Source organism: Calidris pugnax, unplaced genomic scaffold, assembly GCF_001431845.1.
Source record: "Calidris pugnax isolate Ruff unplaced genomic scaffold, ASM143184v1 scaffold273, whole genome shotgun sequence".
Classification (NCBI taxonomy): Eukaryota; Metazoa; Chordata; class Aves; order Charadriiformes; family Scolopacidae; genus Calidris; species Calidris pugnax.
This window is the reverse complement of record NW_015094508.1, coordinates 8948208-9020296: the sequence shown is the minus strand read 5'-3', so window position 1 is coordinate 9020296 and position 72089 is coordinate 8948208. Positions and strand designations below refer to the sequence as shown.

The following is a 72089-nucleotide window of genomic DNA, read 5'->3' as shown; positions in this document are numbered from 1 at the left end:
AAAGTGTTAACAGGGGGACACTTCCTCCCCTCTCCTTAGCTAAGTCGGGACTTGTGAAAAAAGGGCTACTCCTGTCAGTGGCAATTTGACTGTCCAGAAGAAGAATGCAAGATTAAGCTAGATTCCAATATATTTCCATTTTCTCAAGGCGTTTTCAGCCCCACTGTGGAGTCACATTCCTTTATTCCTGCAGTTCCAAGTGTCCTGTAGATGATCAGACATATATGAGCTGAAACATCTGTAGATTTACTTAATCCTGCAGAATGTATTTGTGCGTAGCTTTCCTAGGACAACTTGCAATCCATGAAGTTCATACAGAGGTGGTTGTTGCCAGTTTCTCTGTATGACTAACTATATAAGCAGTATCTACAAAATCACCCCTTGCAATTCAAACGTACCGAATATATGGGAAGAAAGGCATATTGCTATTACACCTAGCTTTAAAAACAGCAGGAAAATTCTACACACTGGGACAGCATTGAAAATAGCAGATAGGAACAATGGAAGCAGAGATCTGCAGGCAGGCTACAAGAGAAATTCTCACTGTTTACTCATCTGATTAATCAGCAGGTATAATCTGCTAGTGAACCTTACATGAAGAATACAGTTTATCTGATAATATTAGGAAACAAGCAGTGTGTTGAATGACTTGAGGTATAAACAAATACACAATAGTTTAATAAACAAGTTGTTCATGTCTCCAGATGCTGATTTTATTTTATACAGCAGCAATGCCAACAAATACCAGATCGTAAAAGATAATTGTACTCTGTATGATAGTTTTGTGAAGGAAATCTTTGAACAGTGCACAAGAAACATGGAAAATATGCAAGGAATGGAACATATGATCCATGAATACACATCCTACGTCAGAAGCAGGAAGACCTCATCCAGCATGTAACTATATAATGATTTAGCAAAACACTATGTAAAAGAATGCGAAACTCCTGCTTACAGTAAACAAGAACAACCTCTAGTTAAGGTTACATTATGTGGCTACAAAAAGCAAGCTGAAGAAACAGAGTATAAGCATAGAAGATGTTTTCGGAAAAAAAAATATCCTATTTACCCATACTCATTTAGGAACCCAAGGATTCATGCCTACTATTGGTTCAGATACACATGAACAAGTTCAGCCAGTGCTAAACTCGCTACTAGATGCACAGTTAACTGATAACTTCAATACAGAAGGAATATAAGCATTTTTCACAGCTAATCAGTTCTGCATGGGGGAGAACATTGTTGTACAGTCTGGCTGTATTACTTGCACACCCGAGAATGTAAGATGGCACAAAGCCGTACGGTATTATATACATGTGCTATGTATTATGCTCAGGATGGATATGCTTCAAAACCCCAAAGAACTTCTAAACCAACTTGATATTTTGTAAATAATCTTGTTTCAGTAGCTATAATAACAATCTATTGTTGATTTTGTTAATAGAAATGTTGCACTGAAAGTCAGACTGAAAATTAACAGTCCAGTATCTCAAATTTGAAAGTGAGCTTTACGGGATGCTTAGTGGGAGACATGCCCACCGCCACCAAAACAAAATGAAATAACTGAGAAAAAAAAACAAACCCACAAAAAAAAAAAAAGGAGAAGAAAAACAAGACAGGGAAAAACTATAGGCTTTATTATTAGTATCCTTTGCCATTTAATAAAGCCTGGAGGTTTTGACCGAGATTTAGAACTCATTTCACATACACAGAAAGGAAAAACCCACACGCTATGCAGCACTTATTAAAAAATATGTGAGTGCAGAATTTCTCTTGGTTTAACACATGCCAAGGGAGAGAAAATATTAAGCAACTCTTCCCATGATCACTGGTTCTGGAATGGAATCCAGTCTTCCAAGACTTTCTCCAGGATCCAAGCCACAAGATACCCATCTCCATCACCATTTACTGCAGCAAGTTACAGCTTATAAACTACCTTTGAGGCAGTGAGGCTATATAAGCTACTACTGTATGACTGAGCATCCTGCATATGTAGAACCCACTTTATGCTGTCGAAGTTTTACTACCTATATTCCAGAATAACAATGATGGAAGATGGTGAAATCTCACTGGTCCTCTGGAAAGCAGAGTCACGTTTAGACTGAAAGGCTGAAGTCAAGGGAAATCAGTCCACCCACACTGGCTGGTCTGTGAAGGGAGGAGGGTAATAGAATTATTCCAGAAAGAGCAGAAGATATGGGAACATCATTAGGAGTCTCAGTAACTAAAGAGATATAGACGGATTTATACTCTCACAGGTACACAGGAAGATTGATCCAAGGGAGAGGATCACAGGAGACAAACGTATAAAGAAAATGCTTTCGCTTGCACATACTCTCTCTCCCACAGAGGTAAGAAATTCAAATGAAGAGATGGAAGAGAAACTCCATGCTCTAGGGAACGAATTTTCATAAAAAGGGACTCCTTTTCTTCATAGTAACTACTAACATCTGCTCAGGAATGACGAAACTGTCTCCGAGAGCCTAGGACAGCATGACTTTAAAAGAATGATAAATCTCATGCTCAGACATACGCCAGATAAGCTAAGAAAGCAGCCAGCTGAAGATGAGCACCCAGCAGACCCAATGTGTTTGCAGCCCTGTTGATAAACCTAGTATGTACCCACGTGGGGAAGCCCTACAAACCTTCCGCTTCCTTGCTCCCAGAAAAGCCTGATTGTTTGCATAAAGAACCTCAGCACTAGAAAGTTTAAAAATTACAGCTTTACAGTTGCACACAAAATTGATGCATTCAGTCCCAGTAGTAAGAAAGTTTGGAGTTCTTTGAGAATAAATAGAAACTATATTAGAAAACAGCTATAAAACTATAAAACCTGGCATTTGCAACTTGTGAATACTATATTTCAGAAACAATGTAATATTTTGCACAGGATTTGCATGAGAGGCTTTTTTTGGCAGGGGGAGGGGTTGGGAGAAAGGTGATGTGTATGAACCTTCCTAGGTTCATACTGAGAAAAACAGTATGCATTATATCTGGCCTGCGGTGATGGCTGGGAGGAGCTGACAGTTGTCAGCCCACACAGCAGATGAAGCACTGAAGCCTACAGTTACCATTTAAAGACACTACTGATGAGCCCCGGAACTTGGTAGCCTGCTGACATGGATGGATCACTGGGGTCAGGCACTGGCTCTCAAAGAGTGAGAATGAGTACTGAAGAATGAACCCTGCATTATCTCTCTTCTTATCCTAAGCTGGGAGTGTCAGGCTTTTCTTTCATTGTTCCCAGCTGGGAAAAGTAGAAATATTCAAACTATTTGTTGCATCTTGGTCTCCTATAAATAGGAGTACAAAACAAAGTGAGGAAGATTAAACCAACGCATTTCCTGCCTAGTGCAATTCCCAGCAGTGCTGTGAGTCAGAACATCCATGCAGAGTGACATTAACACCAGAAAAACCCAAAGTACTTTGCAAGACCCTCATCAAGTCACTGGGAGAGGGAAGGGAGAAGAACAAGGCTGTGAGGAAGAAATTAGATTTATAATGTTAAAGGAGGAAAAAAAAAAACCAGCCTACGCTTTACCTGTTCTGGGAGCCCCACAAGTTCAGTGGTAGCAATGGATCTGTGCAGGGCTGGACTCTTGCCCCGATCTTCCCTCTCACCCCCTCTGGCAGTCTCAGATGTTCTTAGTGAAGCAGCAGCTGTCACTCTGGCAGCAGCAGCGTGAGCCCAGCTGAGTTCATACGTGCAGTTATTTTAGCACATTGCCTTTTTCTTTCTTCTCAGAAAAAAATTCTGGCAATTTAATACTTTGGATAGCTCAGCTAGACCTGGATAGGATTTAACTGGGTAGAGAAAAAAAAAAAACCCTAAACAAAACAGTTCTTTCAGCCCTGGCATTCTTTTTCTCAACCGTTGCGAGCAAAGGCACAAGAGATTTAAGAGGAAGAGTTTTCTTTCTGGCGGGAAATATTAAGCAACCAAGTTATAAGCAGAGCAGGTCACATTTTTGTTGCAAAATGCCAACTGAAATTGTCTTAAGAACATGAAATAGTTTTTCAAGAACTGTCAGTGTAATCTCTAGACCACAGTCAAATTGTACAAGCCTGTGACAGGGAAACTGTCTCCTACTGTCACTCCCTCTTCTCTGTTGTTCTGCTCACAGCAAGCAATAGCCTGGAAGTGGAGTCATGGTTTAAAGTCTGCCCTATTCGTCCTTCTCTAAAGTCACAGCCTATCCACTGTCTAGACACAGAACATCCACGGCCTTTTCTGGTCAGAGCTTTTCCACTCTTATACAACATATAAAAAGTTTGGAGAGGACACTTGAACACCCTGTGTCCTCCTACCCTTATTCCAAAGGGCGATAGTACCTGCCTTCATAAATAAGTTCTAATAAATTCATAAATACCATCACCTGCAGTGCTTTGTGCAGTTCTGAGCCCCACCATTTAAGAAGGATGCAAAGGTCCTTAAATGCATCCAGAGGAGGGCAACAAAGCTGGTGAGAGGGTTGGAATGAATGTCCAGTGAGGAGTAGCGAAGGACTCTGGGTTTGTATAGTTTGTTGAGAAGGAGGCTGAGGAGTGACCTCATTGCTCTCTCCAGCTTCCTGAGGAGAGGAGGCGGAGAGGGAGGTGCTGAGCTCTTCTCCCTTTGTTTAAGAGGCATTTAGATGCGTTGTTGTTGGATATGGTGTAGGGGAGAACTTTGTAGAGTAAGGTTGATGGTTGGACTCAATGATCCCAAGGGTCTTTTCCAACATGAATGATTTTATCATTCTGTGACACGTGGAAATGATTCAAAGCTTTGCCAGGAGAGGTTTAGACTGGACATGAGGGTGGTCAAACCCTGGAACAGGCTTCCTAGAGAGGTGGTCAATGCCCCAAGCCTGTCAGTGCTTAAGAGGCATTAGGATAATGCCGCCCTTAATGACATGCTTTAACTTTTGGTCAGCGCTGAATTGGTCAGACAGTTAGACTAGATGGTCACTGTAGGTCCCTTACAACTGAAATGTTCTATTCTATCCTACTCTAGAGAAAGTAAGGGCTTTGAAATTGCATTGCAATTCTCGTGGACAGAATGGCGACTCACATCAGACCTAAGGTTCATAGACTCTAAGATCCTCTTTCACACTGTCAAGCAGATGATGCCAATGAAAGATAACACGTAAATAACACCTGTCCAGAACGCACTTGCAAACTTCAGCAAACTGTGGATCAGCAATGCACTGACACAGAGTTAGCATCAAGACTTGTAACATCTCCCAATTAATTATTTTCTTCCATTAATTTATCCAGCCGTATTTTGAATCCATATAAACCTTCACCATTTATAGGAATTTGCTAACAGGAAGTACACAACTTAACTACAGCCTATAAACACCACATCCTTGAGTTCCAAACATGAGACCTTCCCCTAAGTTCATTTGATGATTGCAAGATTTTGTATTTGAAAATGCAGCAAATAATTGCCCCCTTTCTTCCCTCACTCTCATTATATCATAGACAGCAATAGACTCCTCCATCATCTGTCCTCCAGGCTGAAGATTGTTGTTCTGCTGTTCGACTTAATCATTTCTCATGTGGAAGCCCCTCTGTTATTCTCTCTATGGCTACAGCACCAACTTCTACATTGGCATAACAATATTCTTTCATAGTAAACTGTTATATATCCTATACTGACAGCAAGTGTCCTACCTGTCAAACAACTGTCTCCTCTCATACTTGGAGTCATTCTGTGCAGAGCTGAAAGAGGTTTCTAGTGCTGTCCATTTTCATTCTCTTCCCTCTTATCTCAGAGGGGGGCAGCTTCCACTTTCTTCTATAGCAACGAAATAACAGAAAAGCCTCTTCCTGCACTGTATGTCTGAGAATTTTCAACCAGAAAATATGAATTATGGACACAAGGACTTTCTTTCCAGGTGAAGGTCACTTTCAATAATCCCATTTATTTTCCTTTTTAAGCTTGGATTAAGTAATTTTAAAGCTACATCATTATTGTTAATATTGTTGCTGAATTTGATCTTTTAGTAGCCCTTAGTTTTCAGTACTTTTATCATCTTTTCCTGTTAGCAGAAGTTGCTTTAGGCATGGCAGCAGCCTTGATGGTTATCTTCCCTGTGCTATCAGTTCTTCAACCATCAATGCGAATACTTTTTTGGGTTTTTTAAAGGGTTATTAAATTCATCAGAGGTTATTAAGTTCCTGAATCCAGTGTTGTTCCCTTTTGGAGATAGCACACTTGCTAAACTCTGGGAAAAGCGTTATATTCTCTGAGATTTACTTACGTCATTGTTGGAACTTAAATCCGTTCATCCTGTCTGAGAGACAGAATAATGACTAGTTTTGTTTTACTGTCACATACTATGAGAACTTGACCTTTGCATTTGAGCACAGGTTGAGTGGGACAAATTATTCTTCAGGGCATCTATGTAATCAGGTCCTAAGTGAAATCTGAAGCTTTAGCAGTAAGGGAGACCATTGTCTAAGTCTGGTGCTAAACCTTTAACCCCATTTCACATCCAAATGCACGATAAGCTATTTGGCAGCAGACACCAAAAGAGCAGATACCAGTTTGACCTTTATAAGGTGGGATGAGTGAAAGAATTGCTAGTTCAGACTTTCTTATTGGAAGTTAAAGAATAAACAAGTTGAGACACATGATGAAAACCTTTTCAATCTCATGTAATTAATGCAAGGCATTTGACTTAATTTAAGACCACAAATTCACAGGCATTCACTTAAAAAAAGCTAAGTTGTCTTTTAAGAATCAGCTGCCACTTAAATAATTATTCATCTCTAAGACCATATATCCATCTGACCTGGTTAAGATGGCATCTTTCCATTGAAAATTATCTCTTCTAGGTAAATGTATGTAAATAGTTTTTCATCCTCAAATTATGACACCTTTGGAATTGTTACTATTTCCTTATGCACATATTTTAGTTTCATGTGAAAAAAGTGATTGAGACAAATTCCTATAAAATTGTTGCTCATTATGCCATGCCAGATCTCTGAAGCAAAGATCAAACATTCTAGAACACAGAGGCCGGAAAGAAGAGTGGGGTGGAGGGAATGTGTTTTGCAGTTGGGGTTTATTTCTCATTACTCTACTCTGGTTTGATTGGTTATATATTAAATGAAGTTCCCCAAGTCGAGTCTGTTCTGCCATGATGGCAATTGCTGAGTGATCTCCCTGTCCTTATCTTGACCCACAAGGGTTTTGTCACCTTTTCTCTCCCCTGTCCACTTGAGGAGGGGAGGCACGGAACAGCTTTGGTGGGCACCTGGCGCCCAGCCGAGGTCAACCCATGGCACTGGAGACTATATAAAGCAACAGAGAGTAGCATATGAAGATTATGCACATAAGCTGAGCAGCAGCCATATGTTCTTCTTACCAAAAGACTGCTTCCTTATCTTTCCTCCTAACCAAGGAAACATTGTGCTACATACACACACAGAGAAATAATATAGGATACTGTAATTTTTAGTCTTAATACGAGAAACTTCCATACTGTTCTATGAATGTTAATTATCTTATACTATCAAAACACCAATTTCAGTAATCACTGGAATGCTCAACCATCTTTATGTGGCTTGTTTTGTATAGTAGCAAAAGAAAACAGAGGAATATTTGTGTCATCTCCTTAAAAATAAATGGATACAATATGCAGAATGCCACTCAATTACCCTTAGGCAGTGCCTCAAGCACTTCAGCTACAATACCCACAGTATCTGTGGGACTAGATAAAAAGAGTCCTTACTAACCTGATCATTCAAACTGAACATTTAAATTAAATACAGAATTTATAATGCCTTTTAATCCATTATCTGCCACAGTGAAATCTATTGAAGTTTGGAACGCATGTTCAAAAACCTTCAAAAACATTCACATTCTTTGTTCTAAAAAATCAAACTGTTTCCAATCACTCCTGAGAAATGCCTTAGAGTTCTGTCATCTGTTAATTATTTCCTTCAGCTTTATTTCCATTAAGCAGCAAACATTAGTACTGAAACAGAACAGTACTTACAAATAGCCAGACAATTATTTAGGTTGCCTAGACACATAAAGTTGCATACAGAAGTAGTCTGTAGCTTTTCAGTCATTTTAGTTATGTCACTAGCAGATAGTTTCTAGATCCTAGGGTTAAGGGGCAGTGGGGAGGGATGGAGTGGAAGAGTACAAAAGAATGCTAAGGTTATAAAAAACACATAGGAAAATAAAATATCTCTAGAAAAAGTAATCAATCCATAGAAAAAGAAATCCATAGAAATCACAGAGAAATTGTGATTCCCATGTCACGTAGATTTGACTAGTCAAGAAGTGACAAAAAACCAGTCTTAGGGAGCCAGGGTTCACCCCCTGCGCTAACAGTAATAAAGTCATATATTTAAAAACCCCAAAGACTATGAGAATTTTTGAAATATACAATTTCAGAAAAAAAAAAATTAATTCACTGATCTATGTTTATAAGAAAACAGTGTTTATAGAGTTAACTGATATATACCGTTAAAACTTTGCAAGCCAACAAGGGCTTACATAGCATCCATAAGGACCTCCCAGAATATTCTCCCTGCAAAGAAAGTAAGCAAATCACCTCAACCCAGCAGAGAGCAGTATGTTACTGTGCCAAATGCATTCTGTAGGCTCATCCAGTCATGAGCCAAAAAAACATCCATCTATCCTAAAATGCTAACATTATGACAACTTAATGAAATAATTGGCCTAAAACATGTAAGCTGTCAAGTGTTAGCAGGAATGTTAAGTTACTTTTAGATAAAAAAAAAACCAGAGTAAGAACTGAAAATATTATAGTACCCTTTATTTTCTCGTGTCTTCAATTCTGGTCACTCAGTATCCAAGAGGATACAGCATAAAAATCTCAAAACTCAAAAAATCCCAGAACTAGTGGACATGTACTAAAATTAAAAGGCAACGAACTGACAAAACTGTTTTTGTGATATGCTATTACATATTCAAAGTAAGTATTTAGAGGTGTATAAATATCAAGTCATACTATGTCCAAAATAAAAGTTTGTGTGACTTGCCCTTTTCCAAGGACTTGCCCATATCCAAGAAAATGGCCCTTCAAACTATATCCAGGTAAGGAAGACATTGCCTTAACAGATGTACCACAATGTAATGAATGGGATTGGGAATCCCTTTGGAAGTCACTTTCATTTCTGGCATGGAGTACTAGCTTTTTTTTCATTGGCATTACCTGTTCTCTTAAAAAAAAAACTGACTCGTGCAAGATCAGCAGTGTTTAATATGCTTCTGGGTATTTACATGAGGTGAATACGGTAACCTTTTCGGATGTCGCAATGGAACAGCATTAATTCTTCTCCCATTTTAAAAAAACATTTTTCAAGTCACTTGACAAGAAAAACGTTAGACAGTCTGTATTCTAGCCAACTGACCTTTAAAATGTATTTGTTTGACTATCAAGCACTTTTTAATAACTATGGATTTGGCACTAGGCATATTCTTGCATAATTCCTCTTTTCATAATACGTATGATGGAGTTCAGGAGCTATAAAAGAATAGAAACCTTTACAAAGTAGCCTTTGTCAATAGCTGAACCATAGCTTTCCAGTGACTGAGTCTCCTGTGTCCCACCTTAACACCGGTAAACATCAGCACAAAGAAGTCCTTCACTGTCCCAAGCTAACAATGAACTGGAGAAGGTACTATTTTTTCAACCTACTGTCTTTTCCCTCAAAAGGGCTTAACAGCTCAAACTTGTCCGGCCCTGCTAAGCCAGTGTAAGTATGCACTGGAGATAGAGTTTGGGAGATAATAACATCTAAGTGAGTAATACCGTAGGTGGCCTAAATAAAGAGATACTTACTTATAGTTATTTTTGTTTCTAAATAATGTTTTATCCTATGAAAATTATCTACAGACTTTATAGACAAACATTTAAATGCTTTTAATGAGTATTTTTGTCAATATATTGATTGCTGCAGAACCTATAAAGATCCAATGAGACAGACATTCCATATCGAATCTTACTAATGAGCCGTGCAATAGGAGGAGAGAGTTATGTTTCATTGGAGTAAAGAGCTTAGCTAATACAGTATAGAAGGCAATACCTAACCTAAATAAAATAATTCTTTGTTTTAATTAAGGAGAATGTCTGATTGTCTCCTGAACAGAAAAAAGTAAGATAAGTTTCAGGAAGGAAGACTAAAACTTTACAGACTTTTCAAGTACTAATCCATACTGATTTTAAGATTCTGACTGAAAATCTACTACAATCCCTTTGTAAGTATTTTTTAATAGTTAACTCCTACTAGTATAAAAAATAAGTGGCTCCTAATTTCTAATCCAGATTTGCCTGAATTCAGGTTCTAATTGCTTTAGCCTGCTGTGTTAAATCTCATAGACAATGAGGCTCCTACTACTAAAATTTTTCTCTTCGTAATGATGAAGTAATTTCTTAAAATACTCTGAGTGTTATGCAGTTCTTTTGTTAGGGGCATCATTACGAACTATAGCAGTAAATTAAAAGGACATGTCCGGTAGGAAGCCATGACATTTAGGCAAAGTACATTAAAATTCTCAGCTTTTATATAATACAGGACACAAGCTTTTTTTGAAGCTCCAGCTCAAAGAACACACACTGAAACCTTTTGGACAAGCTACCCAGGTTGAAGTCAAAGAATCTGTAACTGTGTAAACATGGGAGCCCTTATCTGTGACAGTTTGTTGGGATTCCTAAATCTACTTGCCAAGAAAAGAGTTAAACAAGGCAGCAATTGGGAAACAGTTTTAAGAAATACAGTCACTAAGACTAAAGCATTCACAAGAAAACAGGAAGGGTGAAATAATTCAATAGATTGCAGTCAGAGAAGAAAAGACAGTTTGGGCTTTTAAAAGGGACGAGACAAAGAATCCATGGAGTAGCAGGGGAAGAGTAGATTTATTGCAAGGAGGAAGGTGTGGCACACTAATGTTAATGCTGAATAACTGTACCTGATACAGGTTTTGATGTCTGGATATTAGGCTGGAAGAAGTATGAATCTCACTGGTGTAAGACCCGAGGGAAAAGCTTACTTATTGACTGAAAGAAATGCAGTCGGAAACAGAACCTGGAAATACAGTCTTGTGCTTTTCAAGAGGCGTGGCGCAAGCTTGGCACGTACTGAGGGCTGGCAGCCCTGCAAAGGCAATTTCAGCATGCTGCGTGCTGCCAATTCAGTGAGATTCACAGGCAACTGGTCCAAGTAAAGGAAAACCGATGTCTCAGTGAAATCCCAGTGGATGATTAATGTGAGGCACTTCGAGCATTACTAGCAGTGTGTTTGTTAAGATAAAAAACCGTTATGCTTCTTTACCATCTAGGGCAATGCCTCTGAAGAACTTCCTGCAGCATCATGGCAGCCTGCAGTGCAGCAAAATCATTGTTTTCCCAGCCCTATATGCAAGCACCAGGCCCCAGAGATACAGTGGCCCTCTGGAAGGCACACAGTATCTTCAAAGCTGTCCTAAAGGAAGAAGATACAACAAAACAGAATTCCAAACAGAAGGTGATGTTTCAGCAGCATCAAACAAACTAGAGCTGCACTTAATACCAGAAGCTTTCTAGGATCCTCCCAAAGCACAGGCAGTGAAATAGGCTCACTGAGAGAAGAAACATAAAGGTCTGAGGGGGAAAGAGAAGGTGTAAAGGTTGTGTAAAAAAATACTTTAAAAATCCACAATATTAACAGATTGCAGCAGCTTTAGTAATATGTCATAGTTTAAAGAATGACTAAAGCACAAAAGCATATGGACAAATCCCATGTAGATTATTTTTCATATACAGATCATTCCAGTGATATTTTTTCATAAAAAGCGAAACAAAAAATACCGTTATGTCATATAATATGAATTTCTATCTGTAATAAAACATCATCTTCGTACATTCCCTGCAAAAGAATAACAATTAGAAGCTGGATTGATTTTTGTTTGTTTACAAGGATTTATAATTGTCAGTTAAAATTATAGGTCTCAAAACCTTTAGAGCTTTTTGAACAAAAACTATAATGCCCTGGTCAAGATTCCAGGAACATGCCTTGAATTATGTACATGATAGCATATCTATTCCCCCCTCCTTTTTTTTTTTTTTTGAAGCAGCTATGGAATTACAGTAAAACATGCCCACATGCTCCCCATGGACATCAACAGTCAACTATGAACATAAACGGTGTCAAGGTTCCTAATTTAATCTACCAGTTCGTATCTCCCAAGAATATAATAAAAAAAAAGAATTCACAAAATGAAGATTACAATTAGCACCTGTCAAGCTTTTAAGGCAATCTGAGGAAATATCAGTCCTACTACTCTAGAGTCCTAAAATGGGACCCAAAATAGAAGAGTATCTCTGATGGAGGCATTGCAGATGCAGAAGCTTATCCATCATCTCTTGGAACCCACAGCAGTTAACCACGATTTAAACTACAGCTCAGTACCGTGAAGCAACCGTCCTTACAGAAAATGTCTTGCGATACAGAGAGGGAAATACTAACAAGACTAAAAGCATTCCTGATGACATCTTATTATTTCCATTTCCCTTATAGTCTTTAGAAAGGGAAATACATGTGATACCAGTGAGACCACAGCAAGGTTGCAACAGTGCAGATGCGCCTCTCATCCTAAAAGGTAATACAGAGTCATTCACAGCTTCAGCTTTGTTCCTGAGGATGCTTACTGTTAATTTCTCTCTACAAGTAAACTTGCAAGGGGTTTTCTGAATACAGAACACTACATGGTCCCATTACTGTTTACTGCAAATTAACAGTCCTTTAAAAAGTTGTCTAAAGGATGCTTTCCTGCCTGCCGAGCACATTTTAGCTTTCAACATTATTTTCACTGAGAGCTGTTGGACACCTTTTCCCCTCCTGCCGTTTTATATCTCATTTTGGCAAAGATAAAAACCTGTCATCAGTAGAAAACAACTTAGCCAACTGCAAGCCTTCAAAGCAATTAGGCAAAAAAGTAGAAGATGACAGGTTTTCCTCCTCTCTAGTAAACCCCTAGCAACCCATAGGTATTCATCTCTACTTTCCAACTATTCTCTTAGTTTAATTTTCATTAAGTAAAGAGAATATCAGACTCAGCTTGTCTCCTTATAGAATCTTTTTCATTACACTCTTGTGCATTATTTTAATTTCTGCTGTTCATAGGTTGATGTATAAAGCTGAATGAAACCATATTAAGTACTAACAGTGCCAGACAATTCCCACATGGCTATAACAGGCATCTCAACAGCCAGAAAAGGTTCCTCCTCCTTCCAATAACATTAATCCATTCATTTTATCCAAACATTATCTAATTTCATGGCTTACCTTTCTCCACATACCCTTTTTTTTTCCCCCTCCACCTTTTTTATTACCCTCAACAACTTAACTTGTTCTGCCAAACTTGCATAATGGTCTTGTACAGTGTTTCAAGATAACACGGAGGAGGTCTTGCTACTCTTGGAGGCAGTCAAGTACAATTATGACCATCCTTGAAAAACAAGCTGCACAAGAGTCAAGTTTGGAGCTAGACTTACAAAAGTCACATACAGAACCTGGTCTTTGCTCTCGTAACAGAATGCCTAAGTGTTCAATACATCAGCATCAGAAAAAATAGTGAGAAAAATGAATCTCTGCATTCTCTATGTTTAGGCAACTTCCAACAAAGTGATAACCACATTAGGGCAAGGACTGAAGACTGTAACATCATCTTGTTTAATGCTTTCAGTGGCATAGATTTTTTTTGGCAGGTTTGTATTAGTAGTGGCTATTCTTCCCTGAGCAAATATAGTCACATATATTGAAAAACCTTTCCCCACCAAAAGCAAACCCCTTGGAGGATGTGTTTAAAAAAAAAAAAAAAACAAAACACCAAAAAAAATATCTTTTCATCAAGTGCGATGATTCACAGTTGGTGTCTTTATCCTCAATCTGGAACATGTGGATAGCGTTCAGCCTCATTTTTTCAACCCTTGTCTCAAGACAGCTACTACTCTATGCTAAGACTTTAGAATGGTATTATTAGTGTTGCTTAAGCTTACTTTTATCCAGTCATTGAGAAAACCTACCTGTACCAATACTGGTGGCCACTCTTCCCTGCTACACCCATGATATGTTGCAGCATCATTATGCAGATACTTCGCCCCCACAAACGTTAGGGCAATTCCTTTGTCCAGGCTGGATGGCAGCGGACAATATTCTTCTTTATTTTCTAAATAAAAATAAAAATGAAGTATGACAGAAATTCCTGAAGAAAACACGCCAGAGATAATGCAAAAAAGAGAGGTCCACATGCTGTGTTTCACAGTCAATGACATCAGATACCTGTCCCTCCTATGTGAACACTCCATGAAGTGCCCTCAAGCAACACCACACTACTCTTTGCTACTCTTAGATGTCAATAAAGCACCCCATGAGCCAAAGCTTTGGGGCAAAATTTTAATTGTATGCTGTGAGAAATTATTTGTATAGTTTTCATTTTTGTATTGATTTTTGTCCATGCAGGGCAAGAAAATGAAAGTTCTTACCACTGTCCTCTTGAGGTAATTTATCCTTGTCTCTTCTTTGACCTTCTGTTTGTCAGGAATAATAAGCTTGGGGAGTGGAATGGAAGAAAGAACTTTTCCCCCTGCATGGTAGATTTATCATCCAAAAACCATTGTTCCTCCTGCCTCCTTGACTGATTAATGTCTCCTATTTAATGCCTCCTATTTAAAAAGTTAGAATTTTTTTAAAAAGCATTTATCCAATTTTTTTTTTAAATTCCCTTCAGTTATTTCATGACTGAGTATCCCTCTTACCGTGTCAAGTTGTTTTTCTCCTGTCTTGAAGAAAATCTCTTTATGCATGTATGTCACAGCATTTCTTTCACAGGTAAATACTGAGAATCAGAGAAAATTTCAGAATACAAAATTTCTTTTCAAGGCTTTTGTTTTCCCTAGGCATATTTTTAAGGTTTTCACTCATCGTAACACTCTTTAAGAGATGGCAGAGTATTTTTTCATTTGTCTCTGAAGTCATGTAGGATTGTTACTTCTTTTCTTTAAATTTATGTTTATAGTTCAGTTTTACTAATGTTTTTCCAATTTAAATACACAGGCAAGCTCATCAAAATCACATACAAGAAAATACTCTGTAAACCTATATTTGGATTAACATGTTCTTCAAAAATTTCTGGTCAGATCAACTTTAAAATCTCCTTTTTCCCAAATACATATTCATATATCTATGATGAGGAGACATCTTATATATTTATGATGAGCCATAGGTTTGAGTTAAGCTAGCACTAATAACAGCCCTAGCAAAGATCATGAGATCAAGGGCTTCTGAGCAGCCTGGAGTATATCCCCATGGCTCCTGGCAGGTTTGCAAGCTGCACTGAAAGCTATGTTTCTTCACTGTTACCACCTATGTTACGTCAAATTAAATTTAGCATATTAAAAAGTGCTTACCTACATTTGGCTTCATAAACATGAGAAAAAAAAATACCTGGCTGATTTTTCTTCGATTATAAAGTTTATCTACACTTTTCTTACATCCACAGCTCGAAACAGGCACTTTCTGAAAACAATGCATTTTTATCTCAGAAGACAGGAGAAAAGTAGTCCCCTAAAAAAGGGCAATAAAAAGGTATTCAGGTAGGATTTAGCTTTTACATGGCTGAAGTTGCATACAATTCCCATCTTAAGTAAGAATAATAAGCCTGACGATATATTTTCTCAATCGCTCCACCTCTGAATTTAAATTTCATTTTCATGGTTTCAGGCAACAGTTTTCTCCATTAACAGGAATCTGAAAAAGGGACAAAATTGGGTGAAAAGTACAAAGATTGCAATTGACAGATCAAGCTTGACTTCCAACTGAATTTAAAGGCCAGGTGTAAAAAATAATCGTATTTTATACCAATATTACAAAACTGATGTTACATCTAAGAATATTTTATTCCAACCAGGATTCAAGTGTCTAAACAAAGTTGTTTTCTTAGTGGAAGCCAGGTAACAATAGTATTTCAATGTTGCAGTATTTTTCAAAATAAAATTGGAATAAATTTGAATTTGACTCAATTAAACCTTCTAGATGGCTAAAGAAAATATCTTCGCATGCTGTAATATATGTCTATTCTTGCCATTTTGGCAATGAAATACTATACAACTTTCTTTTTTCTTTGATTCTGTTTCCTGACACAATAGGAATTAAAACCTACCAAAAATTTATTTATGCTTTTAGATTCCTGTGAAACAAGCAATCAGGTTGTCCAGAGTAAACCATTGGTTATTTTATATTGATTAATATTTTGCAGATATTTTGAGCATATTCAGACACAATACCAAACAAATATGCAGAATAGTTAGGGAAATCAGGCAGTAAAACAGGAAGCCCAGTGCACAGACACACAGACTCCCTTCTTTTTCTTTCCTAACTGTAAGAAAATGAGCACTGTCATGGTAAGTGCAAACATTACTATTCCACACTCAAATGATCTGCATATCATCTCAGAGTAGTAGGTAAACTGGGCTACAGAGAAACCACACCCATTATTATTGAAAAGAAAGTTATGAGAGGAAGTAAACAAAGGAAAATTAGGGCCTATTTGACTCTAAGTAAGAAAAAATCCTCTTAGAAGTCTGTCCTGTAACAAGATTAGCTTGAGTTAAAGAAACTCAGACAGATGTTTCCCTGAAGAGCCTAAACAAAGACTTCACAGGTAATCCTGTAGCTTCAGGAAGACAAACCTGATTTGTGTAGTCCACTCCGTATTTCTAGTTTGTTAAAAAAAATTAGAGCCTTTATAAAATTCAAAGTGTGCACTAGTTACATATCATTTGAATATGCAGTGTTCCTTGCTCAGGTGCACATGGTGCAACTTTTCTGTGCAGATTTGCACAATTACTCTTGCATTTCCTCAAGTTACATAAACCCCTCCTCACCCGAACCAGAGAGAAAAAAGTTTTACCAAAATTTATTGTTTTCTAAGACCCATGCTGTTTATCTGTCTCGTAATTTACCATCCTCAGTTTGAAAGGACAGAAATAGGCTGCCGTTGTTTATGTTAATCCAGATGTGTAGAAATTCAGGAGTAACACATACTGGGAAAAACCATTTTGATCTTTTGAAGATTTAGGACAAGCTTTGTAGGCAGCGTTCCAGAGCCACCTAAGCAGTGCTGTGTACTTCTATTCACCTGAATTACTTGTTTTAGCTAAGTTTATGGATGAGGTAAGTTTATGAACCCTTTATGGATGCAGATGTCTGAAGTCTGAGGTGGCTGCTAGCTTACATACTCATGTGACACCTTGAGAAGTAGGCTTCTGTGTCAAAACCAGACCAGGTATTTCTGCACTGTGTTCTCAAAAGAAGGTGTGGTGGGCAGCACAGTGCAAACGACTCAGCGATTTTCTGCTTAGATAGTCTAAATTCAGTTGCGTTTATTAGTTTCAGCACAGCTGGAACCAAGCTGATTCAATTCAGAGCATCTGTCTCTGCACCTACTTTTGTTTCTCTTTGTTAAAGGAGGGCTCACTAAGTTGAAGAGTTGCTCACAAATCTGGGGTTTCTGTGTAGCAACTGAAGTGCTGGGCAAAAGCCATTGTGCTAAGGACAAAACATATTTTTGACTGAAAGATTGTTAAGACAGCAGAGTCAAGTACTCAAAAGCTAGGAAGCACCATAAAATGGTAGTTACTCATGCAACATTAATTCACAATATCTTTTCTTTTGTATATTCATTAGGTTAGGGCCTAATTAAATAAGCACATACTATTAAGTCTGCAGGATGCCCAAAGCATTCAACACTATTCTCATTTCAGCAGAGTGAGTGGACAGCAACAAGCACATACACCACTGCCAATTAATATTAAATAGCGTTCTTTGTCTTAACACCTTGGCTTTCTGATTCTCCAGCAAATAATAAACATTAAGCATCCCCAATAACATATTCAAAAAGGACGTATTACAGGACTCTGGTCACAGCACAATGATAAAGGCTTCCATTTCAGGGAAGGCTTCCATTTAACAAAGATCTTATTTTCTCTCTCTCTAATTGGAGAGCTTTTTTATAAGATAATGCTCTGTCTGGCAGGTTTTGGGTGGTTTGTAACCATTTTTTGCAAAAGATAAAAGAAAACATAGTAGTTGCTGTTGCTCCAAGATGATCTTGCCTCCTTGAAGGCAAATTTTAAAAAGAGAAAAAGAGAAGAGGGTTTTAAAAGAAAACCAAGCATTAAAAAGCACCGAATCTATTCCTGAGGCTGGTTTTGATTTGCAGCCTGCCGTGAGACACAGAACATGTTTTTATTAGCTACTCCAAAACCTCAGAATATCGTCCTCATCACAATGCATTTTTAATGTCTGAAAAACAACTTCAGAGTATACAAAAAATGCAGTAAAGGAATAAAACACCTTTGCAAAGTTCAGAAAAGAACCTGGCTGAATGAAAAAGGCAGCGTGTTTTCCCAGTTTCCAGTGTCATGCTCAAGTCATGTAAGCATGTTCTATTGCAGAACACTCAGCTGCAGCCTTCACAACGCTATTACTGCATATTTAGTTCTTAATGTCTAACTGAATAAAAGTACTTTGGAGCTAGCTCAAGGTACACAGAAGATTGTGTTCAAGCAAAGCAAAGCAATTACATCAGCTGCTGTCGAGTTTGCCAATTGAAACTGAACTTAGAGACCGGGTAGTCAGCCAGTTTAAGACAGAACTGCCACTATTCTTGATAAGGATTATACTCTGAATCAACTTTATATACAGAGTGCCACTCTTCACGGAATCACGGAGCTGTTGGAATTGTCAGAGTTGGAAGGGACCTCTAGAGATCACCTAGTCCAACTCCCCTGCCAAAGCAGGATTGCCCAGAGCAAATTACTCAGGACTGCATCCAGGAGGGTCTTAAAAATCTCCAGAGAAGGGGAGTCCACAACCTCCCTGGGCAGCCTGTTCCAGGGCTCGACCCTTATTAGCATCAAAGAAACCCTTGCTGACCATTCTAGCATTAGCTAGTCATTCTAGTAACATAGGAATCGTGTTTTAGGTTGTAAACAAATCATTTGTGCTTCTGAACAGGTGGAGGGGTCAAAGGTTGATTTCCCTCCACTGCCCCTCTTTCATTTTTTATAGGCATCAAAAAGGAAAAAAAAATGCTCTTTTATGGAAAGGTAAGAACACTTTTTATTCTCTTACACTCTTGGAAAAAAGTGACAAAATACTTGCTGATTCTTCCCACTTCCCTCCTCACTTGTTCTTGCCCTGCCCCGGTCATTAATGTAGTACAGACACACTAGTTCAAGATGTCATGGAGAACCTGAAGTGTGTAACATTCAAACAACTGTTCCATGTGTTCCTTCTTGATGTTGTTTCACTGAATTACACAACCAACTCTGGAAATACAATACTCTTATCTAAACAAACCAGTAATTAACTACTTTAGTATACCAATGAGGCTAACATTTGAGACAATTTGTAACAATTTTACAAAACAATAAACATTCCTATTACATAAAGAGAAATGACTCTGAGATATTTAAGCACTCCACAGTAATATCACACCAACTCTAATTTGCATGAATATATTTTATAAAACAAAATTCTAAAGACTTTATTATAAGAACTTTGTCTCTACTTTTCTTTGAGCATATGTTTTGAAAACTGTCACAAGGCTGACCTCTGCTGGGTCATAAATTACCAAGCAGCTAGACTGATACACAAAACATTAAATGATTATCAAAAAGAAAAGGAAGGAATTTTTCTACAGGATCCCAAACGTTTTGCATAGATTTCAGCACCGAAAGGACATATTATTCTTCAGACAATCTCTTGCAAGTGAATATACTGCAAGTCATTATAACAAACAAGAAACTAACAATCTCACTTACTCATTTTCTCACAAGTATTTGAATACAAAATTAGCTACAGGGCTCAGAACTACTGCTTTTTATGAGATAAAATTTAAAAGCTAGCACTGCATATTGTCTTTGAAATCACATAGCAAATCTTAATCATGCACAGGGCCAGATCCTCACGTGAATATGCACTCAAGCTGAATAAGGAGCAAAAGAAAAATTTGCAAACATGTAAATGTATTATATTGTGCCTTTTATTCACCTTTGGAGTTTGTGTAGAAGCATGAAGGTCAGTCCATCCTCTCTTCAGCAGGAAAGCTCAGGATTCATTGCCAGAAGCTTCTCCCTTAGTCACCGTTAAAGTTTCAGAAAGCCTTGCAGTAATTTCAAACCACAATTGTAGAGAAAGTGTAAAAAATTCATATGAAGAATTAGCCATGGACAGCCTTAAATCAGTGCTAAGAGATATTTTAGACTGCTTTGGATGTTCAAGAGCTGTCTTTCCTAGGTATGAAGACGATTAGTTCAGCACCACGTAATCCCAGGTTAAAAAATGGACTGAGACATAAGTTTTATAGTAAATGTTTAGATCATTAAGCAGCAACGATTCTATTACTATAACTCATACCAGCCACAACATAACATTTCCATGCGTCTTATTGTCAATCCCAGGCAAAACAACCGCAGCACACCAGAGACATACCTCACCTTTCCTGACCAGAGTGCTGGGCAGAGCAGATCTGACTTTTGTTATCCCCAGAAGCAGCTGTGCCCTGACAACTCAAAAGCTGACCCCTCTTTGCCTATATTCACTGGGTTTTTGGCTGAAGAACAAAAGTAACAAATACTGTTCTCTTTAGTTGCCTCAAAAATCAAGAGAGGAATGACAAGTCTACTGTTTCACATCTGAATATCAAGTCCCTGAGTGAAGCTAATGACTATGAACAGATACATAACTCACATGCGAAAATCCATAGCATGCAAAGACTAAGGAGCCCTGAGATTTTGCCCAGTCTTCCACACATCACAAATTATTATGCTTCTCCTCTGCTTACTCTGCCCTGAGCTCAAAGACTTGAGTTTCATTAAGTACCCACCAGGGAGATCTTACTCTGAAGACCCCAGGAAAAGTTAAAATTCAACACATTCCCATCATTCAGTACCCTCAACATTAAAAAGCCATATCCAGCTCCACCTTCCATTCACTATTACTCCTTTCTCCATTCAAGTCTTTGCTGCTTACCAGTACAAGTACTTCTTCATGGGAATGTACTCCACAAGATAATCAAGTGACCTCCTGTTCTTGTTTCTCATATATAGGAAAGACTGGAGTAATGCAAACTCTCAGTTAAGGTAATAATTCCAAATACTCACCTTGCATCATCTACAGTTTTACAAAAGCTGCAAAACCCTGCAATGTTTCAGTGTCAGTCAGTCAGCACTGAGTGTAGAGGTCACACGAGATGAGTCAGCTGATTTTATGTAACAACCTCCAATATAGACCTTCAAGAACCACATTAGCCCTTTGCCTCAGCATAATGTTGGGAAACCTTGTTCACCACGGGAGAAATCTTTTGCAGAGTTCTAGTTTTCCAGAACACAATCTTTCCTCCTCTTTTTTTAATTTTTTACATAACCTACATATCTTGTTCTCAGACATATAATTTCAACCTGCACTGTTCCATATTAACGCCTCTACTATTACTGAATGTTCTGAAAATATTAATGAGATTAACTAATGATGCTAACAGTGATTTTTGTATTTATTTTCACATCCTCAAGGAAAACACTGTCTGATAGGAAAATCTAGTACCAAATTCCCGCAGAAACCCATAAAGAGTATCTCTATCATGACTCCTTTATGTCTACATTCAGGAAGTTCTTAATCACTTAAACACAGATATTATCCAGGAATAATTTCATCTTAATACTTTTACTACTAAATGAAACGCCATAAAAAGCCTATTGTATCCACAATTTTCAACTATATCTGTGGCTACATCAGTACTTCCAATGAATCCATAAAAAACTAATAAGAGCTAGTCTAGTGTCAGTTTTCCTAAGTCTGCTATATAGATATCTCACATTCATCAAAAAATTTTCAGCAGTCAAAAACTGACACACATTATAAAATAAACTTGCAATCCCGATTCCTAACAAAGCCAATTTTGCCATGCAAGACAGTATCCTCACTATAAAGAATTAAAACAATGCATTGACTAAGCTTTAGCTCTATTATTGTGCTTAGGTTTTCCTACTAAAATTCACCCTTGAAGACCTAGTACAAAAGGTAGCAAGCGGCCTCAGACTACTTTTAATATTAATTTTAATACTGTCTTATTATTTGAAAAGTGTATCATTTTGTATCAATTTTGCTTAAGAAAAATATTATTGATACAAAGTCTAAGTATAATTGATAAGTGAAAACAGATAACAGATACTATTCAAAATCACATTGCCCAACAAATACTCCAATCTATTATACCAACATCCTGTTGATGTACATCTTAAAGCTTATTGGCTGGTTAGGAGGTTAGCAAAGTGAAAATACTGTCAATGTTGCATTACAGGGTAGTCACCATGTTGCTTACTAAAATGTCAGACAAATCTGTTGAGATGTCAGCTGCCTTCTCTCCTGCATAGACTACCCTGACATTCAATAAGGTATGAAATGCTGCTCTTAAAATCGCTAATGGATGACATGAAATCACCACGCTGAGTAAACATCGGAAAATGGTAATGCTTTAATAGCTCAAAGGTGCTGTCAGAATCAAGTATGTTATATGCCCAGTCAAGTTATAGGTATAGTAGATTTCGTAATGCAAAACAAATTAAATTATTAAAGGCACATATGCTTCAATGTCACTTGAATATTTGAATTTCATTTCCAGAGGAAATACAAGGTTTCAGATTTTTCTAATAAACTATGTTCTAGTGTCAAGCATCCAATTTTATATGACAATACTTAGTAAGAGTATATGGGAAAAGGCTTAAAAGACTGGGTTGCTTAAAAGAATTGGTCAGCACTACAGAAGTTAATGGAATTTCGAAAGGACTTGACTCAAGCTGTAATGCATTCTATGCATCAGAAAATTAAGAAAGAATTTTTTAGTTTTCCAAAATAAATCTTACATACCGAGAGCACTAAAGTGTGCAACAGAAAAACAAAATCCAGTGCTTCGTACTTATTCAAGCATTTACAGCAAATTAATTCCTCAAGCTATATGTGAAAAACAGCCCAGTTTACACAAGAGACTCATTTTCAAGTGAAAAAGAGAGCTGTTCTAGTTACAACAATACATTACACACAAATACATTTAGACCTTGAAATGATGGTCAAATCAAGCTACAGCAAGTGTACAGTATCCCCAATGTAGATTAATCCCCTTGAGTTTGTTTTTTTGGTGTGTTTTTTTGTTGTTGGGTTTTTTTGTTTGTTTTTTTTTTAATAACTGACCTTTACAAAAAATAATTATTTACAAAAATACTGACAATGGCTCACATTTCTATGACCTCAATGTTTTCCTTTTCTTTTGACCTTTTCTACCATTTCAGCAGTATCTCCAGTAGTTTTTTTGAGTAACTACATGCTGCTCAGGCTCCTCTTGCATAAGATCCGTTGACGATACGCTCTGACTCAGTTCACTGATATTCTTCAAACCATTTACATCCTAAAGCTTCTGGTTCTGTGAAATGGTTGAAAAGGCTTTTTTAAGGCCCACATCAGTACAGGTGGCTTCTGTTTGTTTTTTTCCGGAAATAGTACCGCTTCAGTTTCAGGGGTAGGAAATCGTACTTTATACACTTCAGGGTAAGATTTCTGAAACTAGAAAAATACATTAATTTAAATTAAGAATTCGCTCAAACTTTTAATATAAAAGAATATTAAAGTGCAACCTCTGCCTCTGGCAGCAGAAAAATTATTATTTCTCTAATGGACTTTCTATACCTCTGTATAGAATATTAGGTGATATTTTCTAATATGCCTTGATTCATCACAGTACCCCTATTCTAGATGATTAAAAAGTTCAAAATCCCCAAGAGTATCTACTATTTTAAACATCAGTATTTCTCTAGAAGACTACATGTCTAAGACTTCATAAAGCTGCTTAAGTTAAAATTGAAGACTGTGAAGGAATTTTTATTTACTTGCTTGAGCTTCTTCTTTTTATCTTTCACAGATATTTCTTTATTTGTTGCAATTTCTTCCAATAAAGCTGCCAGTGGCTCTTGAGAGCCAGTTGCCCTTTGGTATTCAAATTCATCTGTACTGATTTGGTGACAAAATGATGGAGGAGGAAAAGTTGCATCAGTATCAGCTCCAGCATATTTTATCTGAAGAAAGAGTAAAAAAAGACCAGCTATATTTTCTGCAATAAATTTGCAAAACCTGGCTAAATCAAATTGACCACCTGAAGTCATTAAGTAGAGAGGACTTAAAGATCGAATAAAGACCCTAAATTGTACCTCCTATCCCCTGGACTAATTGAGCGTATTCTAGTAAGTCAAGAAACATGACACAAAGGGAGTCTGTTAAACTCTTGGAATAAGTTAAAAGTTACTTTTTTCAGTAGAAATTAAAGAACGAAGAACTAAAAAGCATCTTTGAAGAAAACAAAATATGGCATCAGGAAAAAGAAAAAGAGTTATGAAAAAGCTGAGCAAGTAAGGGCGGCTCTGAAAGAAAATCAGAACATTAATGGAAACGCTTTTTAACCACCCACAATTTTCCTCACTACTATAAACATAATTTGCCATTCCATGGAGAAGATAGTGCTGACTAACAGGAAAAACATATTTTAGAGTTCTTATCTCAAAACCATTCAAGATTTGCTTAATTTCCTTTTAATACATAGTTATGGCTGAATATCAGCAGCCAAAAGTAATTAGTTCTTCATAAGCTAGCAGAGACAGAATAAAGTCTTTAAGAACTGTCAGACTTTGGAGAAGAAAGGATAAATTTGACCTAGAAGCACAGAGACATTAGACGCTTTTTTCACTAGTTACCTACTTGGACTCTCTGGAGATGTACAACATGTTCCTCTATAGAAGATTTTAAGTTGGAAGGAGCACTTAAGATCTCTTGATGGTTGTCCATGAGAAAAGATACTAGTTTAGCAGCAAGCAGTTCGTCCAAGTCCATTTCATCCTTCGAGCAGAGAATACAACGGGAGAATGCCTGAACCATCTAAGAAAAAAAATTATTATTGTACATTTTTCTCTTTGAGGGTGAGGCGTGAGGAATCAGACTGTATTTAAAAAAATGATCTTTTCAAGAAAAGATTTTAAACAGCACAATACTTACCATACTTACAACACTATAATGTAATAATAATAATTTTTTTTAAAAGGTATTATATACAGTGACAGTATCTGAGTGGACTGAGGATGGCTCTTGCCTCACATACATAATCTGACTTTAGACTTAAAATGGCTGAATTCCATTTTATTCTCAAGACTTAATCAGATAGTGACTTCACATAGCTTTTCCAGTCAATCAGGGCACAAATATTTCAGAGATATTAAAAATAACACAGGAATCTAATAGAAGTTAAGCACCAGAGGGAAAACTTAATACAATTGCTTTGAAATCATCAAACCAAATTTTGGGTCCAGCTGACTTCATGTAGTTTCATATTCAAGCATTATTAGAGGAGTTTTTTGTCTGTGGACCAGTCACTTCCAACTTTAAAAAAACAGAAGGCAATCAAGGTTTTCTGTAAGGTACTATACACCACACTGCTGAATTAGAACTTAGTGCAAAATATTTGGACTGTAAAGGATTCACTTCTAAAAATAACATTTAGTTTACAACATAATTATTTTAATCAAAGACTATTTACAGTTAATTAAATTATAACCTCAGCAGTCAAAATTTTAATCAAATGCTATTCATAGTTAATTAAAAACTTAATTGCTATGGAACAAATTTAGATTTCTGTATGCAGAGTGGCCCTGCAGCTAAGCCTTCTGTTTCCCTTCTTGCAGAAGACTTGAAAATTAACCAAATAAATACACGTCCTTAGCCAGTTGGAATTGCTGAGTTACACCTAATAACTTTGCAATAACATGCTGTTGCAAATATCATTGATGACTTTACAAGTAGTCCTACAGCAAGAGTATCAGCAAAAACTAGGGCTTTATAAAAATCTAATTAAAATTACTGAGAGGTTTCTGTAGTTAAATGATAACAACAACAAAAAAAATAGTACTGAATCAAAATGATAGGATTTTTTTTTAAATGGCTCAAAACAGGTAAATTGAAACATCCAACTACATATTTCTAACTAACCGGAACTGGCAGTTTATTTCTCTCACACTGTCTACAGTGATAAAGAACACCAGAAGCCTCATCTACTGCATTTTATTTCTTTTTCTACTCAATAGTGAAATCAGTGGTGATTTAACTATGAAAGATATGGAAACCTCCAAATTCTGAGCAAATTCTTTATTTGCTCACAGCTTAACAAGAAATCCCAATTCATTCGGAGTAGCTTTCCACATAAGTAGTATAGAAAAACTGTTCTTCAAACAAGCAAACTATACTTTGTATACACTCTCCAGCAAGAACCTTTTATCTGTGCTACTCCAAAAGCACAGTCTAGACCTGTTGCCTTATATTATACGTACCAAGGTTCTGGTCCTCACTGATTCAGAAAGAGGTGGCAAATCCTTGTTAAAGCTAATTCTTGCCATCATCCTCACCAATAGCTGTAGTCTTTTCCGATTTTCTGGTGGCAGCAGGAGACAAGATATCTGAAGAGCTTCTACGGCCTTGCTGTGTTTTTGCAGCAGACCTGGTTTATACGAGACCATGAGATTGGGCAACATTTCTCAATTATACATTTCCATAACATTTAACACAACATTTCTAAATGTGTCTCCCCAGATTCCTTTCCTACTCATTCAAAACTGCATTAGAACTCCACTCCCCAAAGAGACTAGGAAGATATGCCTAGAGCCAGACTACTAGAATTAGGCATCTTTAAGTATTTACAAGATTTCCTTTGGATGCTTTGGGACATATTAATAACCACAACCAACAACTCTAGATATTAGTAGACATGAAAAACTATGTTTTGGTTCATCCTTTGCTCTTTTATAACTCTCAGCTCTAAACACAACTGAGACATAGGCACAGATGTAGCAACCACATAAAAAAGTTGTCTGGGGCAACAGTCAGAGAATCTAAACAAAACATGTGCCCATGCATCAGAGACAGCTGTGACAAGCCTGATCTGTCCCTCACACCTCTAGAAGTTAAATCTATGACTAATTCTACTTACAAACTAAGAATGCGAGCAAACACATACAAAACACAGAATGCGAGCATGGCAGAGCTACATGAAGACTGGACAGGCACAGTAGAATCTGACAGTAGTTTAGATACCTATAAAGAGGTCTCATGATCAAATTGTTATCCTCTTTTGGGTTTCTATGGATCAGTGAAGAAAGCATGTACTACACATTTGCCTAAATAGCACTATTACCAGAACAAAACAGAAATCAGGAGCAAAATGTCTGTACAGCTGAAGTCTGACAGTAATTTCTCTTAAAAAAGGAACAAGGAAGGTGACAAAAGACACACTTTTTTTTCTATGGTATTATACATGTTGGAAGCGATATCTGGAGATTTATCTAGACCTCTCCCCCTGGTCAAAGCAGGGTCATCTACAGTAAAATGCCCAGAACTATGTTCAGCCAGGTTTTGAATATCTCCAAAGAGGGGGATTCCACAGCCTCTCTGGACAGCCTCTTCCACTGTTCACCTGACCACTTTCCAAATAAAAAAAGCTGGTTTCCTGCATATAAATGAAGTTTCCTGTATTTCTGTTCGTGCTTATTGCCTCTTGTCTTGCTATTGGATATCACTGATAGGAGTCAGGCTCCCTTTTCTTCACTCCTCCCACATGCCAGTCAATTCCACACTCTGTAATAAGTGGAACCTGTTTGTTATTTAAAAAAAAAAATTAAAATAGCAGAAGTGTAAGTAGTGCAGCCAAAACAGAGAGTATTCCAAGAAAAGAGTGGTAACTGAAGCCAAACGCAGCTTTTTAGCCATTCAAACACCTCTTATGTGTCTGGAAGAAGTTGATTCGGCACAATTTCTAGAGAAACGTGACATTTTCTGGGTGGTACTGCTTTGGCAGGGGAGTTGGACTAGATGATCTCTATGGTTCCTTCCAACTCTAAAAATTTAATGAAATTCAGTGAAAATTCAGTGAAATTTTCGAACATATACTTCCAGTAGTTTAAAGTAAATTGTGTAAATGTGAAGATGGAACATAAATTAAGCAGGTTGCCCAGAAAAGTTGTGGATGCCCCATTCCTGGAAGTGTTCAAGGCCAGGCTGGATGGGACTTTGAGCAACCTGCTCTAGTGGGATGTCCCTGCCCATGGCAGGAGGGTTGGAACTCGATGATGTTTAGGTCCCTTCCAATGCAAACCATTCTATGATGCTATGCTCCTATTTTTTTTGGTTTAAATCTATTTTCATTAGTAAGGAAGGATTCCATAATAACCTCATTTGTTTGGAAAGAGACCACAAAATTATTTTTTCACTTTTTGAAACAGTGCATGATTTCCTTCCGTTTCTACATAAACATTGGCATGAATTCTTTCTTCTCATTATGGGTGAAATACTACAAAATAAAACTCTTAAAACCTGAAAGATATGAAATACAATGGAAAAGCAAACAGAAAGACAGTATGAAAGGAGAGGAAGAATTTTTAAAGATACTATCGAGAATATTGTTGTCTGAGAATAAGAAGTTTGAAAAGGAGCTATATTCAGTTTGAAGCAAGATTGTCAACAAAATATAAAAAACCCACTAAATTCCAGAAATAAAAGTGTTATTCTTATTTCCTTCTTCATCTCAACAGTTTATTAAAAACAATGCTGCTTCCACTTATAGAAGCTCAGAAAAGTGACATGCTACAAAGCATACTTACTTTTCAAGTCAGTTCTTTTCTGAAACGTAACCATAAAATGTAATCAAATATTTTCACATTTACTGTCTTTCAAAAGGCCATCTATAGCTACAGGATAGGTGAATTTGATACAGTGTGAATCCTTCAAAAGTCATAGTTAATAACTAAACTATTGGTTTTTTTAAAGCACTAGATGATGGTCAATGTCTATTCTAAGTGTAAGCAATGAAGGATTTCAATTTCCTTCAGATGTAATATTGCCACAGTTAAAAACAGACCTTACAGCCCTAATCCTTTTTAATCTAGACTTCAGTCAAGTAATATCTAAAAAGCTTATGTGACTTTTTACGATTTATTTGTAAAATAATAAAAAAATCTCTTAAAAAACATCTGTTAAATGTGGCAGTGCTAAGCAAAAAGCAGAGACCTTTCAAAATTATGAAGACAAGCTATGAGATCAAAAAGACACAAGAACAAAACCACCTTGTGATGTGGAATAAATTTAAATATTAAACTGTTCTCCAAGTAAAATGGACAGGGCAGGTCCTAAAGAAATGAGTTGTGATACTACTTGGGTATGGTAAATTAATTTCAGGAAGTTAATTAAAAAAAAAAATTTCTTCATCACATCCCAAGCTACTTACCTAACACACTAACAAAAATATCAAAAAAATGAAATGTGAGAAGTGGTTCTTTCATCTGGCCAAAGTAGTCCACTATAGTTTTGAAGACATCTCTTTCAAATCCTGAGTACGTAGGCTGTTTCAAATCTGAGCAGCTAGGCCCTACAAAGAAGGAAAAAGGAAATAAATAAAATTAAAAAAACAGGAGAGAGAAAAATAATTTGCAGTCACCAACCAGATCACTATTTTCTACTCCAGCCAATAAAAATGCAATACCAAATAGAAAAAAAAAAAAACAAACAAACCACAAAACTTAGACTCATTCTTCAAAATATAAGTGAAATTGTATTGATCTATTTCCAATAGGTCTAGTGAAAACACATAGTAGAGGAAAAAAATTAATTGAATAGTTAAATCTTCATATTTCATTGAAATAAGGTGCACTGGCAGGAGAATATATGTTGGCTGATGTTTTCCAACTTTGTTCAAGGCAGAAAAAAATATTGACTACAAACATAAGCAGAATTTGATAAAGCTGTAAAGGCCCAGTTAGTTCACTTGATTTTTACAGGGTGGGTTGGTTAGGTTTTTTCCCCCCTCCTGAATTTACTTACAATTTGCTAGACATTTCATTGCTGATAATATCCAGTGAGGTAGTTCCTCTGCACAGGAGAAAAACAGACAGAAATTAAAAGGAGAAAAAAAATGAGAGAAATGTTAAACTATAAAATAAAAAGCCAAGCTAATAATTCTTTAAGAATTTTCTGCTATACAGTACACTGACTAATTGCAAAGGCAGGCTGTATCTTAATGTAGGATCTAGCCTGAATTACATCTATGCTTTAGTACCTCCAGTACTCAATATCAATCAGTTCATGTCCACTGCTCTTACAACTCAACCAGCAAAATGGATCATACGGCAAATCCTTAACCTGCCTTGCAAAAATCAGCCAAACTAGTTCAAGCTACACCTTCACTAGTGCATTACAGTGAAGTGGTTACTTTGCACTGAAGACGTTCAAAAGCACTTATACATTCAGCTCTATCATTTCTGCAAGGAGGAAGTTAGTATCTTCAGGTGCTCTAATTGCCTTTAAAATGAACATGTGTATTCTCTGGGGGAGGTTTAATTCACAAACCAAGCCAGGTTCCAACCTCATATCTCACTTCTCTACAAATCTTGTAGAAAACACGATGTAGAAAAAGTGATATATCAGAGAAGCAAAAATACTTTATTTTCTTCCTGATGTGCAAAGCAGTTTTAAACTTGCACTAGTTTCAAAACAGACTGATTGAAAACTAAAAACTGAGAAATTTTAAGCATCTCTCAGTGTACATTTTGATTCTTTCCCAATTTGTAATACACATTTCCCTCACATAAACACTGCAGTTCAGGCATTTAAGTGCTGGGCTGACTAAGCCAGCTTGAAGTGAGTAATATTACTGTTTTTATAAATGAAGAGTTGCTGTTCTTTTGCCTTCATCTTTCATCCCTTCTAAACCATGAATATGTTTAAAAGAGTAAATATGGAATACACGGTGATTCTTACTGTCATGATATCCTCTGATGGATGTCAGAGGACAGCAGTGACATACTTTGTAAAAACCCTAGCACAAATGTGGTCATGAAAGTGTAAAGGTGCTACATGTTAGTATAGATTAGAACAAGTACTTTTTTATATACTAGTAAATTACAATATAAAAAAGTTAAACACAAACTCCTAAAATACTCACTTGATTTGTCTTCTAAAGTGACAATGCCTTGCTTATTGACATTGTACACATTTTGGACTATATGCTTTGAATTCACAAGTTTTGTGTCTAATACTTCATCCAGAGAATCCAAACCCAAGACCTTTTGTAATCTGTAAAAATACATAAACACATTGTTCATACATCATCTAATCTGAAAAAGGCAAACATGTAGCGTTAGGATAGATATGATTCTGTAAAAGAGACCTCTCCGTTTCACAGAATATCACAAGTTGGAAGGCACCCATAAGGATCTTGGAGTCCGACTCCGCAGTCCTCACAGGACTACCCAAAACTAAACTATATGAGTAAGAAGTTCACTCCTTGAACTGTACAGGCTTGGTGCTTCTCTGGGAAGCCTGTTCCAGTGACCAATGACCCTTTCGGTGAAGAATCTTTTCCTAATGCCCAATATGAACTTCCACTGATACAGCTTCATTCCATTTCCTTGTGTCCTATTGCTGATAACCAGAGAGACATCAGCACCTCCCCCTCCACTGCCCCACCTTGAGGCAGTTGTAGGCTGCAATGAGGCCACCCCTCAGTCTTCTCTTCTCCAAGCTGAAAAAACCAAGTGACCACAGCCACTCAAGAGTCTTCGATGCACATCCAGCTGGAACAGCAAGTCTCCATCAAGCTCAGGGTCAGCTGGGAGATAATCATCCCCTCAGTCTTCCAACACAGGGCTCCAGGGGTTCTGGGACCCATCATGGGTGTTGAAAACAAAGGCAAAGGAGGCATTAAATGTCTTTGCTTTGTCTATGTCCCTATTTGTGAGGTAACTGGCTTCATCAAGCCAAGGACCAATGTTATCTCTGATTCCCTTTTTGCTGTTAACATATTTTAAAAAGCTGACCAGCTTGAGTTCTAGCTGAGCTTTGGCTGCACAAATTTTCTCTCTATAGTGGGGAACAGTCTGTACTCCACCTGTGTTGCCTGCCCTTGCTTCCAATGTCTGAACACTTCTCTTTTCCACCTACGTTCTAGAAGATATCTGCTCAGCCAAGCTGCCCTTACACCCCGCTTACTTGACTTGAGACACTTTGGAATTTCCTGCTCCTGTGCTCTTAAGAAATAGCTCTTAAAAAGTGACCAGCAGTCATGGACTCCAATACCTTCAAAATCAGGTTCCCAAGGGACCTTAATAACTAGCTTCTTCAGCAGCCTGAAGTCTGCTTTCCCCATAACCAGGGTCACTGTTTTGCACCGTTTTTGTGGTCACTGTGACCAAGACAGCCACCAATCACCACTTCAGCCATGAGTACCCCTCTGTTTACAAGCAAAACTTCTAGCAGGCCACTTTTCCTTGTCAGCTCCTGCACCAAGAAGTAATCTTCAACATGCATCAGAATTTACTGGACCTGTTTGTGCCCAGTGTATGATAGTCCCACTTGACAGCTCGGAAGTTAAAATCACCTATAAGGACAAGAACTGTTGATCTAGAGCATCCCTTAATTCCTTGTAAAATAATTAAACGGCAACATCATTCTGGCTAGGTGAATCAATAGTAGACTCTCACAACAATATTGACTTTATTTGCTTTCCGCTTCATCCTTACCCAGAAGTTCTCAACCAGCTGTAAGTGCCATAAAATCCGACCCTTTCCCGACGTACAGTGCAATCCACCCCCCACCTCACCTGCCTGCCTATCCCTCCTGAAAAGCCTGAAACCTATAACGGTCCATCATGGCATCCCAATCACAGGACTCTTCCCACTAGCTTTTGCTTATGCCACTGTTGTATTTCTGGGACTGGGACAAAACTTCTAGCTCCTCTTCTTTATTCCTCATGCTGGACACATTAGTATAAAGACATTTCAAATGTGCTCCAGTGTACTCAGCACATTGTGGAACAGACTGAAAGACCATGCTAGCACATCATCCCTCAAACACTGGCATGCTTTCCCCAGGCCTAACACGAGCAAGCCTGGTTTTATCTCTTTCTCCCTTCAAATCTAATTTAAAGCTCTTTCAATGAGCCCTGCTAACTCCTACAAAAAGATCCTTTTCCCCCAACTGTCACCAGCAGGTCTGGTGTCTTGTGGACCAACCCATGATCAAAACCCCCGCAATTCTGCCAGTGACACCCATCTTGGAGCCAGGTATCGATCTGCTGGGTCTTTCTGTTTCTTCCCTCATCATTTTCCACAACTGGAAGGATATGGGAGAACACCATTTGTGCTTTCAATCCCTTAACCAGCCATCCCAAAGCCCTGAAGTGTCTCTTGATTGTCCTTGGACTTCTTATCACAAATTCATCACTGCCTACATGAAAAAAAAATCAGGTAGGAAGTTTCCTGTTCACATCTTTAACCCAGGCCTTAGGGAGGCAGCAGATTTAGTGGGTCTAATCTGCATATTGGGCTTCCTGTTGCCCTCAGAAGAGAATCTCCTATGACAATGACCTGTCTTTTTTCTTTATAGAAATGGTTTTGATGCAGGGCATAGGCTGACAAAGTTGTTGATACCTCCAACCTTAACGAACAATCATCCTCGTCATTGTTTGGTTCTACTTGCAGAGCATTGTACGTACTATGCAAGGGCACCAAGGAAAATGGGGTGGCCATGCAGGAGACGTACCTACTGTGCCAGGCAGGAACTTGTTATTGTTGCCCTCTATGCCTTATGTTGCTGCATTCAGCCAGCTGGAGACAAGGTAGGGAATCTTCCCTAGCATTTGTCCTGTCTGCCTGACATGCCTGTCCCAGGAAAGGCAGGGTGAAGTTCTAGTAATGTCTCTCTCAAAATCCCTGATACTCCTCAACCTACTCACCTCCTCCCAGAGCTCTGTGACTAAGCAGAGGACCTCCTCTACCTGGGCATACCTCCCACTGCTGCTGTCTGGTACTGCCAGGGCATACCCTGCAGCCTGACACCTGGGTGGCAGCGTGTTCCCACCAGAGCTCTGGCTGGGAAGCTGCATCAGCTGCAGTACAGAGTTTAGAGAAGACATGGCTTTCTGCCAGGTGGTTACTATTGCTCCCTGGTTCAGCTGGCAGAGCTTCAGCACCCTTCCTGTACACCCTTCTGCACAAACTGCCATGCCATGACCCATTTGCTGTGTTCCTGGTTGACAGCACTCCATAGGAGCTTCCTTTATATATGACAATGAGAGCCTGGCTGCAGTTGCTTCTGGCGTCATCCAGGTCTTCTCAGACACCATCGCACAAAATATGGGTTTCCATCAGAAGTCTCAACTTCCCAGACCTTTCTCCAGTTGAGGAATATCCCCTGCGCACTGTGCTAGAGTTCTCCGCTGAGGATCCTGCCAACACCACAGCTGCTTGCTTCAGCATCGAGTTTATTACATGGAAATAATATGCTAGGTTTACATGAAAGTAATCACTAGTAAGGCCTCAACTGTGCTGTGTAAAAAGAGCTAATATATATTATTTATTTTTTTCTCCTGCATGAATAGTCTAAAGCCATGCCTGTAAGTTTGCATAGGATATTCCTGTTGGAAATAGTAAAGAATGTCCAAATCTCAAAGCCTTTTGCACTCAATTAGCTACTCCATTTCATACCTCATACAAAGAATTGGACTTGTCATTGAAAGGTTTCATAGTACAGAAGTGCTTCTATCTCAGAGTAAAAAGAAAAAAGAGAACAACTAAGGAAAAATGATTAAACAAGACAAAGCCTACACAACAAAAGGACTTTTATAACACAACAGGAAAAAGTCAAAAGGTATCAAGCACAGTAAAGTTTCTTTGCAAACTTCATTTGCTGAATTCGTTAGCCAAACAACAACTGGTATAGTTAGTCTAACCACTATGGCTTTGATCGCAGTGATGAAAGGTGGGTGAGTGAAATTATAAGCATTACCAGAGAGGACTGGCAAGACCATTACCTACTACACAGTTTAATAGCAAACAACTCACAAGCATACTCACCGTGACAAAGTCATGGATTTCCATATCTCTTCTATGTTTGTTTGTGTTAGCTCTCTGCGGAACACGAGTTTGCATGCTGGTACTTCCCCTATAGCTATACTGTGTCGCTTGTACCACATCTCAGAGTTCTGAAATCAGAAAAAGCTCTCCTCATTAACTGCAGACTTTTCAAGTATCGAACAGTATACTACATTTCTAGTACGGCATGCTCCCTATTACAAGTATTTTAAATATCCCTAAATTCCAGTAAAGTCTCCAGGATGCAAAAGACTATTTAGCTTTCACAGACATGCAGCATCTCTTCCGAGTTATGTAAATTGTCCTAAGCTGAAAAATTATGTGTGTCAGAACAGCCATTAAAGTTCATGAGTCAGTGGCCTCTAGTCCTGTGTTCAGATCCTCTCTATAATTAAAATCAGTTCAACTCACTTGTTTTCAACTACCACTTTAAGATTAAACACCTGCTTATGGAAAAGTTGTCAGGGAATTATTAGAAGAGATATCAAAGACTGATACTCATCCTTGTTCAGCATATACTGATCATAACTAAACATTAAGTATAATAGCAGGTTCTATATATGAAGAAAGTAAAAGGAAATAGCTACAGCTGAAGACACCCATTATAATAATTAATCTAGTCCACCATTATAACAGAATAAAGTAAAGCAGTGAACGTAAGAGACTACTTTTACTCAAAGTTCACATCCAAGCTTGATGCTTGAAGACCATCAATATGTCGATGCGTGAACATACAACACAATTCTTGTCAGCAGCATACTTTTCAAGGCAAAACTCCTAAGCATTCCCAGTTCTTTGATTTACATTGCAGAGCAGTCCTGGAGCACATTAATAGTATTCTTGTGACCACAACCAAACCATAAAATGCACTCCAGGAATGCACTTAATTACTCCAAGCACTAATTGTCTGTCATTTCATGACACAAGAGTATAGCTAGTTTAAAATAAATAGCACCCAATGAAATATAGTATCTGATATTCCAAATAATTATTTCACTACACAGACTGAAAACCACCAGTCCACACTCAGCCAACAAGTGCTTCGATTGATGCTGGAGCAATTTAAGGTGCCACTACTTTCAGCTACCTGTCTACTTCACCATTTCAGTGGAAGCCACATCTTTCTATAAAAGAGCCAATAGAAAGAAGCTTATTCCTTTGCCTCAGTTAATTCAATTTATGGTCCAGTGTGTGAACCAAAACTGCCAATGAAAGAGATTTTGAGCTATGTCAGACTGTATACTGTTGCATCTGAGTGAGATGTATGTAGGTAGACCTTTGCTAACTCTTATCAGGCCAGGATGCCTGGATGGAAATTTAGACCAGACAGTTGGAGGCAATGACATGTTAAAACTGCAGCAGATACTTTTCAGTAACTAAAATACTCTATTATCTTTACTTGTCTTTGGCACTATCTTTTCTTTCTTCCCTCTTAATCTTCTCACTATAATTGAAGTTTTAAGGACCATGCTTTTTCCTCTTCAGAGGCCTGCTACACGTGAAAGAGGCACTCAAACTGCACATAAGTAATTAGATTACAAATATGGAATAACCGTTTGTTCAGGACCAGCAAATGTCTAGCAAAATGGTAGGAGCTACTTTTTCAAAGATATTATTAATCATCATTAAATCTAAGGCTAGTTTCCCTGCACTGACGAGCATCAATAAAAAGGCCAAAATTATTGAAGAAGTCCCAAGAGTTCACAAAATACAAGAACACTCACATACAAGATATACTGGAGGAAGGGCTTAGAATACACACAACTCCAGAAGCCTAGGTTTTTAAGGTGTACAGGTAGCAAGGTATGCAATTTTGGTTTACTAATAAAAGCAACATTTTTTCCAACTTTATAAAGGCTGAATCAAGTAAGTATGATGCAGGACAATTCTCCAAGCTCACAAATGGCAACAATGAAACTAGGACCAGAACACATTCTTTATGAAAAAAGAAATTGAATCCCTAACATCTTCAGAGCAGTTGGGCAGGGAGTAATGCTGCTATCTTCAGAGCAGTTGGGCAGGGAGTAATGCAGGGAGTAATATATATATTCTGCTGCAGGGAGTGTCTGAATATGAGTTCCAGTGTAAGTGACAGTAACTACTTTGTCTTGTATAGTAAACGCCCTATTAGATTTGATCAAACTGGAATGCAAGCATACTGGCAAATACAGCCATGCTGACCTTAGGATTCTCAGGACATCATCATCTGTAGCAGAGAGAACACGTAAAGCCAACATCCCCAGCAACTCATTAAGAATAACATTACTTGACATGTCTAAAATAAAAGTATTTAATAAAAGTATTTAATAAAAATAAAGAGCATCTAATTTATAACCAAGTATTTTGTCCCACAACAAAGAGATCATTAGTTCAGCTTTGCTTTCCAAATATGCTCATGTCTGGTGAAATAAAAACTGAATATCTTACCATTGCGATTGATTTCACTGGGATGTGTTCTTGAGAACTACCAGTCTTCGGTTCATTCCAGTCTGGAAATTTAATTACTTCCTTTCCACATGAAGGTTTTTTTGGATATGGCTTCAGCGGTGAGGAAGGAGGAAATCTACAATAAGAGAATATTTTTAGTGCCTCTGAACTCCACCCTATTCCATATTTATCAATGCAAAACTGTAGCAGACCTTCACATGCTAAAATAAGAAAAATGCCTTGGATGTTCACAGTGCAAGTAAGTTGCCTGAAGACCGGTGTTGAGTGACTTGTAAAACAGCCTGACGTGTCTTGTTTGGCCTCCATCTGCTGCTTCGGGTCCTTTGTACCTCCCTTGACATAGCTGAGCCTGGGGTGAATGTCTGATATCCCAGTGCATCTCAAAGAGGAGAAGCTGCCTATGCATAGACAAGTGGCTCAGGTCTTCACTAGAAGACACTGATGCTTCTGAAAAAGCTATGGGTATGTCAAGTGCACTAGCATGCATCTCCTAAAGCAAGCAAAGCCACATAATAAGTCACATGACTAACCTTGGCTTTCATTAATGTACATGCAAGTGTCCACATGAAGTTTTGTCATTACCGTGTTCTTCTGTGTTTACATGTTTTCTATGCGAAGACCATATCCTGCTGCTCTTTTCCAGAGTCTTTTTCCAGCTGATTGTACAGGAAACTCATTCACTTTTTAACGCATTTCAAGAAGTGCCCTGAATAAATTAGTAGAAATAAACCCTAAGCTAGCCTGTGCAGAATCATCACAGAATCATAGAATGGTCCAGGCCGGAAGGGACCTCCAAAGGTCATCTAATCATCTAGTCCGACCTCCCCACAGTCAGCAGGGACACCCCCAACTAGACCAGGTTGCCCAGGGCCTCATCGAGCCTCACCTTGAATATCTCCAGGGATGGGGCCTCAACCACATCCCTGGGCAACCTGTTCCAGTGCTCCACCACCCTCACAGTAAAAAGCTTTCTCCCAATCTCCAATCTAAATCTGCTCTTCTCCAGCTTAAAGCCATTGCCCCTCGTCCTGTCACTACAGACCTTTCTAAACAGGCTCTCCCCAGCCTTCCTGTAGGTCCCCCTCTCAGGTACTGGAAGGCTGCTATTAGGTCTCCCCGGAGCCTCCTCTTCTCCAGGCTGAACAACCCCAGCTCCCTCAGCCTGTCCTTGTAGCAGAGGTGCTCCAAGCCCCTGATCATCCTCGTGGCCCTCCTCTGGACCCTCTCCATAAGGTCCATGTCTTTCCTATACTGAGGGCTCCAGACCTGCACACAATACTCCAGGTGAGGTCTCACCAGAGCGGAGTAAAACGGAAGAATCACCTTTCTGGACCTGCTAGCAGCAAACTGTCCTGGATCACATTCAGCTCAGTCACATCTCTACATCTCCAGCTTGAGCAGAATTAAATTACTGCCAAACCCAGGTCAGAGCATCTACTAAGGAATGAATGGCAGCACTTCAGAAAGGCAACTAAGTTCGATAGCAAGATATCATCTGATTGGTCCAGATCAGACCTTGTTTACTCCTAGGTTTTAGATGCTGAGATTGAGCCTCACTCAATTTTTAATCAGAACATAAAAGACAGTTATGTCTCTGTGACCATGCAAGGCGAGCTTGTACACCACTCAGTAGCATGCATTTATATCCTACCAGAAAGATTCTCATGCTAAAGAGATCCTCAAGTTTTCTCTAAAATTTCACCCCACCCTCTTAAGGCAGTTCCAACACTTAGTTAGTTTTTAAATTAGTTTTGTATTGCAATTTTGTTAGTCCAGTAGTGTTATACTGCATGAGTTAAACACATTATGCACACTGAGCCCATTTGGCATATTCCACAATGCTCTTCAGATATCCGCAACACAGGGAGATACCACTTCCTTCAGACAAACACTGAGAGAAGTAATAAGCACCGTTCACTAATCCTGCAAGACTTACTCTTCCTTTTAAAAGTAAGCCAGATTACACTGCAGATGTTCAGCTGTTGAGTGTTCTCAACTGTTTTTCAACTATTTGTTATTTCTTGGAGTTTAATGTTAAAACATCTGCAGCCTTTTTTTCTTTGTTTTTTATAGTAATCTCAACAGTTCCCTGTTTCCCGCTCTACTTCTTCACAGTTTTTATCTTTATGTCATTTGCTGCCCTGATTCTCAATCAACCAGTAAATGAATAAGTTCTTACAAGCAGAAAAAGGAGGTGCGTTCCCCTTTTTCAGGTAGTGTTACAGCAAGATCCAGATAGAGCCAAGTGTTTGGATGAACAACTAAAAGCCTCTGATTTTATGATGAACAGAATGATGTTACCTGAAGCTAGCAACTGAAGACCATTCCAAGGTTAACATGTCAAGATTAGTATGGTTTACAGCCAGCAGCGCAAGTTTTAGGAGTTTATACAAAGAGGAAATAGAGATATCTGTTTGTGTCCAGAGCAATGGATAGAGAACAGGATCAACTAACAATGGCATCAATGGTATAACAAGTACCACAGCTGAATTCCCAGAAGTTTACTAGCAATGCAAGAGCATTTACCTTTTTGCTTTTAATACAATTGCTTAGATTCCAAAAAATAAAGCCTGACAATTTCCAAAACTCTAACTTCTCATTTATTATTGTAGACTACACTGAGCCAGTAAGTCAGGACACACAGGCAGAGAGTATTTGCTATTTTGAGAAGCCACACTAGTTCTCACCTTCACATTTAATACTTGCCCAACACTCTCAGGGAAATCAACATTTGGTAACATCTCTTTCACATAATCTGTGAAATGAACAAGAGCAAACAACTACACTTACATGCAAAGGTAATGAATGACACAACTGTGCACCACAGTAAATTAGTACAGGAATTTATAGAGACAGAAGGTTTATAGAGACATATCAAGGTTTCCAGAGTAAGCACTGTCAGTGGAATGTGTGACTTATATTGATACTCATATCAAAATGGTGAGGAATATATTTACAACGTAAAGTTAGGTAAGTCCACCAGAGGGTGCTGACAGGACATTAAACACATGAATAGAGGCAGGGTGAAAAACAGACGTTTAGCTCCATAGACAGGAGAAAAGCATGCTTTTATACTTAAAAGCTAAATAACAAAATCATGAGCAGCGTACATAGCCTACTCATGCATCAAACCCTGTGGGAAAAAGCTCAGTCCAACTCAAGATGCATGAAAGGCATGCAGTTTTAGTAAAAACAAAAAAAAAAACCAAACCACAAACCCCACCGTTTAATTAGTAACTTAGTTATCTTTTGATAGCAGGAGGTGGAGAAAGAGCATTATTAAGATAGCTATAGCAAAAGATACTATTGTCCAATAGTAAATCATTAGGCAGAGCACAGTAAATGAAAAGCACAGAAATATTTCACCCAACCAACTTCCACAGCCTGCAGCTTCTCACAGCCTGCAGCTCAGGAAAGTCATGACTGAAAATATAAAGGAGAAAAGAGCATAATAATTTTAATGTGTCACAATGCCAATGCAATACAAACAAATAAAACCCCCACAACTACACAAACACAACAAACCCAAACCCAAGAATATATAGCGTAATACCAGCAGCTACCAAAACCTATATTTAATCTTTTGACAAAGAATCAATGCCCAGAAAGAAAGGAGACAAATTACTTAACACTTACGGCACCAGTTAAAAAAAAATGTGCAGGTAGTGCTGTTCTAAGAACAGACGGAACAGAATTGGGCTAGGAACATACCAAACCATCAACACACCTACCACCATGTGCTGTACCAGCACATAATGTCTTTTCTAACTCTGTTTTAACAAGTAAAAAGCCCACTACAAACCACTCCTTTACATTTAACCACCTCCAGGCAGAAGTCAAGACCCAAGACAGTCTCCAGCTCTTCTTGTCTTCCATGCCTGTTTTCCAACCTGAACTAGTTGATGACTAGATAAGCTATCCCAGTATCTTGCCCTTCTACAGCAACCGAAAGCAGATGGCCAGAGAAGAATATAAGTACAAGACAAGCATACATGATATTTTCTCATAACATTTTCCAGCTTTCAATCGTTTTCAGGTCATAGACTGCAGAACCACATATTATTTTTGTATACTTAGCAACAGACTTTCTTGGGTGAGCTTCTGAAAATATCTTTGGATACAAGTCCTTTGATACACTGGATTCCCTGAATTTGATTCCGAAATTCTAAAATTTAATATTTTCCTTGATTAATTGGTACATGGAATTTCCCTCTACAGAGCTAAGTTTGGAAAGAACATTCATTCTTTATTCCCTGCAAATTATTTAAAATTTCTTCTATTAACATCAATTGAAATTGATTTGAATATTTAACTTGTTTGGCTGGGAAGCTGCAGTCTTCAGTTCTCTTTAATATCTTTATCAATTATCGGGATGAGGGGATAGAGTGCACCCTCAGTAAGTTTACAGATGACATCAAGTTGTGCAGGAGTGCGAATCTGCTTGAGGGTATAAAGGCTCTACAGAGGGATCTGGACAGGCTGGATCGATGGGCCGAGGCCAATGGGATGAAATTCAACAAGGCCAAGTGCTGGGTCCTGCCCTTGGGTCACAACAACTCCAGGCAGCGCTACAGGCTGGGGGCAGAGTGGCTGGAGAGCTGCCTGGCAGAAAAGGACTTGGAGGTGTTGGTCGACTGTCGGCTGAACACGAGTCAGCAGTGTGCCCAGGTGGCCAAGAAGGCCAACAGCATCCTGGTCTGTAAAAGGAACAGTGCAGTGAGTAGGACTAGGGAAGTGATCATCTCCCTGTACTCAGCACTGGTGAGGCCCCACCTCAAGTCCTGTATTCAGTTTGGGGCCCCTTACCACAAAAAAGACATTGAGGTGCTGGAGCTGGTCCAGAAGAGGGCAACGAAGCTGGTGAGGGGGTGGAGAACAAGTCTTACAAGGAGCAGCTGAGATTACTGGATTTGTTTAAGCCTGGAGAAAAGGATGCTGAGGGAAGACCTTATTACTCTCTACAACTACCTGAAAGGAGGTTGTAGTGAGGTGGGGGCTGGTCTTTTCTCCCAAGTAAAAAGGGATAGGACAAGAAGAAATGGCCTCAGGTTGCTCCAGGGGAGGTTCAGGTTGGATATTAGGAAAAATGTCTTCACAGAAAGGGTTGTCAAGCATTGGAGATGGCTGCCCAGGAAAATGGTGGAATCATCGTCATGGAGGTATTTAAAAGACAGGTAGACATGGTGACTAGTGACATGGTTTACTGATTATTTTTTTTTGTCAGTATTGGGATGATGGCTGGACTCAATGATCTGAAAGGTCCCTTCCAACCTACACAATTCTGTTCTACTCTTAAGCATTCAGTGTTATTTCCTTCAGAAAGTATACTAGAAACCAGCTAACACTTGTACTGAAAGATGTCATGCAGTATCATAAAGAACAAGTGGAATCAGTGCTAATTTGTTACTGGAATTAAATACAAATCTGATCCAATCTGACTGTAAATCAACTGAACTGCACCACACCAAGTTTAACATAAACAACAGTTCTTCTATAAGAAAGTTTCTTGACCCGAAATTGCTTATGATACAGTAAAATAATTACATCATATGTACATCTTAAAGTATTCCAAGTTAATAAATAAAATTAGGAGATTAATGAACAACTGCTCTTACAGCATAAGCATACAGACTAGGCAGCAATAAAGCCTAGGCACGCTCTACAAACAATCTAGCTAAGATCATAGACCAAAATGAAAAATTGATTTCATCCGCATCAAGTGGAATTTCAGTACTACATAGTTTTTCCAAAGAGAATACTAAGACATCATTACAAAAAAATTAACACATAAAATTCAAGTATGCAATAATATATACATAATAAATAGAAACATAGCATTATTGTTGATTTATTTTTCCTTCTGCTCTGCATGAAGATAAATCCCATTTCCTCAAAAGAGGATTCACCATGTTGTAAGTTACAGATCCATACTTAAAGGCAATGATCATTTTTACACTACTTTTTAACTGAAGAGGACACAAGATGGTACAAATTCAGAACCCACAACTTCTGGGCACCCAAACTTTAACTGAGGTCACAAGAGGTCAAGAACCCACCCCAGTAATGCAAAGCTTTCACTACAAAGAACATTCTTTTTCTCTGTTAACAAGCCACCAGTTGAGAGGCTAAACAGAGAGATAAGTAAACAAACATCCTTGAGGATGAGCAAATACAACTTTCTCATTTAAGACAATTTCAATCTATAACCCAAGGAGCACAGAAAAAGACTATATATATCATGACTTATATTTAAATTCAGAAGGCCTTTTTCTTCTCTCAGGAGAAGAAACAACATCCAAAAATAGTTGAGAGCTTGTTAGAGAGTTTGGGGAGGGGGAGGACAGCTGGAGTTGGATGCTCAGTGACATCCTCACTTCCATCAACATCTTCATACGCACTCTCCCAACACTGACAAACCTGATGTCTACCAACAGCAAACAGAACTCACTACCTTGTAAAAGCTACAAAAGCTTTTGATAGTATTTGTAGAATGTTAAAATGCCCTTCAAAAATATTTTTTTAAAAAGCAAGAAAGCTAAAAATAAACCAAACCAAACATTAAATCATGACAGTTACCTACCACTAAAATAGTAATCTTTAAAAAGAAAGAGAAGGGAAGACACCTTAACATCTTTTCAAAGGCATTTTACAATAACAGTTGCAAGATCAAAACACAAGAGTTATTCTGTTTCCAAAACCTCACATTTTTCAGTCATCGTATATAGGTTTACCTATATAAATGGCCATCATCTTGAAAATCCTCTTTGCCCCATCTTCCTTTAATATCTTCAATAACGTGATTTTTTAGGAATTTTCTAAGCAGCTTAACCGTTTGATTGCGAGTCACTTCTGGGCCAAAGTTTTGATTAGAGCCAAGCAATTCATGTAAACAGTCCACTGCCTCCGAGGCTTTAAAGCAACGCTCGTAGCTTTTGAAGCGACATCGATGCTTTCGTAAAGGCATCCCAGCACGAAAAAGTTCTATTATCTCATTCCACTGGGGAAGAAGAACAAAGCAAACCGTTATGGAAGCCCTTCTCCTAGAAGCATTTTAGTTGTACAAAATGAGATCAGAATGCAATGAGATCTGAATGCAGAAATAGGTACTTTTTTGATCATTTGCATTTACAAGCACACTAAAACATAAAACTATGAGAAGTTTGAGATCAGTTGAGATCTGAGAACAAACACCGGATTTAGGAAGCTGAAAGAGCTCGTGCCCCATATTACCTATGGCTCTACACATACAGTTTTAACCTCGCGTTGGCTTTTAACTTGACAAAGACTGGATTAAAGCTCTGCTCTGCCGCCGACCCAGTCCCACATGGGTCCAGCTGCCTCACACAGACTCAGTTGCGGGGAGCACCCACACCCGGACAGCCGTTGGGGAACACCCCACCAGGTCCTCACGGGGGACTGGCTGCCCGGAACCGGCCCAGGGCCCTCCCGAGCTGGCGGCACTCGGGTCTCAGGCCGCAGAGGCCCGGTCAGCGGGGCAGGCCCAGGCGGCCAGACTGCCTCAAGGCAGCCGGCCAGTACCCAGGAGACTGGAGTCGCGGGTACGGCGGCCCCACCCGGATGAGGTAAAGTTACACAAGGAGCAAAGGCGGAGATGGGGACACAGGGCTCAGGGGGGAACTCACCAGCCGGGTGGCGCGGTAGGGCCCGGGGCCGACGAGACCTGGCTCCATGGACGCAGCCAGGCCCGGCCTCGCCGTCTCCACGGAAACCGACAGCAGCGCGCGCCGCCCGTTTGAATCTGGGCCCGAGAGGCGCCGCCTTCTTCTATTGGTTGGCGGCGTGGGCTCGTGACGGCGCCGCAGCGCCCTTGATTGGCGGTGGAGGGTAGGTGGGGTGGGGGGGAGACGGACACGCGGACCCGTGGCCCCGCCCCCGCGGAGGGCCGCCCCCATCTTGCCGCCGCCCGCCAGGCCCCGGCCCGGCCCGGCGGTGGGGAGCGAAGCTGCCGGGGACCCCTGGGCTCTACCCCCGAGGACATCCAGGCTTCCACGTCCGCGGTCCTCGGCCGGCTGCGGGTTAAACAACGCCTCAGGTTGGGCCCGTGCGCAGGAGGGGAGAATCTCGGCTCCTGCCGGGGCAGGAAGGGCACCTTCAGGGGAGGCTACAGGGAATAAGGTTTAAAAACAAGCCCCTGCGCAAGGCCCGGGGGACTCTGAGGTGGAAAATGGTGGAGGGAGCGGAAGAGGGCGGTTAGGAGGCCGTGCAGCCTGGCACTTCATCGTGCAGTTCAGTGGGGCCTTCTGGCTTCCCAGAAGATACATTACTTAATTTTTTAAAATGAACATTAACTACGTCTCATTGTTTGTGCTTCCTCCGTCCGTAAGTGGTTCAACACCAGGGCCCAGGCAGCAGTTTGGAAAACAGTCAAACCACATCGATGAAATATCATCTGGTGGATTGCCACCTTGATAAAGAGAATACAGCCTTTTCATCAATGTGGAGGAAGAAAAAAAAAGGGCAAACACCCCCCAATTTTAAGGATTTGCTTTCTTAGGAGAGCAGTAGGGAGTCATACTAGTCTTTCTGCTCCACCAAATCTGATACAAAATTTCAACCCCAGTTCCCCTCATTATCAGTAAACATTCACTATAACATTAACCATTTTTCTGACTATTGCAGTCCTCTTTCTAGCATAATTCAAAGGCATAATGTGCTTGAGCATGTAAAATGCACAGTTTTTAGGTAGTAAAATATGTAGCTGTCCAAAGGCTGTGCTATTCTCGCAGGCTGTAGCGTTGCGTTTAGCAGGACAGGGATTAGTAACATTTTATACTGATGTCGTTAGCATAGTTATGGTATATGCACCCTCTTAGAATACATCCATACAACTCGCTGAAACAAAGCGTTCTTTCTCCAAAGGCTTCATAATTTACAGAAAACTAAGCCAGTGTGCAAGAAATTATGCAGTGGGCATCTGAAATGGCACTTGCTGACAGCCCACTGAATGATTAGCATCTCCAGTTTCTGCTCCTGCTTATTAATTCTTAATCTCAAACAACTGATGCTGGAGGCAGCTGGCTACTGTACAGCTGCTGGACTTGGAAAGTTTTTCCTGGCTCCTTTCTTTTCAGCACCTGTCCATCCACAGAGCTGCTTCGTTTTGACTGTGTGTGCTCTCGGCTCCTACTTAAACCCGAGTGAGTTTGAGGAATCAGTTGCAGATCTCAGTCCCAAACCAACAAGTGTCTGGCCCCTCATGCCCCACTGCAGGAGTGGCAGCATGGATGCAGAAGGTAGCATCATCCATCTTACGCTATAGACTAGCTATTGAAGCCTTTCCCAAACACTTTTGAACCCTCAGGCTCAAGAAGGCTTAAAGGAACCAAATGGCCCCACTTTCTTCATCAGTACTTAATGAATAGATTATACAGAAAGTAGGCACCATTCAAGCTTTAAAAATAAATCAGAGGCAAATCCTTCCCCTCTGTCTGAAAAAACAGCAATAGGTCTTTATCCCTAGGAGATGACCCCCTACTTTGGAAGCCAAGGGCATGCACACAGGCTGGAGGGCTGGCGGTATTTGGGACTTCAGAGTCAGTGATTGCATTTCCCACTGAAAATGTGTGGCCCCTGATCAGCACCCCATCTGTCTTAGATTCTGTGCCAAAGCACCTCTCTTTGTGCACTGCGAGGGAGATGAAACTCAGCCCTGAGGATTCCAGGATCAAGCATCTAAAATTAAGGGGTCACAATTTACATTTCAAGCCATTCAAATCCTTTCTGGGAATCTAATTTCAATCTGCCATGACAGTCGATAGCTACAGGGATTAAATAATGGAAAGATAGAATATAAATTTATTTTTAATTTATTTTATAAAGGAGACTCATATGTAATCTCATAACAAATCATTTGTAACTCATGTCCAAGACAAAGTTTAAATTCTTTGAGCATTAACAGTGCACTATAAATGTCAGTATCCCCATAAAAGTATTCAGGTAGCAAAACTTACTGTCTTGGAATTGTACATCAGGGAGGAAATGAAAACCTGCCCCAAAAAAATCCCACACATAAATCAAGCACAAAGTAAATATCGCAAGCTTCTTTTCTGTTAGTAGTGAACGTGATATAAACCAGTACTTTTCATAGTAACATTAATTTAAACACCTTTAACTCCTCATTTACAGGTCTGTTATATGCACCAATTCCTTAATAAATTCGTGCAGTACAAATGCAACTTACATACCATTAGCTAGGTCTTTTGATTTCTATACATGTGTGACCGGAACAATCTGCCTAACCATGGAAAACAACATACCAGTTAATTCTGCACAGACTGGAACCATGCCCAGTCACCACTGCCAGACCCATTCTCAGCAGCTCAGAGAATGGCACGTATCTTTTTGTCTGGTTCCAGGCAAGGTAACTGGTGCTATTAATGGAGACATTTTAACCTTGAGTTGTTAAAAACAAACAATAATAATCATGGAAAAAAGCTAACAGAAAAACTTTCTAGACATGTACTTCAACAGATAATGGAAGAAAATAGAGCATAGTACAATCATGCTAGGTGACATTTAGGCTTCAATCAAAAATATTTTTTTAAAACTTATTTGAGGACTATGATTTTGGCTATTGAATTACAAGATTTTTTTCCCCTCCCTAAACAGCCTAGGCTATCAATATCGAAATATATCCATAGATACATTGAATACTAAGTATATTAGGCTACTTTGGTGAATAGATCAGTGAGATGTTTTGATCATTACACTACAAGACAGTCCTGATAATCCTCAAACTAGTAGCTTTCTGACATTTAGAATAACATTCAAGTGAGTAAAATATGAAATGAATTAAGTTATCTTAGTAAAAGACAGTATATCCAAAAACCTATGATCTTCAAATGAAACGCCATACCTTGACAGATTAACATACATTCTTTTCTGTAAAGTAATATAGTTCATAAACGTTGTTACACTTGTTTATGTGTTAACTATATTAATAGTAAGCCTTAGATTCTACAAACAGTACTTACTGAAGATTCATTCTTTTAATAAAATGCAGCTGACAGTCTCAACAACTTACAACATTTAAGGTGAAGTAATTTTTTCTCCTCAGCGTTCAAAGTACTCAGTACTTGTCATACACATTTTAGTTTTCCCAATGAATATATTTATTTTTATGCATCTTCAAGATAGAGATCATCTACCCATTCATTTCTTATAGGATAAACATGAATAAGTTGTTGAAAAAAACACCTTTTTTCTTTCTTTTTCCTTTTTTTAAATTAGAGATCCACACTACTCCCCCCACCCCCCAAATTCTGAATCCCAAATAACTTATGGTAAAAATACAAATTCTGTTTTGGAAGAAAACATACAAAATATACACTGTGTAGTGTGTGCACCTAAATATCTTGATTGTCAAGTAGTGCAAGTTTCCACATTGACATATACACTTCTTTGTTTTTTTGAGACAAGAGATAGTTTCACTGATCTTTGTTGATCCCATTTCTTGCCATCTTTGGAAGTCTTTGTCCCTTTGTGTAAGCGTGGTACCAGAAGTGGAGAAACAAGACTAAAAACATAGAGCCGTATAGCCAAATAATAAACATGAAAATTGGATACTGGTACGGACAATCATCCATGATGTAGATTTGCCCTATGTGGCATGTAATCATAATAAACTGGACCTGCAGGAAAGAGGTGAAAAAAATAAAAATACTTTTAAAATAAATTACAAACTTGCTACCAACGTTTAAAAAGATTCAGCATAACTTGCGCACAGAAAAATAGAAAGCACTTTTTAAAATGACAGAGATGCACCTTTATACCCTCTCTCCCAAAAATGTTACTCCACTGAAAGACATTTTTACAGAGTAAAGCAAGAGAAGTCCTGGGACAAACTGATTACAAGCAGCACTGAGAAACCCATACTAGGAGAAAGGGAGCCTGCCCTGGCTGGTTCAGAGAAGAATGAACAGTGTTTGACCTGTGGCAAATGGGAGGCTCCTTTAGAAAAATTATGCAGAAAACTGAAAAAACTACTATGAGACACTAAGGTCCGCAGGTCCCCCCCAAAAAATTGAAAGGAGGATTTAAAAATAAAGAAGCAATAAATTTCCACATGAATTTCAAGTTAATAATCCACTGGTAGTGACGCCAAAACAAAAAGACTTTAAGTTATAAATATTCAAGCTAATTGTTCAGAGTTACACGTGGTTACATGAACTACTCTATTAACACTAGACCTGGTGCAAGGAGGGAAAGCAGCAGGGAAAAGCTGCTTTCCCTCCTCCATCAGCATCTGTGCTCAGTCCAAACAAATTGTTTAGCCAGAAGCTGAATTTTGAAAATTCAGCTATTAAAAAGCCGGGCATGAAAAAGCACCTAGAGCAGTAACCTTTTGAAAGTGATCTAATGCTGATAAAACACAATGTAATTACTGTAAGAGTGTTTTTTAATGCTGAGTTAAAGAGAGGTAAATTCTGTAAACATATTTTTAATGAAAGAACAGATATGAAATACTAAACAAACACTACTTTTCCCCTTTCCTCACTACTAGTCATGCATTCTTTACAATAATTATGTTTTGTTGGTGTAAAATTACATTCTGATGATTTTTACACAGGCAACGAGTTTTATAAATACATTTACCAACTACTGCATAACTGAAAAGCCCATGTGTCTAAATCTGTGATTACAATGAATGCTGAAGTTAGCAGATTTAAGCATATAACTGAGGGGAGCTCACTTTTGTTTCACTCAATTAAAACACAAGAAAACCCTGGGCCAACTGCAAACTACACACATGAACATAACTGAAAGTATAAATGTACTGCATGAAGCCTTTATTAGCCACAATCAGTTTTCTGGGAGCTGTTTACATCAAGCAAAATTACTCACAAGTTGTATAGTTGTCATGTATTTTTTCCACCACAAATATTTATGATAGGCTGGTCCCAAAGAACAGATTCCATAATAAGTGTACATGACAACATGGACAATACAGTTCAGCAAAGCATGAAATGTTCCCAAACCACCTGTAGAAAAAAACAAAACATGATAAACATGATCGTATTACTGCATAAGGTATTCAAAAAGCAATCTTAGGATCTAGTACTTCATTTTGGGTTGGGGTAGGAAAAAAAAAAAAATGTATACCACAAAACGTACAGACTTTGATTAACCCTCAAGGTATTTAACCTGAATTGGATTAACACCAATTCTGAGGGATCACACCAGTTTCCTTTCTCAGAAAAGGCTTACCTAAGCATTTCCAAACCAGCAATAAAACATAGCTGATATAAATATATGTAAACGGAAAGGATTTAGTGGTATTTTTTGTTCTTTGGGTTAATTTTTTTATTATGTTTTTATTACAACATATACATGATAGAGATGCAGGGAATTTAGTAGAAATAAATTCTACTGTTTTACCCCACTTTTCAGACATCATGATGAACTTTGCAAAGTTCTGGAGGATAAGTAATAACTCTCTCCCCAGCACAGATTTCCAGATTCCCAAAGAATCACAGTTTTGGACAGTAGCTTTTTGGAATCATGGCCTAAGTGAAGGTCTCGCAAATTCATGGTCCGTCTTGAAACATACTTACAGTGAAAAGGAAATTTAAGGCCAAGTAGCCCCATCTGGGGCAAACTTACTACTGAAGCTGGTAAGATATGAAGATTTCACAAAGCAAGTAAGGAAATACTTCCTTTTCCATTTAATTAACTATGGAGTTAGCTGACCCTTATCAAAGACCTTTATTTTAAAGAACACAATAAATTATAGGTAAAAATGATCCAAAAAGTGGCAGACAGCAAAGTATTTTTAAGAAAAATATCAAAATGAAAACACCGAGCATTAGGAAGAAAACAAGATGACATAAAAACAGAGGTTTAGTGAAGGGAAGAAAAGCCAACTTCCTATTAAGAATCATTCAAGTTAAAAATAAAGCTTATTTTGTGATTTTAGTATCTCACACTAATCTTCCCGCTTGACAGATCATAACTCCTCCAGCTGTGACTACAAACTTTCTTTGAATCTTAGCTATTTGTATTTTTAAAAATAATTTGAGTGTTCTTACAGTTCAAATGTACATACTTTTTTTGGCTTGCACAGTGAATAGTCAAAAGAAAAAAACAACCTAATCAACAGTACAAAAATATGCTCCAAAAAGCAACACGATACATAAGCACCATTTTACAATTTCATGGCAATATCAGATCAGAGAAAAATCTCCATTCAAAGCTGTTGGGTTTTTTTTACAAACAAGTTGAAAACTGGATCAATGCCGCTATTTAGAAGGACAGTGATGAAACTGAATACACGATAATCATAAGCATGACTGAAATTCTTGGAAAAAAAATTGTTATCAAACAGAACAATATTTGGAAAGATTAGCACAAAGATAAGCAATAGAGCTGTAGGAATAAACACAGCTCTGCATCAATATGAGAAACTATTATTAGCAGAGGACAAAACAGTTCTTGCACACTTTGCTGGAAGTATTTCTCGAATTATCACATGGGAAATTTGAATCTGATGCAAAATTAGAAGCCTGTAGCTGGTAGACTGATCTGATGTCCAGATAAAAGGCAGAAAGTTAATCAACTATAACTGGAAACTTTTCAAGGTTGAAGAGGAGGGACTGTTAGTTGCTGGTTTTTTTAGTTGCAGTTGGTTTGCTTTTTTGTTTTTTTGCAAATCTATGAACACACTGAACTGTATGCTGAGAAAACTATTGACAATTTCATCATGAACTTAAAATACCAGTTACTCAGCCATATTTAAGTCAGTCATGATGAAGACAACAAAACACCAGCTTCTTAATAACAGAAACTCAACAAATACAGCAGAAGGATATCCTTTTATATGCTAGGAAAATCTGCACACTGAACATGTTCAAAAAATCACATCTATGAATCTTCTGGACTGCTACCAGGTCTTATTTTTGTATTCATAAAACAGACACTAAGATCAGATTTAATAAGCAATGGTTGTCTTCATCAATTCCTCACCAATTTTCTGTGAGGACAAAAAGAAACCCACCATGCCAGAGAACGTGAGTGAAGAAACATGTACAAACTAAACTGATTTCCTGGTAGAAACTCCCAAAAGAACATTCACCACTACCACCCCAGAGATGGAATACTAAATGACAGCATTTCTCCACTCCGTGCTTATCAGGCTATTCTCATGGCAAGCTGTACTTATTAGTGGTGCACACTAATAATGTGGCATAGGAAGATGCATGCCTAGACATACAGAGCAGGAAAGGAGACAGTGAAGGTAAGCTAGAAATGGACAAAGACTTCCAACCCAGCACAATTCAAATAAGTTTCTGTGGTAAGTAAGGTCCAGAAAATATTTCTGTAGTTTTTGAAAGCCAAAGTATTAGATGTAAATAAACCTCAATTATACTACCTAAAGCCAGTAAAAATAACTGCAAAAAAAGCCTGAAAAATTTCTTAAGCAGGCAAAACCAAAATTAGAACACAGCCCTCCCTTCCAACTCATTTCTTAGATTTCACGTTGACAAATAGCTTTGAAGTTGTTTCAATAGTTATCTGCCTCATGTGCCTCCCCTAGCACTTCTGATTTTACAGTCACATCTCTTTATCATGTAATAATGCTTTTTTCTTATATACACCTCCCTCCTTTGCACCTTTTTTGCCCTACAAGAAACCAACACTGCACAAAATGCTGTCAAATAGGAAAAATGAGAACTCCCCGCCCATTTAAATAATTGTATTGATCTCAGATGTTCCATGAAATACTGCTGACATGAAAATTTAAAAAACAATGATGTTTGCAAGATTTTTAATTCTGTTCTTTAAATATTTTTGTCTAGCATAGTTAACTTTTACTACCAGAAGATATGTACGACTTAAACTCTCTCTCCACTACCTGGAGCAAATTTGACTCCAAACCACCAGGTCCATGGCATGATGGAATGATGAAAGACATGCAGGAATGTAACTTGGTTGTTTTTCTTACGCAGCACAAAAAATATCTGAAACAGATTTTCAATGAACAGAATGTTACATGAGATAATCAAGCCCAACATACTTACAGAAAACTGTATGCATCAGTGCTGGTTGATTAACTACTATAGATTTAAAAATTCTTCACAGTTGCAGTCTTGGGAAAAGAAGGGAAGCTGAGGCTCTGGATATGTAGACTAGTTTTCAAAGAAAAAAAATGAAACCAGTATGTAAAATCCACCTGTGGAGCCTCAAAGGCCAGGGCAAGTTTTGAAAGCAAATGTCCAAGATTGAGCCATCACCTACGTGCGCAACAGGCAGTATAAGATGGACTTGCTTGGATTGAGAAGTATCTAGAAGCATCAGATTTTAAGTCCTCTGGACTACTAAGGCAATGCCATTTGAGAAGATTAACCAGAGGACTAGCAACAGGCAGAGACAGTAGAACATACTAAGTTAGAGAAATAGCACTTTATTATCAATACTGACTTAGTTACCCTTGGAAAAAGGCAAAACTGGACTGAAAATAGGTAGATATTCATAACCAATATTGACTGGCTGCTTTTTAAAGGACAGACATTGAGGGAAATGTTGAAGGAAGTGTTAAGGGAACAGAGAGCAAGAAAACCATAAGAAGTCAGGTCATGCAAAGGGCAGTATCAGATGACAAGCAAAGGAACACAGAAGAAAAGAAGTCTGGTGTGCCAGGGAAAACATTTGGAAACAGCTGACTGAAATGCAGCAAAATTACTTTTGCAATAAAACCAAAAACCTGCTGAGAAACAGGTACCTGATTGGGTGGATTCAAACAAAACACATGTTTTTTTTTAAAAATAATTTTTCAGGCTTAGGACAAATTAAAAAGGAGCAGGCTAACCAGGGAGTAGTAAAGGTAAGTGGAAGACTAAACTTGTCAGGGTCTTCCAGCTTTAGCATTCCTGGCCCTTCCATTGCCATTCCATTTGGCTCAGTCAGTAAGATGTTCCAGTGTTGAATCATGAGTATTTGCAAATGGAAGTTAGATGGCTAACTTGGCTCGCAGGGCGTAAAACATCCTAACTACTCATGAGTCAGCTCCTGAATCACCACTATTGCAACCCACACAATAAGGCAAAGGAAATCACAGCTGATTCCAACAGTCAGAAGCTGGAGAAGTTGGAGAATAGCTAAAGCACCCCTGCTAGGTGTCAGTCTTGGGAGGAAGGAAAGACAGATGGCTGCTGGTGGTGAGTGAGGTCTGCATTCTGCTTCAATGCACTGCTGTTCAGACTTTCTTTGAAACAAGTTAGGGAGCCTTCCTGATATTGAATACATCTATAGTGACCACAAAGGCAAGGGAACTTAGAGGATGTAGGTATGGCAATTTATGCTGTATTCAGAGCTGCTGATGCAAACATTCTGGATGTGGAAGATAAAATCTGAAGATGACATGGGAAAAAAATTCAACATGATCAACACCGTGTTTTATCTGCAGCGTGGAGAAAAGCATTGCCATAGCACAACAGGTTCGTGTACTCAGTTGTTAAACAGACAGTTGTCAGGGCTTCCTAAATTTTTAAAGGTGTGTTCTCTCATTAGCATGTTTTCCTGATAATAAAGGAATGACAGTGTAAATGGACAATAAGACGAGAAGAGATAATAGGGGTAAAAACCTTGATGGTATTCCAATAACTGAAGATTGGAGGGCTAAATATAGAGCGATTTATGCTTCCGGCCCCCAACAGCACCAGTTCTTCTTCAGTGAAAAGGAAACATCACTACTTCTTTTATTAGGCTACAAATACTTACAGTGTCTAATAATTCAATGAACTTGGAAAAGTAGTACAGCCAGCAAGTTCGTACCATCTGCAAGAGCAAAAAGCAGAAACTGTCAAATCATAATAGTCGTACATAAAACTAAGCAGCTGCAGGAAAAATAAATAACTATTAAAAAAAATATTGGGACAAGTAAGTGGTGTCACAGTGTTGACAGAAATATTGAAATTTAAGTCTTGATTATTTTGGTTTATTTTGGTGGAGTTTTTTTGTTTCGTTGGTTGTTGTTTTTTTTTCCAACAGGAGGAAAGAATTTTGAAACCAAGAAGAACAAGGCAACAAATACATTGCCTCTTTTTTTTTTTCCCCAAGCAATCAACCCTCCAGGTAACTCACATGCTCTACATTAGGCAAGAGGGCATTTCCATTTAGTGCATTCCACTCTACAGCAGTGCATTTGGTTGTTCAAAAAGCATTTCCAAAAATAAAGTCAGTGTAGCATGACAATTCAGCTTTGCTTTTAGCAACTTACTCTTAGAGCTGTAGGTGACCTCGAGTAGTCAACGATATCACACCGGAATGAGTACCCTGTGGCCCAACCTGACATAAGAAACTGGAGCAAAGAAAAAGGAAAGCGCAAAGATTTACTTTATGTCTTTTGAAAACTTCATTAATTTTGGATTACTTTTGCAATCAGTAAGCAGGAGGGGAAAACAATATTAAAAACCTGTTGAATCAGCAACCTTGTCAATCATCCACCTCTGTGTGGGCCATAAAATCCTCTGCCTTTGCAGATTAATGAATTTCTAGTTCCAGGACCACACCTACAGAAAAGAACTTTCTTCCTACACCCATTATCTCAGCATTAGTAACCAAAGAGGAGAAACAGCTGCATCTCAAAACCAATGTTAGAAAAGCAACTTACTGTGTAAATCAGACCACAAAACTGAATCAAACATTTTGAAATTTTTTGTAAATTGCTATCACAGCCAAATGTCTTAATACTGAAAAGAAATCAGCACATCATCTTAATACTGAAAGAAAACCATCACAACAGAAAAATATGGCTTAATATCGTTAAAGACAAGAAATGAATGAATATGTACTATATTTTTAGTATCCTAGTTTCTAAAGTTTTGGTTAATTAAACTGCATGATTCAATTAGTCTTTCACTGAGAGGAGGGATAAGAAGCTGGGGTTTTACAGTGAAGAGCACACGCATAACCAAAGGACTCTATGTAACAAATATAATTTAATCTTTATCCTGGAATATATTAGAGCTCAGACAAGAGCAACATTGTTAATATTACACTTGGCTCACTGCCACACCAGCCACTAGAACTACTGCGTCTTATATCTATTTATGAAGTGCTTCTCATCCATTGATCATCATCATCCACTCACGCACGACAGGAGGTCATGCAATCAAACAGATTGATGGGTTTAGTCTGTGCCTGCAATAGATGTTAAACTTCCTAAAAGAACCAGTTGCTTAAATAAAACAAGATTTGAAACACCACCAAGACAGCACAATCCTTAAGCGCCCACCCAATGGCTTGGATCCAAAGTGGGAAAGAATCAGCTTTTTGCTGGGAGCCAGACAATAGCAGAGATTCAATCAGTTACACTCAATCCATGCATTCTTTCATTAAATTTTAACATGGAATTCTTGACAGCAGATTAGTTGGATAACAGAAGTTTAGGGTGTTTTGTTGTTGTTTCTGAGTGTTATAACCAAAACCAAACTTATCATTAAATCACAAGTTTGGTGATTTTTCAAATCAAAGAGGAAATAATAAATGTGTGCATCCTGCCCATGACATATAGCCTTCCACCCAACAGTCATGACACAGAGTAGCTGCTGCTGCTGCTGCAGTGCCCGTAGAGTGCTGTTAAAAGAAATGCCAGGCAGTTCACTGTAACTCATGATGAAATTTCTGCAAATTAAGCTGAAAGAAAGGTATCCTGCCAATTTGGCATGACAGTCTGGCAACTTTTCATTAACAGTTTGCCGCACCTAAAATAGCCACGTAGCCAGATTTAACACAAGAAGGGTCAGTACTAGCATATTGATGTTTCACTAAGCAAATGTATACGGCTATCATTTACACAATGCTACTGTTAAACAGCTACACTTTAAAAAAACCACAGCACCAAAGAAAAACAACCAAAAAAATCAAACAAAACCCCAAAACAACAGTTATCTATCTTAAGGCTTAAAAGCTGGTTCTAAATTAAAACTTCTACTTAGTCTATCACATTCATAGTTACAGATTTTTAGGTCATTCAACCCATGACCCTATGCAACTCATCAGGCTTTCCCATTCAGAAGGTCTAACATCTGCTTGAGATATGAACTACAGCAAAATCTCAACATTCCTATTGAGAAAAAGAGCCTTTACCATTTCTGGGAGGGGAGAAGAAAAAAAATCTCAGTTCTAAAGTTTTTCATGTTGGTCTTGTGGTTTTTGGTTTGTTGTGGGGTTTTTTTTTTTTTTTTTTTTTTTTACTGGTGAAGGTCGCCAGATTACATATTGTTCTCTTCTGCCTTTAAAAGGTAGATCTAACTGAAGATTATTCTGTAGTAAACATACTCTACACCCTGTGTGAAACATCAGTGTTGACTATCACGTAGTAAGACAGAAACAACTACAAAAGGCTAAGAAAAAGATGTATTCTGCTTTAGCTGCCAGAGCCCAGGGAAATTCACAAAGTTATAAGGATTTTTATTTTTATATATTATACATAATTACACATAGAATATTTTAAAGTCTGTCTTTCTAGGTATGAATTATTCCCTTTTGTCAAGTATCAGCTCAATCAGTTTAGCATATTGCTTGGAGAAATATAATTAAAACAATCAGAATAATCGGTTTTTGAGAATTGCATAGCAGGAATTATATTAATACATTTATTAAAAGTTAGCAAGAGGACAGATACAAAATATATAAATGTGTTACAAATAAAAGTAGTACTTACTTCATAAGTCATATATATAGAGAGAGCTACCACACTGAAATTGTAAAATGCCATTATCTGCCTGAGTTCAAAAGGTTTTTTATTTTCCATGAGTCTGGGTCCCAAGGAAGTGACAAAATAAATGTAGGTTCCAATGATAAAGGTTGTTGGAAAAGGTGAAGACATGAGCGGCCAGCCTTCCAGTCTTGGATCTAGAAGAGAGGGGGGCGGGGGGGAAAGAAAAAAAAACAGAAAAGAAACCTTTCAAGTACTTATTAAATCCTAAAACAGCTACAGAAAGGTACTTAATTCTTAACCCTTTAGGTTTTTCTGTCACTGATCACATTTCAGAGTCCATTCACCTCAAATCCATACCAACTGGATAACATGATTTAGCACCTGTAGGATTCAGTGCTTCTTTGTGCATTTATTCTTCACACATAACAAAGAGGAGACACATTAAGAAACCGGATTTTCGGTCTAGAGCTCTCCTCAATGAAAAGTCCACATTTTCACACATGAAAGGGGCTCTGAGGGCAGCACAGGAAGGCGACGCATGAGCAGGTCACCGAGGCTGCATTTCCATCTGAGAATTCATTCTTCTGGAAAAGCATGAATCTTATTTCACAAGCTCAAGTCACAGACGGGGACTAGGCCCACTCTTCAATGTCCTTGAGCTTTATAAGCAGTACTGCATTAGAGATAGTAAATATGGGGATTTTAATGTTAGAAGACCACCTGTCCCATCAGCTGGTGTTCAGAGCTTAGCGCATGAGGCTTCTGCCTATTCACTCCAGACACGTCACCACTTTCACAGCACTACAGAACACACTTTCGTATTACAAGCCTCCAAATGGCAGAAGTGTTGCAAGTTCCCCTCCAGTTATCCCAGAAAGAAGTATTGCAGAGTCCCTCTCCTACGCACACACTCCTCCCACTCCCTCTCCCAGCAGCTGAGACTGGCAGGCACTCCCTCTGAGCTTCACCGCGATCCCACTGCACCTTTCTGTGCTTCATCACTGAGCTCACCAAAGACTTCAACGTTTCTCCATATGCAGGAGAACCAACATGAATTTCACATATTTTTTTTTAAATATGCATTTTTCTAATTTTTATAAATTGACTTTTGGAAGATTCATTTCTGAATGATCCCAAATTTAACTCCTGACTCAGTAAATTGCTGCTTTCATGATTTGCTGCTGTATTTTGGGGGTGAAACTACACTACTGCAATTCTTGTTAAATGCTTACTTTATCATCAAATGTCCTAAGTCAGTGATTTTCAACCCATAGCATTCAAACAACGTATCACCCCTGAGACCCTCTGATGTTGCTTACAGCCACTGGAAGTTTTAAAACAGATTGAGAAGGAAAGCACATTATAATGCTGCTCAGAGCCCGTAATGTGCCCCGTGCTGGTGCCCACAGACCAACAAGGATTGTGAACACCACCACTGGGCACCTGTATGTGTTGCACTGCAAGGGAATCACCAGCTCTTCACAACTGGCTGCTTTTTCAGCATCCAACCCTTGCACTGATGCTACCAAAACTTTCTCGTTGGTCTTCCCAACCTGATCCTGAGAAAACCATGTCCAGCCATGGCAGCACCTTACAAGATGCCAAATATAAGTACTGGTAGGCGGGAGACAAGGAACTCAAATTCTGAAGTCACAGACACTGCAGCAGAAATGCTGTATCACCCAGCTCCATCCTAATTCACTTCACCCCAGGAGTTACACTGATAAAGCTCCCATGTGGTTCTACAGAATGAGAAAAATTGTTCTCAGCTATACTAGAAAAAATAAATTAGTAATTGTATTGATCAAACCTTAACTGCTTCTCAAGTTTTGCCCAGGAATCTGCTAATCCCTGTCACTATTGCCTTTCATGGTGAGGGACACTCAGGAGTACCACTGAAACAGATGGGTTTTAAGAACGGCCGAACAACAACATTAAAACAACATTAAAACAAAGCATGTTTAAAATCCTCATACCAGGTGCAACAAGAGGCTAACGTTCCTTTTAAAAACAGAACTGTGACAGAGTTAAGTATTCTGAGGATTAATTTCAAGAGTTAGTTTTCAAGATACTAAAACTTATCAGGATTATTATTTCTTTACTTTGCAAAAGCAAAATACAGTAACACCATGCACCTAGCTCAATTAACTGATAAAATACCATTGCTCAGTAATGAAAAAGAATTGAAGCCTTATGTTCAGTAGCACAAGAAAAACATAAACTATATATTCCCACGTGCCAGAAACTCTTACAGAAGAATCACTGTCTGCACTTTATTTAGTCTGAAGTTATAACCATAAACTAGCTCAGTTTTACTTTTTTTGCTTTTTTAGAAAGCAGAAACTAGTCTGTTTTTTTATAGTTAAAAATGTCAGTATGTAACCTCACAAGACTTAAAGTACCTTTGTCTTCCTGTAAATGTTTTTAAGATGATAAACACTACACCTAGAATAGCTACACATTGCTATTCAAAATTATTGAAAGTTAATAAGTTTGAGATTTAAATGACTCACCGGCATCTTTAATCCATTCATCATACAGTAGTACAGCCTTTGATGTCAGATTGCTAAAGGCCATTTTCACTTGATTAAAATTTTATGACGCTGCCTGCAGGAAAACAAAACAAAACAGAAATATGGATTTTTGTAATTAATCAAATAAAGGTCAGTAAAGCATTTTAGAAAATATTTTCATGAAACAGAATGGTAAAATACAGAAACAGCTAACAAGGACCACATGTGAAATACAGATGGGGAAGCATTAACTGACCACACCACACTATGCCTGATGCTAATTTATAGCTGAGCTGTTATGCTCAACAATATGATTTTGTAATCTCTACATACCAAACTAGGTGCCTTTATGCCATAAACTGTTATCTCAAGAAACCATACTGTGGTTAACCGTTACAGTTAAGGGGAAAATAGAAATAAAGAGCAGCTGCTTAAATTCATTTTTATTGCCATCTCCACCTAAAGCCCAAGTCACTGATATGTGAGGAAGTTCAGCTTTGCAACATTTACTCCAAAAAACTTTTAATTTTCTAACTGAGAAGTATTTCTAAGGTAGGTAGGAAGGAGGAAAGGTGCCGATACGTCTGTATACTCCTTTTAAACACAATAATTAGCTATGTTATAATTAGTATGCAAATCACACTCTGATGAATCAACTGTTTCCACATCAGGATCATGAAGCGTCATAGTACCACCAGTAATACCATTAATTCAAAAAAAATTATCCAGCACATCCAGTTTGCAGGCAGCACCACCCACATATGTAAAACTCTTCAAAGAAGTATGCTTATATGAATACTGAGTTTTGCTTCAAAATCAAGTACTCATCAGCCCTTCCCTTGCCTCCTTTCCCCCAAGAAAATACTTTTTAAAAAATCCCAACATATTTGAAGGGTGCCTCTCCCGATCCCACTCAGTGTCTCACTTTGCCATGCGATTTCTCTCCACACCCCTGTGCAATCTTCATGCTGTGTTCACCTTTGTTAGTCCAGGCTGCAGGGAACCTTGATAACTGCCTCCTCTCCTCTGGCTGCCCTTCTGTGTCTGCTCCAGGCCGCAGGTTTGAAGAGCTAGTTCTGCCAGCATGATGGTAATGCATCTTTCTCCTCAGACTTCCCCCACTATCATCTTCCCATTTGCCCTCACCTTAACTCTCCTGCAAAATAATTTCACCCTTATTGCCACTTCTACCAGTACCTCCTGTTCAATGCCATTTCGCAGGAGTTTTTAGGCACCTCAAAGTATGCTACAAACACCCTTTGTTGCGAGATGCAACACAGACAAGCCTGCCTCCAGAGTTCATCTCATCTACATCTTCCCAGTTATTTTGCTACCCACTTGTTTTCTTGCTTGCACTTCTGTCCTGTGTGTCTATACATGTGAAACCACCATAAATTTCTTGTTCAGAGAACATTCCCTCTGCAAGTCTCTCTAAAGTTCATGTTTTCTAGAAATACCATTCTCCAGCATCAGCATTTCCCAGTGCAATGTCACTGCCTTAATGCTGACCATTTTCATATGCTTTATGTTCATATTTCAACGTTTGCTACAAAGCTCTATGTTTATAAAGGTGCTGACAAAATCTGGTGAAGCAGAGGACATCCTCTTCCTTGTCTAATGGAAACTTGAGTGGCCCTTTTCCTTTTGGCAACAGCAATCACACAAGAGAAAAGGACTTTAAGGTCAGAGAAAAATTATAAATAACCCTGCCATTTTGCTTCATGAGATAAACCATGGATGATATCAAGCATTTTAGACCCAACCCTGTCTTGAACACCAGATATCTCAGATTGTCTGACTATGTCAACCAGGCAACTCAGCTGTAAGTAACTGGTGCCGGAGGGAAGTGCTAAAAATCCGTATTTTATAAATATTTATTTTATTAAAATAGATTAATTACAATAAGTTATTGTTAAAATCCAGCATTCTGCCCATTTCAGTCTCATGACAGTCTATCAAGAGGCAACTCATGGCAAATATATCACGTTCAGCAGCTATAGTAATATTCTACCAAAGCCTACAGACACCTTGTGCACAGTACAGTTAAGTATTTCAATAAAAATATAGTCACTGAATACAAATAATCAGAATACATTTAATCAGCAATTCAACAAGAAAAACAGTTTGCTGATTTCATTGCCACTCAGTCTTTCTGCTCTCAAGCTAATGAAGATGTTACTGGAACTCAGACTGGCTAGCTCAACATGCTATCCAAAACCTACGTTAACAGGTAAACTACTGCTTCAAAACACGCTCTCAAAAATCCAGAGAATTCTGGCCTGGATGCTGGCTCAAAATGAATTATCATTAATTACAGGTTTGAGGGTGTTGATTGACTTTTCCTCCCTCATACGGCGCAAAGCTCTCATCCTGACAACTGCATCCTCACAAATACAGAATTCTTTACATTCATCCACTAGACTAGTCGACACCGCATTCATTTTGCATGAGGAGTCCGACAAACACGCCATCAGTGTTTAAATAGCAGCCTTTACATCTGGTAGGCACTGGACCAAAAGCAAGCTCTTCATCTGGAACCAGGCTCTATTTCCGACAGACCACTTCTGCTCACAGTAGAAAGGCAGCAGATGACAAGAACCAATCCTCACCTTTCCCAGCCCCTGCCATACTGATGGAGGGGCATTTGTCCCACCTCTCCTGACCCCAGCACTTGAAGCTCTTCTGCCTTTAAAACATTTCACGAGAGCTAAGACAGTCGAGGCTTGTGGCCCACAAGGGTTCTTTTCTGTTCACAACCCAGCAAGCAGGATACAACTCCACAGCAGCTGCTAAACTTTTTCTGAAAGTTTTTGCAGTTTAGTTACTGTCCTTGAGAGAAGGATGTACCAGCCAGATAGCACACAGACGTACCAACTGGCCGTTTATTCTGAATCTAATGGTACGTACAGTAAAATAAGTTAAAGCTGAATACTCTAAGGGCAGTTATTGTCATAACTAGCTACCTAGTTTTCCTTTGGAAGTCCTTTTCTATGAACAATTGTTCGCATTAATGTTAGATTTTCAGGTCTCTGTTTGTTAACTACCTACAAGTAGGGTTAATTGACTTATCCTATTACTTCACACACAAATTCATACGTACAGGAAAATAGTATGATCAAGGCTTGCTTTTTTAAAAAAAAAAAAATGGAAGGGTAAAAAAACCTCATGTACCCATAACACAAGATAAACAACTAGCTTGTGCTTCAGCAAAAAAGCAAAATATTATTGAAAGGCTACTTTTTTTACAGTACGGCTGTGTTGTTGAGAAGTAACCTGATAAAGCTTTGACCCTAATACAATCTCCGTAACACTTGGTAGTTTTTAAGTCTACAGAACTTATCCTCTAAATGTGAGACTGGAAATATTTGGCCTGAAGGGACAAAGGCTTGGGGGCAGAGAAGGCCATTTGTTAAATCCACAGCTTTAGCTCTTCATGCTGTAAACTCATCTGCACATTAAGCATTTGCACAGCCACAGTTCAATCAGGAAATTAGACATTTAGTCTACATACCTGCTAATACCATACTTACAGTATCAGAACATTGGCATTTCCACTTTCTGCTTCTAACAAAATTAAAAAATGCAACTTAAATGCACTAACAGTAGGGAATTGTCTTTTTTAAAATAGAGTTTCTAGACTGTAGCAACCTCTCAAAATTAGGGAAGTGACATTAGCAAGCAAATTTTCAAAACTGGGTTATTTTAAATGACATATTAGAAGCAATTTACATTCATTTTAAAAAATGAAGTCATTTAAGTTCAGTCTGCCCAGCTTGAAAAGTTCTAAAGACGACACAGGTGGTCCTCTGAAGCACACACATTTGGAAAAACAAGCACTGAAATCACCTCAAAAACATATGCAAGGTACTCAGCTTTTAGAAAGAAATAAGCACTACTTTTCTTCTTCTCTTTATACTTAAAAATGTCAGTGGAAGCGTTATTGCGCACCTAGGTTCAAGCCAGCTGTGATAATATAATTTCTGAAGGTACTTTTAAACAAGTGTGTCTTCACCATTATAATAATAGGGGGTGTAAGTAAAGGCAAATGGGGAAAGGGCTGTGCTAAAAGAGCAAAGTCATTTGCTGGCCTCTGCTTCCCTGCAGCTCAGCAGACAGAGCCCACTAACTGCAGCTGAGTTAAGGCATATGGGTTGGGAGAACCCATTTCAAATTGGACCATTACCTTTACTGGAGAGGTAAGCATAGATGAGAAGATAATTTTCACCAGCCAAAAATGCCACAAATACCACAGCAAACCATATGAGAATGCCTCACCATGACGAGTGGCAGGTAATAAGTTGTTGGAAGTGCTCAAGTTCTGTTAGCACATGAAACTATCAGTGATTCTTGCAATGGGAATTACTGGTATGCCTCGAACATTCCTCATTTTTAAATGAGAGCAAGAAGTTTCTCACATTCCTTTGCTTAACCCACATGAAAGATATTTGCCATTCTTGGTGCTTATTTATTCCCCCTACATAGTTTTTAAATATTAAAACAAATATCAACATTTGCTTTTAAACAGTACTTTTACAGCAAGTGTTTTATGTTGATGGCTACTGAACCAAACAAGTGCACAAAAGAACTTGACAGAAAACCAAGCAAAATGAAAAAATCCAATGCAAGCTCTGTCAGTCCAGAAAACAAGCCGTAGAAGTCAGTGGGAACTTGAAACACTTTAAAGCTAATTATTAGAAAGACAGACAAGTTACTTTTACAGGGACCTCTTAGCATAAGACTGAAGAATATGATGATACAGTACAAACTTCAACAGGGTATCTTCCACCCAAGGCAGGTCTGTGGCGGTGTGCTCTCCCTGGTTTGCCCCCCCCTCCCTCTCTGCTCCTGCCCGGCCTTGGCCACCACGGCCATCACAACAGCAGCTGTGATAACTTGTACCCAGTCTCTGGGGGATGGCTGGCAGCATAGTCAAAATACTGTCTGGAGAGGGGACCTAGAAATTTTGTTGCCATGAAAATATGACTATAGGTCAATTATCTTACTGTATAAACAGTGGACAGCCCAAGAGCCCTTTGAGCTCTCCTGTATGGCAGCGGGCTGCACGCCAGGATCTCCCCTTTGGTGAGGATGCTCACTGAAGGTTCTACTCCTCGAGGTTGAGAGATTCCTTGCCGTGACAAATTCCCGGTTCTCCTCCTTGAGGTTGAGGGAATCCTTGCCGCAACAGAGTTTCAGTAACTGACTAATAGCATGCTAAGCTTTGAAATTTTATCTAAGTAATGTAAAGGATTGATTGTGCATATGTAATCCTTTAGACATAAACCGTTGACCAAGTCTGGGACTAGGATTGGATCCAGCCGCACCTAGACTCCTCTCTGAGAAGGAGTTTAGAAAGCAAGGGGGTCCTTTCTGAACCTCGTGACTCAACGGGAGGGTCTCCCTGACAGTTCTGTCTGACCCTGTCCTCTGTGCAGTAAATAATAGAGTGTACCCTGACATCGAATCTTGTGAAACACTATCGCATTTACCACTGGTTTCATCACACTACTGGTTTTGTTAAATCACTGTTTCACCTTACTCAATATTTCTCTGCTTCACTCTAACTAGTGAAGTTAATCACTCCGTCCGCGACAAGGTCCCAAAAGCAAAGGTTCTGGGGCATCAGCCCTGGCCTGGCAGGCACGTAACGACAGGTCGACCCTCCACCCCGCAGAGCCCGTAGGAAGATGGGGAGAGTCTGCAAGAAGAACTGACCCACGCAGATTTGATTTCAAAACTATATCTTAGGAAATGACAGTAATACTGGCTTACATATTCAGACACAATTATGAAACTTCCATGTTTCAGAATCACTTGGTATACTGTTGTTAATTCTGCTCTTGAAGTTCAGAAGATAATTAAATCAGGATATTTCAAAGATCATATCTTTAGCTTTACCTGGGAACTACCAGCTCTGCCCTTCCTATTTCCCAAGGCTGTGTGCTTACCTAATTGCAGTTATTTTAAATACATTACTCCCTTATGCCGCCTGGCAAACAAATACAAACTGCCTATTACATTACATGGATTACTCACCTATATTCTGCAACAAAGTTTTAAACTTTAGCTGGGTGTCGCCTGTTATGGATTTCCCTGAGAGGAGTTTCCATCACCTTCTCCGTCCTTTTTGGCCTTCTCTCAGGCACCCAGCCCATTTTTTGAAAGTTTCATTTCAAAGACAAGTTGGCTACATCCTGTTTATCATTAGGTGGCCTTCTCTTTTTCCTTTATAATATTGCTTGTAAACATTGTTCCTGTTAGATGGCAGTTCTGCCCAAGTGAGTGATATAAGGCAGGCAAGGTAACTCTATACAACAGAGGTACTCAGAGAAATTTCCAAGTTTTGAGATATGTATTAGTTAGCTGTTATCCTGATTAAATGTCAAACTTTGTCTTTGAAGCCAGTCCATTTTAAAATACAAATCTTAACTGCTTAGAATGCATCAATAATCTCTGTGTATAACATTTTAAAGTAGACAATGGGGAGTGAAGAGAAAGTTTCAAAATAAACATAAATTCTTTCTTTTAAAAAGTAGGCATCCTAAAAACAGATGAAAGAGGTTTAGAAACTGTATTAGAAAATCTACTTGCAAAATTCCCCATTGGTAGTATTCAATAAAAGATCTAATACTTACCCTGCATAGTCACCATTACTGACGTATTTACACGGTACCTCTTTATTTAATGCTTTGCTACTTAAACTAGCATCTGTTGTTCACCTACATGAATAAATTAGTCTGTAGGCAGCAGAACTAGTGAAAACAAGTTTCATTTCACACTTCATATTGGTTTTCTGCCAGGCTAAGGGATTTCCCATTCTGATGACCAATTTATATCTCCTTCCACACCTGCCTATAAATTGTTAACAGAACTGATACTGCAGACTTCACTGCAAGGCTGAACGTTGAACAAGTTCTTCATGGGCCACGGGTACAGCCCCATTTTGTGCCCAGCTCCCAGCCAGAATCATATGGACATTTCTCCTGGTTCACATACACTGATCCAGCCACCAGCAGCTGCTGAACAGCAAAGCCCCAGTGAGCAGACCCACAGCATCACTGCTGATCAGTCTGGTCCTCAGGCAGCTGCAGGATAAGCCACAGCTGCTCACTGACCCAACTGAAAGCTTAATCTTCTGAGAAAAAAAAAGTTATTTTTCAATCAACTCTGGCCTGAAAAGCTGGACAGGCCTGAATGGGCCGAGGAAACATTGAGATAGGTGAACTGGGATGCTGTAGGCAGGGAAAAAGGTGGGAGCAGCAGCCCTGTCATAGATCCCTTTAAGCTGACACTGAAATATAGGGAGGACACAGGATCATCATGTACAGTCCTGTATAATTATAGACAACCATGTACTAGATCTATAGTCAAGAAGTTCACACACTGCACCTCAGCAAATCATCATTCTATCCATTACAAGCCACAAGGGATGAACTACAGGACAAGAACTGAAGCCAGAAAAATTACATTGTGCTACCATAAGGGAGGAAAAGGTCTGGCATCACCAATATCTTAAACATCTTAAATGCATCACCTGGGGTTGCAGTGGTGCACGTGAAAGTGATGCTAGGGATGAATGTCCAACATCACATCAAAAGACAGATCAAATACAACACTCCCTGCAACCGTAGCCTGGAAGGTAGTTCCTTTACAAGTCTGAACTCGGTTATCAGTGTAACTCAAGTATGAAGAAGACTCTGGGCAGGCCTCTGAAAAGATTGCCAGTTTCATGTGGGAAGTGAACACCACAGACATCGGCATATCTTTTCTCTCCCTGAATTCCCAGTATTTCAGAGAAAGGCAAATACATAAGCAGGGGGAAAAGCTCCTAAAAATTTAACTTATCGGTGCTCCCCTGCCTTTACCAAAGCCACTACTTGAGCATGTCAGCCATACTGCAGCAAACTGGTCCCACATGCCTACTCCTCTGCTGCAGTGGGTGGCTCCTGGACCCAACTTAGGACACAAGCTCTTCTTGCTGGTCCCCCAGTGTCTGACTTGCACTTGGCTCCTTTAAGTTTAATTCCAGCTCAGTGAGACCAGCTCACAAAATCACCCAGCCCTGCCTACACAGTGAGCCCTGTGGCACATATCGCATGACCACTTTCACCTAGAAGCCAAAACGAGGTTCACCTATGATGCAATTATTTTTATTAATGCAACCTCATTTCCCTTAGATAATGATATATCATTACCCTTATCAAAGGCCTTTGACAACGTATTGATTTAGTAATTGGGCCATATCCGACTCAGGTTAATCTCCTTGTCCAAAAGGCTTAACAGATTCTCCTTTTCCCCCCTTGCTTAATATGTGACTAGAAAACTTTCTACAGCTTTCAAGACCAGATCAAATAAGTTTTCAGTCACTTTAAACAGGTTATCACAAAATGAGAATCAGCAGCTAGACAAGAGTAACAATCTAGTATTTTCAGCTACCACTACTCAGTCATGCTAGCTCATACACCCACTGTTCCCTACTCACTCCTCTACAAGTCAAAATCTTCATAACGTGCTGAGTTTTTACCCATTCTGGTTTTTTTTTCCCTCTACAACAGGGACAGTTATGATATATATTTATCAGGATTATTTACAGCTGTGGTGTTTCTATAGTGCATACACATTGTTAGTAACCAAGGTTAGTAACCAAGCAAACCAGAATATAAAACTCTGTAAAGCACTAGAGGGGTAAGGAATGGTATTTACCTGCACTGCAAAGCTAGCACAGCTGGGGCTGTTTTAACCATTAAAGAAAGTATATTATTTTTAAGACACAATTTATAGGAGAGGTCTAAGAAGGTAAAGGGAGTGTAAGTGCTAAGTACTTTAAATTAAGGGAATCAAAGATGTCTGATGACGTCAAAAGTTTGCATTTTGGAAGACTAAGAATGAACGGGCTTTGTAGACACATCCACAACATAGGACTAATGACACTTAATGTCTTCTCATTGTGGTGATGAAGATTGCTTGGTTTAAGTACACACTGTAGTTGTTTGAATGCTTTGATAAGACTCTTCAACTTACTACCAGACACCCCTTTTAACGTGAAGCATATGGAATGAAGATAAGAGCATCCTCATATCAGTTATCAATACGCCCTCCCAGTATACCTGACAAAGGGCAGGCCACAAGCGAAACAGACCCAACATTGGCAAGATCTGTGATGAGCCTAAAGCCCTCCCTTCACTGTGATACCATTACTCAAAGTGTGTATCATTCCTGAACCTCCAGGTAAGACAACTTAGAACTGACTCCAGTTTTGAGCACTACTGCTTGTATCTACCTGCCCAACTAAAGTTACTCACGCGAAAGCGACGTGAGCGAGACCTTCAGCAAGCAAGCTGAGCCACTGAACTGGCTCCATCGTACCAGCTATCCTCATTAACAGTTAAGAGTTAATTTATATGAGCTAACTGCCTATGAGAATCTCCTAAATCTAATTAATTACAATGGAACGAATTTGCTACCAAGAACTGGTGAAGAACTTTGTTTGATTTTACCTATCACTTAATAATGACATAGATTGTCATTAAATAGTCACGGGGCGGGGGGGACGGGGACGGACGACTCCATGGAAGGTAAAAAAACGGAGAAATGCAGAGCTAGACTTCAGCTTTCAGAGATGACTCCTTAAAACAAACGGGAACAAGGCTTGCTACACAGGTAACACCTTGCTAATCTAGCTAATACCAGCAGGGGGGGCGGGGGGAGAAAAAAAGCAGACAAACCTGCTTATTTCCAAAGTCATTTTGTAACCAAGTAATCAATGGTAATGTACCATTACCACTAGTACTACAGTTCCCCTGTAGCTATTCAGCACAGGGGAAAAATAAATACAGAAAAATTAGACCATAAATTTCTACCTGTGGTAGACAAAGACAGGGAGATGGTGCTGTCTTTTGTAATGTGAAAATACAGCAGAAAGGAGTTTCATAGGAAGAAGAGACACACACACACAAATCTAATTAGCTTAAGAAAACCATATTAACCTTAAGAAAGAAGAGGCAAGCAAGTAAGGTGAAAAATATTCATCATTACCAAAGGAGGAAATGTTTTTCTACAGTCATGTCTTGCCTATAATATACACTCAACACAGCCGCTGTCGCTGCCATGGTGCAAAGTCAATGTCATTTTACAGAACTTTTATTGCACCAGCTGTAATCTTGCTCGGTTCAGAATATTATTAAGTAGTAACGCCGATAAACACCGGTGTGGAGTTGCAACATGGTATTTTGCTCGCTCTCTTTAATGCAGCAATTTAGAAAAGCCGAGCTGCTCCCACACCACTCACTCGTGCTGACGTGGTCTGATTTCCCTTACCATTGTTTCCCACCGCCTTCCACTTGCTCAACCTGCCCACCCCTCTGGGTCCTGGGCTGATATCCGAGGCAGTAAAATAATGCGTCCCTTCTGCTCCCATTTTGCTTGCATTGCATTAGGCAGGCACAAATTTTAACGGCGGCTGACCCAGGACTGACACCCCCCCTTCTCTCCCCCTCTTTTTTTTTTTTGGTTTTTTTTTGTGTTGGTTTTTTTTTTTTTGTTTAAGCTACCACACAGCACAGTGGACATGCTGTTGAGCACTGTAAACAGCACCAGCAGTGACGGCACCCTCCCTAGGAGGCTCTTCCAAAAGAAAGCTGGAACCAGCTGTGTCGGCACCTTCTTCTGCAAGGACCCACACAGCCCAACCCTGAACTGAGGGAAGTGTGACACAGGCAGCTGCTGCACAGCCAGAACGGATGGCAGAGCTTTAGGGCGACAAAAGCCATTTAAGAGGAAATCTGTGCTAAGTGTGTTTTTAAACTGCAGTCTCAAAACACTCCCCCCTACCCAAGGAAGTGTGCTGACAGTATCATAAAAAAAGCTGCCACTCCCACGTTCAGTCTTGGCACATCAAGTGCTGTTGTGAATGTGCTTTTTGGAGTGCTCCAGGAAGCTACTACACTGCCACATCCTAAATCTTTCCAGTCCAGAGCTGGTAATTTGTACAGCTGCAGCTGGAGGTTCCAAATCACTGAGGGATATGCAATGAGATATAAAAGCCTTAGGTTTGGGGGAGGGGGGGAGGGAGGTGGTGTTGTTTAAATCAACATTCTTCAGCATGATGAAAGGCCTAGATCATCACTACAAAATGTACTCGTGAGCATTAGTGCCAGACAACCCATGAAGGTACATTGCACTGTTGTTTGGAGACTGAGGCCTCTCAGTCAGAACAACTAAACAGAGCAATAAGAACATGAAAAGACTCCTAATTTCTCCTGACACTTCTGGTTTTTCCTCCTGTATCCCAAAGACGATCTGCACTTTAAAAAAAAAAAAAAAAAAAAAGAATATTTTAACTTGACAAGATCTATTGCAGAACTGAAATGTAGTTTCAGAAATAGAGGTGAGGTGGAAAAGTCAGATGTTTCCTAGTAAGTGCCTGTTATG

At 38.9% G+C, this 72089-nt stretch overlaps 2 protein-coding genes across 3 annotated transcripts; both read right to left on the bottom strand.

Moving 5' to 3' along the window:
* Positions 1–22111: 22111 nt before the first annotated feature.
* Positions 22112–45209, bottom strand: DEPDC1B (DEP domain containing 1B). Of its 2 annotated transcripts, XM_014964811.1 has the most exons (12): positions 45110–45209; positions 44198–44463; positions 40833–40889; positions 37446–37581; positions 35001–35128; positions 31091–31221; positions 29971–30018; positions 29378–29518; positions 26433–26599; positions 24814–24990; positions 23952–24137; positions 22112–23628 (listed from the first exon to the last, which is right to left on the bottom strand). In XM_014964811.1, the coding sequence occupies exons 1-12, from the start codon at positions 45155–45157 to the stop codon at positions 23467–23469; spliced, it is 1647 nt and encodes a 548-aa protein (XP_014820297.1). In that variant the 5' UTR covers positions 45158–45209; the 3' UTR covers positions 22112–23466. The 2 variants fall into 2 exon arrangements, with proteins under 2 accessions (XP_014820297.1, XP_014820298.1); XM_014964812.1 differs by lacking the exon at positions 40833–40889.
* A 2068-nt stretch (positions 45210–47277) lies between these two features.
* ELOVL7 (ELOVL fatty acid elongase 7) lies at positions 47278–60889 on the bottom strand. Its single transcript, XM_014964806.1, has 7 exons — positions 60660–60889; positions 58150–58340; positions 55702–55782; positions 55203–55259; positions 53338–53443; positions 50331–50467; positions 47278–49117 (listed from the first exon to the last, which is right to left on the bottom strand). The coding sequence occupies exons 1-7, from the start codon at positions 60721–60723 to the stop codon at positions 48914–48916; spliced, it is 840 nt and encodes a 279-aa protein (XP_014820292.1). The 5' UTR covers positions 60724–60889; the 3' UTR covers positions 47278–48913.
* Between the last annotated feature and the right edge of the window lie 11200 nt (positions 60890–72089).

Bases quoted from the DNA above. Each gene is read 5' to 3' on its own strand.
- DEPDC1B (XM_014964811.1), bottom strand. From the start codon at position 45,157: ATGGAGCCAGGTCTCGTCGGCCCCGGGCCCTACCGCGCCACCCGGCTG. The intron at 40,890-44,197 runs GTAAACCTATAT...TTATATTTTCAG, and splicing joins GATGATGGCCATTTATATAG to TCATGACTTTCCTGAGCTGC. The intron at 29,519-29,970 runs GTAAGTAAATTC...CCTTCTTTGTAG, and splicing joins AATGAAATGTCTAGCAAATT to GGCCTAGCTGCTCAGATTTG.
- ELOVL7 (XM_014964806.1), bottom strand. From the start codon at position 60,723: ATGGCCTTTAGCAATCTGACATCAAAGGCTGTACTACTGTATGATGAA. The intron at 58,341-60,659 runs GTGAGTCATTTA...CCTCTCTTCTAG, and splicing joins TGAATGGATTAAAGATGCCG to ATCCAAGACTGGAAGGCTGG. The intron at 50,468-53,337 runs GTAGTGGAGAGA...TTTTTTCTACAG, and splicing joins TGGAGTCAAATTTGCTCCAG to GTGGTTTGGGAACATTTCAT.